This window comes from Vicia villosa, unplaced genomic scaffold (genome assembly GCF_029867415.1).
Source record: "Vicia villosa cultivar HV-30 ecotype Madison, WI unplaced genomic scaffold, Vvil1.0 ctg.001881F_1_1, whole genome shotgun sequence".
Lineage (NCBI taxonomy): Eukaryota > Viridiplantae > Streptophyta > Magnoliopsida > Fabales > Fabaceae > Vicia > Vicia villosa.
Genome location: NW_026705761.1, coordinates 367720 through 439808, shown reverse-complemented (window position 1 = coordinate 439808; position 72089 = coordinate 367720).

Below are 72089 nucleotides of genomic sequence, written 5' to 3'. Positions count from 1 at the left end.
GGAACTTGGATTTTTGAACTGGGCACACACGTGCGCTGCATCATCTTCCTCGTTCCGCTTGGAAGCTATCGCCTGCAACTATCAAGGTCGCACATAATATGCAAGATAAAATTTATTTTAAAGTCGTAGACTGACTGGAAGTGTGTAGCGGGGAAAATCTGAGATCGAAGCCATTAAATTGACTCGACTCAATATTTCGTTTGAAATCGCCACCGCGCTTTATTTTTTCCAAAAGAAAAGGGAAAAGAACGTAAAACCCAAAGTTTGTTTTTAAAACAAAAAGAGAACTCAGGTTCGGGTGTTGATTATACAAGGGGAAGGTTTTAAGCACCCCTCATATCTGTGGTACTCCACATGAACCTTTTCGAAAATCTGTGTCGTGTGTGCTAAAAAAAGGGTTTGTTTTATTTTTAAAATAAGCTCGGCAAAGCATTAAGCTTTGTGCCTACATACCTCCTCGGTGCAATGGAGAAGTCAGAGCTAATGTAGTTCCGCTTAAAGGGAAAACATTTTTAAAAAAAACGAATAAACACTTTATCGTCGTCGGAGAGAAATACTCAGCCATTGATCTTGAGCATGAGAACAAACGAGTTCTTTGCTTCGCAAATGAAAGAAGGGCTCCAACTCGGATAAAATCAACGAGTATGCCACTAGCTCTCTCACGCGGAAAAGATCTCATTATATCAATCAATTTCAAAATCGTGGGATATAACCACTCGTTTCGACAATTAACAATGTCTAAACTTTTTGAAGAAAAAGGCCACTAAGGGCAAAAGGTATTAAGAGAAAAGGTTTTGAAAAGATTGCAAACATAAGAAGGTTTTGGAAAAAGGGAGAAGATTTTGAAAACTTAAGAATGGGAGGAGATGAAGAGGCTATCCTATCGCGTAAAATAAAAGCTAAGGAAAAGAACGGTCTAACCGAAGAAGAAGCCAACACTTGACATTATGAGTCAAGGTAGAGTTCCCATCCTTTGGAGTATTAACATTAAACTGGAGCATTACCACTTGGGGATCCAGATGAACTTATTATCTTAGCACCACTTTACATTAAGCACATTAAAATTCTGACGAAAATCGGGCAGAGTAACAGCTGTTTTCGAGTAAAATCCTTATATCAATGCCTTGGAATTAACCATCAAGGGCTTTCAAGGAAATACCTGCACATACAAATAGACAACAATCCAATGCTAGACAGACAGAATAACAGCAGAATAACAATAGAATAGGGTCCAGAGGTGCTAGGTCCATATAAGTCCAAATCTCCATAATGCTCGGGATAGTAACCAATAGTCCGAAAGAGAGCCTTAAATGTTTTTTAGATTTTTGTTATTTATTAGTGTTTTAGCATAAAAGTAAAGTATGGTCCAAGTGGACAAAAAGAAAATAGCGGAAACATAAACATAGTGTCCAAATGGACAAAGAGAAAATAGCGAAATGTAAATATGATGAAATGATAAAGCATAAAGCAAAATATAAAGAGCAATTTAATAAATTGCGGAAATTAAAGTCAATTGTTAGGTGTTAAAGATAACCATCTTGAAACTTGTCAAGTATGTTATCAAAGTTAGTAATGAAGATCGATGGTGAGTGAAGGATGTTCTCGGATTTAAATTCAATGGAAATTTATCAGAAGCTTGATAAAATCATAGCGACTACACGATAAACCTCCATAAGTCTTAAATCAACCGCATACAATTCTCTTCCATATTTGATCCTTTTTTATTCGAGACACGAAATATTGCGCTATGTTAAGCAGATCTCCAAGTGATTTATATAGAAATCACCCTACAACGAGGCCGGTCAAAACTTTATGTGCTAATGCATGCGAGAGAAATGATATATAGATCATTCTCCGAAAGCAATACCGCACGAAAAGAAAAATGGTGAGTGATCTAGTTTTTACCAAGAATCCATAAGAATTCTCAAGGTATTAAGACTTTCATCGATCAAAATAAAGAGAAACAAAAGATGGAACCACATTAAAAGCTCCTTTCATCCATAATTTCAATCACTTAATTTTGCGGATTTGGATTCTCATCCTATTGACGCCCTAAGTCCATTGAAATTAGAGAGAAATTAGGCCTCTAACTTGTGATTCAAAGAAAAAATCAAAAGAATGGAGTAGAAGATGAGTTATAACCAAAAACAAGTCAAAAAAAGGCAAAAAACACATTCTGCTCAGATGTAAATCGATTTGCATAACTCTGTTTTCAAATCTGCGCAGTTTTTAGTTATGTAAATCGATTTGCACCAGATGTAAATCGATTTGCACAACACAGTTTTTTTTCAAAAAAACAGCAAATAAAGAGAAGAAAACTTGTTTAAACATAAAACCAAACACCTTGTGATCTTGGATCAATTTGTGCATGAAAATGTATCAAGTAAGCAAGCAAAACTCATCAATGTAGCACCAAAGGTGCATCAAACATAAACAACAATGGATCACATCTTGGATTATGGAAAAGATCTAGAATTTTACCAAATCTTTCACAAACTTTGAATCTTCTTCAAGAACACACAACCACAAGCCTTGATCTCTCACAATTGATGAAGAAAGTGATGCTTAGATGGAGGTTTAGCTCTAAATTAGTGAGGTTCAAGATGTGACTCACTAATTTTATGGAAGAAGAAAAGAGCTTTGAGTGAGGGGTTTGGAAGAGGTGAGGAGAGAAAGAGCAAGAGTTTTCTTGGCTATCAAAGCTTGAAAAATGATGAGGGGAATGCCTCAATTTATAGCACTTAGGCTTGGGAAATTTTGTGGTTTAGAGTTAGGATTGGAAAATAGAATTAGGCTTGGGAAAAGGATTTGGAGCCAAAAATGAGATCCAATGGTCTTGATGCAATCACATGAGGGTTTATGATTAAATGATGTAGGTAATCAAATACAAGAGCTAAGTCATGCTTCCCATGCTTGAAAATGATGTCAACACTTTCAAAAGCTGAAATTTGCCTTCATTTTTTCAAATTCGCACTGGTGCAATCGATTTACACTTTATGCAAATCTATTTACATTGCTGAAAAAGGCAAAATCTGGGGCAAAACAGTTATGTAAATCGTTTTGCACATTATGCAAATCGATTTGCACTGATGGCAGAAGCAAAATCTAGTGCAGAATCAGTTGTGTAAATCGATTTACACCTTATGCAAATCGATTTGCACAGTGAAATTGTTGAAAAATGCTCCTTTTGATGGGTATTTTGACTTGGTACCTACAAAACACAAACACACAAAAGCACAAGGCAATATTTTTGGTATTTTGGTTAGTAAAACAATAAATACAAGACTAAAACATGGGTGCTCGATGATTCCCTTGCAGATGAATTGAGCATAATATCACAAGTAGAGCTCTGAGTTAAAACTTCTTGACTGATGATTGGTATGCAAATGATGTGTGATCTTAGGGTCAAAAATTGGGGTATGACAGATGCCCCTATTTAATTTTCTTCGATTCAGAGATACGATGATTGGAAATCTTCGTTTTGAAGAAATCGTAGAGACTTAAATATATAAATCACAATTTTTGAACCTAAGATGCTATGCAATGCTTAATGAATGTATATGATGAGGATAAAACACAGCAACACCGGGGAGGAAAAGGAACTTCACTGGGGAAACAAATGTCTTATGGGCAGAACTTCACTGGGGAAGGCAAGACTTTGTTGGAGAGACGAAACTTTGGTGGGAAAAGAAACTTCACTGGGGAAAATATTTCGCACCAGAGAGATTAAAGCATCAACTTTCGCTGGGGATAAGAGAAAACACCAACTTTTACTGAAGGTGGACTACCAACTTTTACTGAAGGTAGGAGGAGAATTACCGACTCGATGGTTGACGGTAAGCTATCAACTCAATAGTTGAAGGTAGAGAAAATTGAATTACCGCCTCAATAGTTGACGATAAGCTACAAACTCAATAGTTGAAGGTAGAAGAAAATTGAATTACCGCCTCAATAGTTGACGATAAGCTACCAACTCAATAGTTGAAGGTAGAAGAAAATTGAATTACCGCCTCAATGGTTGACGATAAGCTACCAACTCAATAGTTGAAGGTAGAGGAAAATTGAATTACCGCCTCAATGGTTGACGATAAGCTACCAACTCAATAGTTGAAGGTAGAAGGAAATTGAATTACCGCCTCAATGGTTGACGATAAGCTACCAACTCAATAGTTGAAGGTAGAAGAAAATTGAATTACCACCTCAATGGTTGACGATAAACTACCAACTCAATAGTTGAAGGTAGAGGAAAATTGAATTACCGCCTCAATGGTTGACGATAAGCTACTAACTCAATAGTTGAAGGTAGAGGAAAATTGAATTACCGCCTCAATGGTTGACGATAAGCTACCAACTCAATAGTTGAAGGTAGAAGGAAATTGAATTACCGCCTCAATGGTTGACGATAAGCTACCAACTCAATAGTTGAAGGTAGAAGAAAATTGAATTACCGCCTCAATGGTTGGCGATAAACTACCATCTCAATAGTTGAAGGTAGAAGAAAATTGAATCACCGCCTCAATGGTTGACGATAAACTACCAACTCAATAGTTGAAGGTAGAAGAAAATTGAATTATCGCCTCAATGGTTGACGATAAGCTGCTGAGAAAAATAAGTTGCCACTAAGAATAGGGATCAACTTCTTCTTTAATCAAGGACATGGCTTGAGAAAAGGAACTGGATGCAAACTGTCACTTACACTGAAGCGACTTACCATTTGTTGAGCTTCTTCCATTTGGAATCAAGAAGTTCATAAAGCCTGAGAGATTATCACTTGTTGTGAAGATAAGATTGATATGTAGAGACACACAAACTTTCTCAAATAAAGAGGCTTCCATTTTTTGTCAACCAAAACATAATTAGGATAACACAAGTTGCTCAAAGTCAAAACCTGCCCCTTGCTTCCAAGCACATCACTGCTGGAAAATAAGCCTTTCAATATCTGATAAGAACATCAATCACAAATGAATTTTCCATTGTTGAGGAAAGAAGAATCCTCAATAGGTGCAAAATAAATGCCTTCTCAATCTAGATTCCCCAGCCTAGAGAGGTTCAAAATAGTATTGCGAGAGACCAAAGTTCAACTCCAGGAATAAACAGGATAGAAACGGTCAAAAAAGACTCTATCCAATGAGGAATGAACTCAAATGGGGATTAACTCCATCCTGACAAGTGAGCTGAGGAGGAACACCAAAGCAAAATTCTTCCACGAGGAACAAACTCAGTGGGGATTATTAATCTCTGCAAGGAATTTACAGATCATCTTCTTCTTACAAAAAGATTGGACAACACATCAAGCTCTATTATGGGGAATCATGGAAAATTTCTTTGGAGAAAATCACCATTCCGAACTTACAGAGGAGATAAGAAGTTATCATCAAAGCAAACAAGTTAACATGCGGGGGATTTTAGTTCAAAACTCAACACAAGGTGAGAAAGAAAACCCAACAATCAACCGTTGTCTCAAATCTTCTGGTAGAGAGTGACATACTCTAGACTAATCATGGCAACAACCTTTGTACTTCAAGCTAATGAGGTGATCAAGGTAACTTCTGATTCACAAATTGCCCCAGACTACATGGTCTATGAAAGGAAACTACCTCAAAAAGGTTCTTATAGATCCTTGGCATCATGAAGACTTGGAATAATCTGCCCCAGATCAACATATTTTTGGAGAGATTTGTCAAATCTCGACGTAGCTGCCCCAGATTGACTAAACTTGGCACATTCTTTTACTCGACAAAGTCTTCGAGCTTTGCCCCATGATGGTAATCAACCTTGCAAAAGCATTATACTGGGAAAACAACATGCCCCTGGCAATGTTTTAGTTTTCTACTAATGATCAGATGTAAACTTCCTGGATGTCAAACAAATGTTTACAGGCAGAAAAATGTTTATTCTAAGAATGATAATGAAAATGCAGCAATTATGTAAGTCTTGAAGTTTTATTGAAAAGATGTTACAAAACCTTGTGAATGAATCACTGGTTAGGGAATGACATTGATTTTTGTATGCATATGATACCAACACAAGTTTTCAGCATAACCGATAGGAGTCAGGAACGCTTTCTTGTTTTAAGCATGCTTTCGAAATAAACCCTGCTTCAATTTGGACTTTTGAGGGTTGTAACGTGGCCAGGTTCACGGTTTTCAGAGAAAAAAAAAGATTTTTAGGCTCAAAGTTTATTTAGCCCACCCCATCTTCGCGATGTTCTCCAGTCCTATGTTCAGCTAATTTGACATGAGTATTCATCTCTCAAAAGGATTTTGTGCCGTTAAGGAACCAATGAAGCTTTCTTGGAGTAACAGTCACCCTTTTTGTCTTCGTGATTGCATTCACACAAATTTGTTCACTGTTGAGGACTTTTGCTTTGTAGTCCTTTCTTTTCACTTTTCACTTTTTTTTTTTTATTTTCCCTAACTTTTGCCTGGACTAATTCTTTTGAATTGGTCGTCCAGCGGGATGCTCTAACTTTTGCCTAAGTCATTTATTTTCAAGTTTCTGACTTAGCGAGCCTTTTTTTTCTTTCCTTCTTTTTTTTCCTTCTTCTTTTTTTTTATTATTTTTTTGATTTGAACAAATCATGTGATATTGACTTTGTCTTGACTTGTTGAGAGGGTTGTGACTGCCTCATTCCTTGGCGTATGGAGGATAACCATTGTGGTTTCACATTTTCCAGCCTTTTGATGCGCAGGGAATAACCATTGTGGTTTCCCATGATCCATCCTTTGATGTGGATATGACGTATTCGACCCTTGGATGCACAATCCTTTTTGAAATCTGAACACTTGGTCAAATCAATTGAACACTACCCTGCCCCAGGTTAAAAATTAGGGTTTTTCATTTAGAAAAGAAACTCCCACTTCAAGGCTCAAAGGGGTTAACGAGGGATTATCTTCCTTATATCTCCGGTGTTTGGGAATTTGAAACAATGCCTGTACATCATCAGCATGGTTTTATTCAAAAGCATACAACCAGAAATTTTGCATTTTTCAGATCATCATCCTCCCTCCAATCTTTGCATAAGCAAGAGTTTGGCAAAAGCAATTGGTATCATAATGCATAAAAACAAATAAACATGAGTGAAACGAATGAATTACTTCAAGACAAACATTATCATTGTGTTAGCATTATCATTAAAAAATAAACAAGTTTCTACATGCAAACAATGCATTGAAAAACAAGAAATATTACAAATGAAAATAAGTAAGAATACTAAAACTGAGAAGACTCTCTTCATCAGGATTTGTGCTGAAGGAAACATCTTTCAAACTTCAGGGCTGCCATTAATAGATCTTCATTCATGCTTTGGCAAAGGATTGTTTTGAACATTAGGGCCAATGTCTCAGAAAGACAAAATACCAGCACGAGTCAATCTTTGAACTTCAACTTTTAGAGCCCAACAATCTTCTAAACTGTGTCCGGGGGCATCCTGATGAAAAGTGCAAGTATCATTGGCATTGTACCACCATGGAATCTTCTCTGGAATCGGAGGTGGTGACCTTGTTTGGACCAATTTCTTGTGAATTAGAGTAGGGAACAGTTCTGTGTAAGTCATGGGGATAGGATATAAATTAGGCTTTCGTCTTGCTGGCTGTTGACTAGCCGGAGTCACATGAGCTGACGCCACTTGCTGAGGTTGGTGACTAGCTTTTCCCTTGGATCGACTATTCCTTCCGTGAGAAATAGCATTAGCATCAGATTCATTCTTCTTCTGAAAAGATGAACCATACTTCTTCACAATGCTAGATGCACTGTCATTCTGAACTAGGCGTCCTTCTCTTATGGCTTCTTCAAGTCTGACACCCATACCCACCATTTCAGTGAAGTCTACAGGAGCACTTGCAATCATCTTTTCATAGTAAAATGGACTAAGAGTCTTCAGGAAAATCTTAGTCATCTCTTTCTCTTCCATTGGAGGAATCACTTGGGCGGCTACTTCACGCCATCTTTGAGCATACTCCTTAAAGGATTCCTTTTCTTTCTGCATCATGGCTCTTAGCTGATCTCGATCAGGAGCCATGTCCACATTGTACTTGTATTGCTTAACAAACGCCTCAGCTAGGTCATTAAAGGTGCGAATATGAGTGCTATCAAGGCCCATATACCACTTAGAAGCAGCTCCAGTCAAACTGTCTTGGAAATAATGGATCAACAGACGTTGATCATCAGTGTGAGTGTACATCTTCCTTACATACATCACCAGATGTGCCTGAGGACAGGAATTTCCTTTGTACTTCTCGAATTCAGGCAACTTGAACTTAGCAGGTATTTTCACGTTGGGAACAAGGAAGAGATCATGCACATTCTTTCCAAACAGTTCTTTCCCACATAGAGCTTTCATCTCTTTCTGCAATTCTTCAAACTGATCTTGGAAACCATCCATTCTGTCGTGAATGCCTAAACCTTCACTTGGCGCATCATCATAAATGGGCTCTGGGGCAAAAGGAACAGTATGCACAATAGGAGACGTGTTGACCATAACAAGAGTCAACGGACGAGTCATCTCAGGCACAGACAAATAACCTTCAGGCATACCCCAGGGATATTCATTTGACATACGTTGTTGATTAGCAGCAGCAGGAATGGTTGTAGCAGCAATTTCAGAAATCACAGTGGCCTGACCCTGAGCTTGGGCATTGGGAGGAGGAATTTGATTCTGATTCTGATTTTGATTCTGATTCTGAGTAGCCATCAATGTCTCAACTAGAGCAGTGAGACGTTTAACACCAGATCTCAAAGTAACAACCTCTTCACGTAACTCACGATTCTCTTGTTCAAGACCTTCCATCTTCTTTTTGCAGTTAGCTCGAGTGCTATACCGGTGAGACAACTTGATTCTGTATGAAGAATACTGAATAAGGCCTCTGGAAATACCCTCGGAAGCAAGACCATAATGCGGAATGATGCATGAAATGCAATGCAAATGATTTTTTTATTATTTGAGTTTCAAGGAACTTAAGATATTAACTTGTAAACACTCAAACATTGGACTAAAGCTTTGATTAAGTTATCATCAACACCAATCATCCATTTTGGTGGATTAGAGTTTTCACCCCATCAACACCCAAGATCCATTGAGTTTGATGAAACTTATGATGTTTACAAGGAAAGACCTCTAAATTCCTTGAAAATCAAAAGAAAAAGAGTTTTCATGGATGCATGAATGCATGGTTTATGCATTAACCACAACCAAGAGCATGCAAGGTAACATAAGATCATAGTTTATAGGTTCGACGTCACGAGCATGGAGCCATGGGTCTAGCCATCCCAAAAGGTATGATCTAAGGAATTTTGTACCTGTCAAACGGGTTCTACAAGGGTTCCCAGAGTTTTCAATCTTCTATCGGATACTACCAGCACACACAATTGCTCATGGGCGCCAATAATATTCCTAAAAAGACCTCGTCTGAGCGTAGCATCGCATGACATCAAGCTCAAATTGGTACTTGACCTTGTTTCTGCGCTACATCCTAAAAAGGATTAGATGGGTTTAAAGGGTTCTAGGTCATTCAGCTTCTACGGACACTCATTATCTATAAAATAAGAAAATACAAGTACCTGGTAAATACCAACTTGCCCTTTGGTAAAAAAATGCCACCTATTATTTTGAGGGTTATTTTGTGTCCAAATATTACTTTTTATGACACTTTTTCATTTGGTCCAATTAAATGTCTTCATTTTGCTTTTTATCAACTTTTCATTTGCCAAAGCAAATCATGTGCACTGCAAAACCAAAAAGAAAGCGTCACTTCTTACTCTCTTTCTCTCTCTCTCACGTTCTTTTCTATCTTATTTTTTTCTCTCTGCAAGTGATTCCTTCTTTCCTTCTTCTTCCTTCTCTCTCTTCTGCTTTCTTCATCCTCTGCCGCAGCTTCTACAGACATTCACGCCTTCTACTTTCCATTCCTCCTTCCTAATTTTACTCATGTTTACTGTTCATTTTTATTATTGAGTTTCAGACAGATTCGATTTTGTTTTTGATTTAGTGTTTGTTGTTTCAGGTTTAGTGATGTTAGCTTACGTGGAAGGGCTAAGATTCGCCGGCGGTGGGGTTTCTGATGGCTCCTGTGCTTCGCCTTCGTGACCCAAAAAGGAAGTCGGACACGGATCCTAACCTTTTGACAATGCAACTTGAAACTCGGAAAACTGAACCGGGTAGGAATTTCTTTGGTGAAAAACTATTGTGTAGCTGTGGTGAGACCGAATCGATACCGAGTGAGTAGATCTTGATTCTTCATGTCAGTTTTGTAGTTAGGGTTTTAATTTAGTATTTAGGGTTTTTGTGGTTGAAAGATCTAATGAGTATCTCTGTCGTCATCATCATTTTTCTCTACAAAAAGTGCTTATACTACAATAAGTGGTTATGCTATATAAGTTGAGAAATAGATTGTTTATCCAATAAGTACTTTATTCAAGAATTCTAGATGATAATAAACAGGGTAGATGAAATCATGTCCTATATATGCTTAATGGAAGTTCCTCTACATGTATTATATAGCTGACTGACCAATTGATTTCAAGCTTACCCGAATTTGAGCTTTTTTACTATCCAAGACCTTCCATATTTGTTTCATACTTCTTATTATACATCATTTCTTCTTTAATATATAAAGAGACAGTGAGCAAGATCTCTATGCAATTCATGTGGGCTCATGTGGAAACATTATAATATTTTTCTTGAACAAAACATTTTTCTTGACCGAAACTATGTGACTGAAATTGTGTAGCTTATCTCTGAAAAAACAACATACCTTGGATTAGTTGATAATTGGGATGAGAGATGTGTTAGAACAAGAATTGTTCTGATCAATTATCTTAGTTTTGATGATAACAATAATATGAATTTTGCTTAAGATAATATGGTACTCTAATCCAATGCAATTTCCTTTTCAGGAAATATATAAAGAGTACGCATAATTCAGCGCTCAGAAGCTTTGTCTCAAATGGTTCGGCATGCAACATCAGAACATGGTCTGGCAAGACATCAGAAGATGGTCGAAGCAGAATCAGAACATGGGTCTATGGAAGCATCAGAAGAACAAGAGAACAGAAGCACTGAAGTTCTGATGGTATCACGCTCAGAAGCACTTCAAGGTCAGAAGATCAGAAGATGCTATGCACCAAGCTGTTTGACTCTGATGATATTCAAACGTTGTATTCACAAACATCAGATCAGAAGAAAGTACAAGTGGCAAGCTACGCTGACTGACAAAAGGAACGTTAAAAGCTACTAAAGGCTACGTCAGTAGACACAGCGTGAACAAGGCTCGAGGTAGTTGACAAAAGCGTATAACATTAAATGCGATGCTGTACGGAACACGCAAAGCATTAAATGCTCTCAACGGTCATCTTCTCCAACGCCTATAAATATGAAGTTCTGATGAGAAGCAAGGTTAACGATTCTGCACCAAAACAACTCATATCAAACTTGCTGAAACGCTGTTCAAATCAAAACTCAGAATCTTCATCTTCATCAAAGCTCACTACATTGCTGTTGTAATATATTAGTGAGATTAAGCTTAAACGTTAAGAGAAATATCACAGTTTGTGATTATCGCTTTTAAGAAGCAATTGTAATACTCTTAGAATTGATTACATTAAGTTGTAAGGAACTAGAGTGATCGTGTGGATCAGAATACTCTAGGAAGTCTTAGAGGTTATCTAAGCAGGTTGTAACTAGAGTGATCGTGTGGATCAGTAGACTCTAGAAAAGTCTTAGAGGGTATCTAAGCAGTTGTTCCTGGAGTGATCAGTGTGTGATCAGAAGACTCTGGAAGACTTAGTTGCTGACTAAGTGGAAAACCATTGTAATCCGTGCGATTAGTGGATTAAATCCTCAGTTGAGGTAAATCATCTCTGCGGGGGTGGACTGGAGTAGTTTAGTTAACAACGAACCAGGATAAAAATAACTGTGCAATTTATTTTTATCTGTCAAGTTTTTAAAGCTACACTTATTCAAACCCCCCCTTTCTAAGTGTTTTTCTATCCTTCAATTGGCATCAGAGCGCCGGTTCTAAGGTGCAAGCACTTAACCGTGTTTAGAAAAGATTCAGGAAGAGAAAAACGCTTCAGTAAAAGATGGTTGATGAAAGTGAAAAGTCTACACCTGCATCTACATCTGGCTCTGCTGAGCAATACAACGGTAACAATGGTTATACTAGACCGCCGGTATTTGATGGTGAAAACTTTGAATACTGGAAAGATAAACTGGAAAGTTACTTTCTTGGTCTAGATGGTGATCTATGGGATCTTCTGATGGATGGTTACAAACATCCAGTAAATGCCAGAGGCGTAAAGCTGACAAGGCAAGAAATGAATGATGATCAAAAAAAGCTTTTCAGGAATCATCATAAATGCAGAACTGTTTTGCTGAATGCTATCTCTCATGCTGAGTATGAGAAGATATCTAACAGGGAAACGGCCTATGACATATATGAGTCCTTGAAAATGACTCATGAAGGAAATGCTCAAGTCAAGGAGACTAAAGCTCTAGCTTTAATCCAGAAGTATGAAGCCTTCAAGATGGAGGATGATGAAGACATTGAAAAGATGTTTTCAAGATTTCAAACTCTTACTGCTGGATTGAGAGTTCTTGACAAGGGATACACCAAGGCTGATCACGTAAAGAAGATCATCAGAAGCTTACCCAGAAGATGGGGTCCTATGGTGACTGCATTCAAGATTGCAAAGAATCTGAATGAAGTTTCTCTGGAAGAGCTTATCAGTGCCTTGAGGAGTCATGAAATAGAGCTGGACGCAAATGAGCCTCAAAAGAAAGGTAAGTCTATTGCATTAAAATCAAATATCAAGAAATGCACTAACGCTTTTCAGGCTAGAGAAGAAGATCCTGAAGAATCAGAATCTGAAGAAGAAGATGAACTGTCTTTGATCTCCAGAAGGCTAAATCAACTCTGGAAGACCAAGCAAAGGAAGTTCAGAGGCTTCAGAAGTTCAAAGAAATTTGAACGTGGAGAATCTTCTGATGACAGAAGATTTGACAAGAAGAAGGTCATGTGCTATGAATGCAATGAGCCTGGACACTTCAAGAATGAATGTCCAAATCTTCAGAAGGAAAATCCCAAGAAGAAGTTTCATAAGAAGAAAAGTCTTATGGCAACCTGGGATGAGTCAGAAGTTGATTCAGACTCTGAAGATGAGCAGGCTAACTGTGCGCTGATGGCGACAGAAGATGACGGATCAGAATCTACATCAGAATCAGATTCTGAAGAGGTATTTTCTGAACTTACTAGAGATGAGTTAGTTTCCGGTCTAACTGAACTTCTGGAACTCAAGTCTCAGATTAGTCTCAAATACAAAAAGCTGAAAAAGCTATTTGAATTTGAAACAAAGAAGCTTGAGTTGGAGAATTCTGAATTAAAAGAAAAACTTTTAAAATTATCCAATAATGTTGGATCTCCTTCTGATTCAGAAAAATCCACTCCTAGTCTAAACCATATTCTGAAAAAATATGATTTAAGTTTCAGGAAGTTCTTATCTAGAAGTATTGGCAGAAGTTAGCTAGCTTCTATGATATATGCTGTGTCTGGAAACAAAAGAGTTGGCATTGGTTTTGAGGGTGAAACCCCATACAAACTTGAACCTGTTGATGAAATGAAACTCACATACAAGCCATTGTATGATCAGTTCAAGTATGGCCACTCCCATGATATTAGGCACACTTCACATGCTCAAAGTTTTCACATAACACACACCAAAAAGCATGTGACACAACCTAGGAAATATCATGAAACTCACATTAAAAATTATCATGCTGTTCCTCCTTCTGCTTACAATGTTAAACCCAAGTTCAATCAGAACTTGAGGAGAACTAACAAGAAAGGACCCAAGAAAATGTGGGTACCAAAGAAAAAGACTATTTCTTTTGCAGATTCTCTTGGCGACAAAGAAGATAAAAATCAACATGCCATGTCACCTGGACTCAAGTTGGTCTCAACACTTGAAGGGAAGAAAGATTGTCTTCCAAGTTCTGCTTCTTAAACCTGTTGAAGAAACTATGTTCGTAGGAAATCAGAAAAGAAAGTTTATTAGTCTTGGAACCATCTGTTTTGTTTGTCTCTAAAGCATTGTTGTTTCGTTCTTGAGTATTCTGAATGCTCTAAATGCTACAGAATATACAATATTGAAACATTGATTGTGGACGAATCAATAAATATCTGGTTTGATGATAAACTTGTTTCTAATGAAACAAAGCGCTTAAGAATTTCTGCAGATACAGTTTTGTCTTATCAGAAGCTGCAGAGCAAAGAAGTGAACCTCCAGAAGCTGTGTATATCAGAAGTAATGGATCAGAAGATCATTCAGATTTATATCAGCACACTTCAGAAGGAGTGTTTCCAGAAGAGAATCTTGATCAGATCAGAAGCAGTGATCAGAATCTGAAGGCGTAAAGTCTATTCTGAAATTTACAGCTGTCATCTATTATCTTATGGTGAACACGTGTCTGTACGGTTAGTACAAAGCGTGCAGTTGAAAAGACGCCGACCTAGGTAACTGTATTAAATCATTTCATTTACTGTGTTCTCTCTCCTAATGTCATTTCTCATTAAATGCATAATGATTTCTTTTTAAATCTTTTAAATAACCCGCTTCATCTTCATTCCCTCTTTTTCTCTCTTTCTCTCTATTTTGTGCATTCACTTCGTTGCATTTCTCTTCAAACCCTAGTTTTCTGACTTGATCTCAAAGCATTATCATCATGAACTCTTCCTCTTGTTCATCTTCCTCAAAAGAAAGACTTACTTCTTCACAAATCCTTCTACGAAATTATGAATATGCTCCTTTGAAAACTTGCTTGATACCCACGAAGGACTTGGAGGTTTTATGTGAAACTGCTGTGGATTTCAACAATCTTAAAGCGAATGGCTTTAAGTGTGATGCAAGAATCCTTGAGCAAGGATGGTCCAAGTATCTCAATAGATTGGTTGGTCCAATTTATCCTGATCTTGTGAAGGATTTCTGGGTACATGCAACGGTTACCCCAACGGCCATCATTTCATTCGTGCTAGGGCATGAAGTGGTTATCTCTGAAAAACTGATCAGGAAGCTATACAATCTGAATGATGAAGAAGGTTGGTCTGGTTTTCGACATACATCTGTTGATTGGTCAATAGTTGAAAAACAAATCTCTAAGTCTTCTGGGATTGACTCTAATAACACAGGCACCTTGAGGCCATTTTATAGAGTATGGGCTGAGATTATTCTGGGCTCTCTTCACCACAGAAAAAGGATGCTCTCCTCTTCTTACATCAGTCCAGATCACAAGCACACTCTTTTCTGCATTGGCAAAAAGACTGAGATCAACATCTCTCACATTCTGTTTGAGAATCTAAAGACTTCAATCCTTGAGTCAAGAGAAGAGGAAAGGGCGAAGTACCCTCCACTTTCAAGAACGACTATTCCGTTTGGAAGAATGATTTCAGACATTCTTACTGAAAGCAAAGTGCTGGACTCCATCAGAAAACTCAACGCATCCCATTTGCTTGGAGTAGTTCAAGGTCCCATTTTTAATGGTGTGGATTTGTTCAGATTAGAACTCATTAAAAATGTACCTTCTGTGTGCCCAAGTTTTCCTGACATTCTCTCAAGAAGAGTTGTTGCTGAAGGTTTTGCCTCCCTGTTTCAAGAAGAACTGCATCAGGTTGTCAAGTCTTACCTGGAAGATTGTGTTAGGAAGCAATCAGATATTGATCCTGCTTGGATCCGTGGCAGAATACTTCCGTCCAAGGCTGATCTTCTGAAGAAGGATCAGAAGGAACTAAAGGCCAGGCTAAAAAGAAAAGCCCAAGAAGATGAGGCTGAAAAAGCCAAGAAGTTGAGGGTCACCTATGATCCTGACAAGGTGGACTCTGAAGAACGAAGAGATAAAAGGATCAGAGATTCCTTTCGCAGAACCAGATCTTCTTCTTCTTCTGTACAAATCTCCAGAAAGGTTTTTACTCCACCTCCTTCTGTCCCTAAACCATCTTTCCAATCACCTCCATCTGAACCAAAAATAAACTTCACCTTACCAAATCCTTCTCCATCAACCTCCTCCTCTCCCATTCTAAACCCCACACCTCTAAGTATTCTTCCCCCAACTCCTTCTGATAAATCTTTCTCACCAATTCCCTTTACAAATACTCCATCCTCGTCTCAATCTATCATTTCTGATATTCCATCCTCATCAATCATTCTCTCAGATATCCCTTCTTCCTCATCCACCGTACCTCCACCTTCTATATCCCATCCCTTACCTACCAGAAAATCCAAACCTTACTGTCTTCTCTACCCTGACTACAAATTCACCTTCAATCCGCCTGAACCTGAACCATATACCTACCTGGAACTTTTCAGACATGAGGTGATTAGCAGTCTAGACCTTCTGAAGGATGCATTTCTAAATGGTCTGGATGATGTTTCTACAAGAAATCTCTGGAGAAGATTTCGCAAGGATTTTCAAGTAGAAGCAATGGGAGTACAGAAAAGACTAGTGGCTGCTGCCCCTAGTTACCTTCTGGAGGAAGATAATGGTATATACTACCATCCTCTCAGAAATTGTGTTGCTGCTGAGGAGAAGCCCTTTGTGGATGAATTGGAAGTAGCAAGACTCGCTGCTGCATTGGAAGCCAATCCTTGCAGGGAGATCGTGGTCTGGATACCTCAATATCCTGTTCTACTTGGGGATTTCAAGACTCTCTTTGACTTTCTGAGGGAAAACCCATCTAAGGAAGATCCAAGCTTGGTCATTCCAGAAGTTGTTGACCCACCAGAAGTTGAAGGTCCTTCTGCTCCCAGGAATCTAGCTGCCATTCTTCAGGCACTTGAGAATGGAGACTCGGAAATTCCTGCTGCAGAATATGAAGATGCTTCTATGCAAGAAGCAGATGCTGAAGATCATGTTGCTGAATCAGATCCTGTTGAGGAAATCCCTGCAAATGATCTATCTATGGAAGCTGCAGATCAACATGTCATCCCTGTGGATAGAAGCTGTGAAGCTTCTTCTGATGAATCTTCTCGTCTTGCAAGGACTCTGGAAGAAATTCAGAAGAGACAGGATGAGCAAAGCTCACTCAATGCTGAGTATAGCGCTTTCATGGTGAGGCAAGAAGGACACAACAATAAGGTTCAAGAGATGCTGACCAAGATCTTGTCAAGACTAGGGCCATCTTAGATTGAGTCTGTGTTGTTTCTTTCTTTTCGTTGCATCTGTCTTTGTGCATCTGATCTTTCTTATCTTCATGTACTTCTGTACCTGCTGTTTTGAACTTCAATGAAATCATCTTCTTCCTCCGTGTGTTTCGTTTTGTTCGTCTCTGAATCTTTTTTGCTTTTTGATGTTATGACAAAAAGGGGGAGAAGATAAATGATAAATGATTTGATTAATCTATCAGTTGCTGGGTAAAGCTCCCACACATTCACTAACAAGAACTGCAAGTTCTATATGGTTTAAGTGTTTTGCAGGTATAAAGAAGTGAAGAGAATCTTCAAAGCAAACACAAGAAGCAAAACCATGGAAACTGAAGCAAGCTGAGTGCTATCAAGCTTCAGAAATCAGAAGCAAGAAAGAAGAATAATAGAATTTGATCCATATTTGTCTATTTGTTCTGACAAAATTCTATTTGCTCTGATACATTATTTTAGCCTATATGGCTCTGAAACATATCATGTGTTCAAATATACATTTTATGTTCTGACTCGTTCATGCTGACTTTTGTCGTTTAGTTTTTGTTCTGTAACATTTCAGGATGTAGAGATGCTCTGATGATGCTCTGGTACATTCAACAATGTTCTGATACAAATCTAGCATGAAGTGATGTTGGTAGAAATTCAAAGCTCTGAAGCTATCCGAGGGAAGCAGAAATTCAAAGCTGCGAATGTTCTAAAGATCCAGAAAACTCAAGTTCTGAAGTTGTCCTAGATGGAAGCAGAAATCAGAAGCTGTGAATGTTCTGAAGATCAAAGAAATTCAAGTTCTGAAGCTGTCCTGAATGGAAGCAGAAATCAGAAGCTGTGAATGTTCAGAAGGTCAAAGAAACTCAAGTTCTGAAGCTGTCCTAGATGGAAGCAGGAATCAGAAGCTGTGAGTGTTCTAGGGATCTAAAGAAATTCTAGTTCTGAAGCTGTCCAATGGAAGCAGGAGTCAGAAGCTATGAATTCTCTAAAGACAGAAGCTTATATGATCGTCTCTACCGAAATAATCAGGGAAGTCTTTTATTAAAGTTCTTCGAGTATTTATTTCAGGGGGAGATTATTTATCTCAGGGGGAGATTGTTAATCTCAGGGGGAGACATATTCATATGCTTATGCTATAGCTGTGTAATTTGTCTTTTGCCGTCTGTTCTTTCTGATCGCAAATTCATATCATTTATATATGTTTTTGTCATCATCAAAAAGGGGGAGATTGTTAGAACAAGAATTGTTCTGATCAATTATCTTAGTTTTGATGATAACAATAATATGAATTTTGCTTAAGATAATATGGTACTCTAATCCAATGCAATTTCCTTTTCAGGAAATATATAAAGAGTACGCATAATTCAGCGCTCAGAAGCTTTGTCTCAAATGGTTCAGCATGCAACATCAGAACATGGTCTGGCAAGACATCAGAAGATGGTCGAAGCAGAATCAGAACATGGGTCTATGGAAGCATCAGAAGAACAAGAGAACAGAAGCACTGAAGTTCTGATGGTATCACGCTCAGAAGCACTTCAAGGTCAGAAGATCAGAAGATGCTATGCACCAAGCTGTTTGACTCTGATGATATTCAAACGTTGTATTCACAAACATCAGATCAGAAGAAAGTACAAGTGGCAAGCTACGCTGACTGACAAAAGGAACGTTAAAAGCTACTAAAGGCTACGTCAGTAGACACAGCGTGAACAAGGCTCGAGGTAGTTGACAAAAGCGTATAACATTAAATGCGATGCTGTACGGAACACGCAAAGCATTAAATGCTCTCAACGGTCATCTTCTCCAACGCCTATAAATATGAAGTTCTGATGAGAAGCAAGGTTAACGATTCTGCACCAAAACAACTCATATCAAACTTGCTGAAACGCTGTTCAAATCAAAACTCAGAATCTTCATCTTCATCAAAGCTCACTACATTGCTGTTGTAATATATTAGTGAGATTAAGCTTAAACGTTAAGAGAAATATCACAGTTTGTGATTATCGCTTTTAAGAAGCAATTGTAATACTCTTAGAATTGATTACATTAAGTTGTAAGGAACTAGAGTGATCGTGTGGATCAGAATACTCTAGGAAGTCTTAGAGGTTATCTAAGCAGGTTGTAACTAGAGTGATCGTGTGGATCAGTAGACTCTAGAAAAGTCTTAGAGGGTATCTAAGCAGTTGTTCCTGGAGTGATCAGTGTGTGATCAGAAGACTCTGGAAGACTTAGTTGCTGACTAAGTGGAAAACCATTGTAATCCGTGCGATTAGTGGATTAAATCCTCGGTTGAGGTAAATCATCTCTGCGGGGGTGGACTGGAGTAGTTTAGTTAACAACGAACCAGGATAAAAATAACTGTGCAATTTATTTTTATCTGTCAAGTTTTTAAAGCTACACTTATTCAAACCCCCCCTTTCTAAGTGTTTTTCTATCCTTCAAGATGGATTTTGTTGGAACCATGAGTAACAAATAGTGTAGTGAATCATCCTCTTAAAGATTAGTTCCAAGTGTTTGCAGATAGTCTCAATGTGTGTTATTGTGTTAATTATTTAGTTGATGGTTCTCATGGATACAAACTAATAGTTTATTTGCATGATATTGTATTGAGAATATTTACACGCGGTCGCAGTTGGAGGCTTCTGTAGCGAATAAGGAGGGTTTTTTCGTGAAGAGGATGGCAGAGAATGATTCGCGGCCGGAAGGGCTTCCCCCGTCGCAGGGTGGGAAGTATGTTGGATTTGGATCCAGTCCTGCACCTTCTTTTCAGAGGAGCAATTCGCAAAATTACTATTTATCTGTTGTTTCTCAGGTGATTGAATTGTTTGAGTTAGTTTGTTTTTGGTTGGGTTGTTGATTGATTGGTTGGCTGTGTTGAATTGTTTCAGGGGATTGGTAAGTTGTGATTGGTTGCTGCTTTTGCTGATAATGTTGTTCAGGCTGGCACGAAAGAGATCACTTCTAAGGTATTTTGATCAATTTCGTTCTCCGGTTGAGATTGTCGCTATCAATGTAGTGCTTCTTCCATGATTTACCATAGTGTTGAGTCGGTGGAATTTGAACAAACAATGATTATTCTTGATATGGGATATATTTGGATTTATAATGTGCATCAGTGCTACAAGGGGTCTTGCTTTCTTTTGATGCGTAATTAACTCGACTTTCTAATTACATTGTATTTTAATATTGATTGTTTCTGATTTCGTTGTAATGAATTAGTTTCTTTGATCTCTTCGTTTCATGATCGATTGCAGCATATTGATGCTAAATACATGCTACTTCATGCATATTTTACTATGCAAAATTCTGAATTGAAGAAACGAAAGATGAATTCCATGGTATCAGGAACTCTGTCGTCATTCAATGATATTAAACCTGTGAGTTCAGATTCTAATACTTCCCTTAAAGAAGATGTTGTTATGTGTTTCATCAAAACTCCTCGCCAGGTTCAATTTCAATATATGTCATGATAGTTTAGTGCTAAATCATTTTCTAAGCTTTATCGGTAAATTACACAATGTATTTTTGTTTTCTTATGCTGGCTGGTCATTTTCTTGAGATATTTTTACCACCCTGCAAATGTTACGAAACGACGAAACAAACAACTTATGGTATGTGCTCTTTTGAATTGTGTATAGCATCTTATCATGTATGATTTCCTCTTATCAGGTCGTTGAAGACAATAACAATCAGATTGAGCGATACGACAGGAGATTCAGTTGCCGAGTAAGCGGAGTAAACTCTGCTCGATTTTGACAGGTAGCTCTTTGATCTTACGCTTCGTTTAGAAAGCGGAGTAAGCAGAGATTCAGCCAACAAGTAGCTCTTTTATCTCATGTTCCATTTCGAAAGTCTTAAATTTCCATACAAGCTGATTATTGATATTAACAATTATATTGGCTCTAACATAAACCTTTGTTTATCTGATTTTTTTTTCATTTCTCTTTCAGGTAAATTAGATTTGTTTTTTGCATCGATTCGGTGTCTTTCAGGTAAAGTCCAATTCATGTAATCAGGTCTGTTTTATATTCGAGCCGATAGTTTGATTCAATTCGATACTAATATGTTGTATGGTTTATCAGATGGTCTCAAATTTCCTCTTCAATATCACCGAAAATTATGCACTAGAAACGAAAGGCTGTTGCAACAAAGAGTTCTTCATTGACAGGTTCTTGACTTTAAACTCAAGTAATTTAGATTTGATGGGAAATTTTCTGATTCAGATGAGTTACGCGAACAATGAGAATGATAGTACCATTGGTTTAACCAAACTGGATAAAACTTTTGATATGAAATATTCGGATCAGTTTCATTTTAATTCCACTACAGCAGCAGCAGCAACAACTATGTTTCTTCCTAATTCTTTTTGTTGCAACAATTCGCTTCATATTCCTCCGTCTGATGTAAATTAGTTATTTAATTGAACCACAAGTTTTATACAACTTGCATTGTAGATACAATTAAAATATGATCTATTTAAGTCTTTGCATCTCTGATTTTTTTTCTTCAATTATGTTTGTCAATTGCAAGATATCAATGCACATAATTGTCTGCAATTTAGACAAAATTGAAGGATAGAAAAACACTTAGAAAGGGGGGGTTTGAATAAGTGTAGCTTTAAAAACTTGACAGATAAAAATAAATTGCACAGTTATTTTTATCCTGGTTCATTGTTAACTAAACTACTCCAGTCCACCCCCGCAGAGATGATTTACCTCAACTGAGGATTTAATCCACTAATCGCACGGATTACAATGGTTCTCCACTTAGTCAGCAACTAAGTCTTCCAGAGTCTTCTGATCACACACTGATCACTCCAGGAACAACTGCTTAGATACCCTCTAAGACTTTTCTAGAGTATACTGATCCACACGATCACTCTAGTTACAACCTGCTTAGATAACCTCTAAGACTTCCTAGAGTATTCTGATCCACACGATCACTCTAGTTCCTTACAACTTAATGTAATCAATTCTAAGAGTATTACAATTGCTTCTTAAAAGCTATAATCACAAACTGTGATATTTCTCTTAACGTTTAAGCTTAATCTCACTAATATATTACAACAGCAATGTAGTGAGCTTTGATGAAGATGAAGATTCTGAGTTTTGATTTGAACAGCGTTTCAGCAAGTTGATATTCACAAAATAGATGTAGAATTCGTTTTATTTGCTTCTCATCAGAACTTCATATTTATAGGCGTTGGAGAAGATGACCGTTGAGTGCATTTAATGCTTTGCATGTTCCGTACAGCATCGCATTTAATGTTATACGCTTTTGTCAACTACCTCGAGCCTTGTTCACGCTGTGTCTACTGACGTAGCCTTTAGTAGCTTTTAACGTTCCTTTTGTCAGTCAGCGTAGCTTGCCACTTGTACTTTCTTCTGATCTGATGTTTGTGGATACAACGTTTGAATATCATCAGAGTCAAACAGCTTGGTGCAAAGCATCTTCTGATCTTCTGACCTTGAAGTGCTTCTGAGCGTGATACCATCAGAACTTCAGTGCTTCTGTTCTCTTGTTCTTCTGATGCTTCCATAGACCCATGTTCTGATTCTGCTTCGACCATCTTCTGATGTCTTGCCAGACCATGTTCTGATGTTGCATGCTGAACCCTTTGAGACAAAGCTTCTGAGCGCTGAATTATGCATACTCTTTATATATTTCCTGAAAAGGAAATTGCATTGGATTAGAGTACCATATTATCTTAAGCAAAATTCATATTATTGTTATCATCAAAACTAAGATAATTGATCAGAACAAATCTTGTTCTAACAAAAATATGGTCTGTTTTAGTGGCCGTAAATTCCTTTAAGGAAGTTCCTCTATACGGTATTGATTATATTGAAGCCTACAAGTGTAAAGCAAAAGAAATCCCTCATGTTTATGTAATTTCAAACTCAAGCATCAGAGAGATGAGATCGGGTAATTTTTCTTATGGTAGAAATTTGGTGGTTGAAGAGCCACTTCCCTTTGTTTTTGTTACTTTATAAGGATGGTAGAAATACGGTATTGATTATAAGGATGTTGCTTTGTTACTTTATCTTCTGTGGTTGAAGAGCCACTTCCTTTTGTTTTTGTTCATGTATACTCAGTTATTTTTGTTCATGCATTATTTCTTTCCAAAGATATAACATTAATTGTGACTGGCAATGGCTAATGTTATGTTGTTTTTTTTTCCTTTTCGGAAGAATGAAGCTGTTCTCAAGGCATGTTCTGAACCAGCTCCTTCAGTAAGTTCTTCTCCCGCCGCCAACAATGTTGCAAAGAGTAGTTAAAGTTAAAGGGAATCTCCACTTAAAGGTTCTTCCAACCGTATTATGGATTCCCAATTCTGTATTAGTTTTTGCTCAGGAAGTTGAAAAACTGTAGCAGGATGCTTCAATTAGCCAATGGTTTTAACTTTCTTACAAAAACCATTTTGTACGTTGTAACCTTTTTAGAGCGCATAAGATGGAAATCTATTACACCTTTTTAGAGGTATTTTAATGTGAATTTAGTTCATATATTATAATATCTGTATTAAATGTAACCCGTCTATGATGCATCACACACCCCTCTTTTTAAATCTCATCTCCCGAATATCTCCATTTCACACTACTGTGCTGAAATCCTTTGAAACTCACTCAATTTATACTTAATACAGAAGAAGAGTGGAGAAACACCTTGAGGCCTGATGCATTCCCAGTCTCTACGCCAGTTACATTATTTTTCGCGAGTTCCATGAGCACTGAAATTAGTGTGCGATGCAGTTGCAGATACTACTAGAATTGTAGGTAAGAGTTGACGTGTATGTTCGTAGTTCATTGCTGATTTTGGTTTTTAGGTCATCAAACTAATTGCAGCGAGTAACTCGGGTTTGAGGCTTCCGTTTGGTTTTAAACATTATTTTTGTCTTGCTTGCTCTGCATTTCGTAATACAATTTAAACCTGTACATATCCTACATTCTGAATATAGGAAGGGGTAAACTTCATTTCAGAATAGTAAAAGAAAACATAAGTCCTCAAAACTTGGTATCAGAAGATATATGGATTCTGTTTTCAGAACTTTTTTCTCACCCCTTAATATCAATATCAGTTTGAATGTAAGTATTCGGAAAAATCGCCAAATTTGTTCTGTTTGAATGTGTGATTTTGGATATTTTAGTCACCAAATTTCTACCACAAGTTCAAGACTTTCATTTTCTATTGTGGCCCCCACTAGAAAATCCCTCATGTTTATGTAATTTCAAACTCAGGCATCCCACAAGGTAACTTATTCTTTTTTTATTTATTTAGATATGTGGATCAACGTTTAGAAGTTACATATGATCATTTTTTTAAGCTATAACCTCTAACTCTCACTGATGCACTTATTTACTGATGAAGTTAATCAATCAATAATTATAAGGTCATTGAAGAATATAAGCTATAACTTCCAAATTTCTCATGAGAACCTTAATAACATTATGTTGTTTGGGGACTAGGGCCATATTTAAGTTGAAAATATTAGCAGCTGTGTTAAATGTTTATATTCTCTTTGAACTTTTTTTTAAACATTCAGTATTTCAAAGATCATCATGTATTTAACTTTGAACTATACTAATATGTCATATATCTTTTAGTTAGTTTTTATATAATTAATTTTATAACAAGATATAAAATATGCTCTAACAATGATCTCTATATTGACATCAATAGAATAAAATTGAATATATCAAAGTAAATGCGCGAACCATACCAGTACCCGTGCGAACGCACGGGTATCCCACTAGTTGAAAGTAATAGCGTTATCACGATGATTCGTAACAATCTCTACTACCTTCCATGAGGCCTCCACTGATTGGGGTTCCACCATATGATGCTCATGTTAAGGATTGCTCCTGACATGCAACTATTGGTCTTACCACCTCCTATCTCAAGTTACTCACCAAAGTCCGGGTTAGGACTTTATCTCATCACAGAGGAACCATCGAGCACCGAAAAGAAAAAAGAAAATAAACAAACAAAGCACACAATAATATATACAGATAAAAACACACAGATAAACAAAAATAGGCTTAACACACTTAAAAAACTGGATCCCCAGTGAAGTCGCCATTTTTTTGTAGCGGGGAAAATCTGAGATCGAAGCCATTAAATTGACTCGACTCAATATTTCGTTTGAAATTGCCACCGCGCTTTATTTTTTCCAAAAGAAAAGGGAAAAGAACGTAAAACCCAAAGTTTGTTTTTAAAACAAAAAGAGAACTCAGGTTCGGGTGTTGATTATACAAGGGGAAGGTTTTAAGCACCCCTCATATCTGTGGTACTCCACAAGAACATTTTTGAAAATCTGTGTCGTGTGTGCTAAAAAAAGAGTTTGTTTTATTTTTAAAATAAGCTCGGCAAAGCATTAAGCTTTGTGCCTACATACCTCCTCGGTGCAATGGAGAAGTCAGAGCTAATGTAGTTCCGCGTAAAGGGAAAACATTTTTAAAAAAACGAATAAACACTTTATCATCGTCGGAGAGAAATACTCAGCCATTGATCTTGAGCATGAGAACAAACGAGTTCTTTGCTTCTCAAATGAAAGAAGGGCTCCAACTCGGATAAAATCAACGAGTATGCCACTAGCTCTCTCACGCGGAAAAGATCTCATTATATCAATCAATTTTAAAATCGTGGGGTATAACCACTCGTTTCGACAATTAACAATGTCTAAACTTTTTGAAGAAAAAGGCCACTAAGGGCAAAAGGTATTAAGAGAAAAGGTTTTGAAAAGATTGCAAACATAAGAAGGTTTTGGAAAAAGGGAGAAGATTTTGAAAATTTAAGAATGGGAGGAGATGAAGAGGCTATCCTATCGCGTAAAATAAAAGCTAAGGAAAAGAACGGTATAACCGAAGAAGAAGCCAACACTTGACATTATGAGTCAAGGTAGAGTTCCCATCCTTTGGACTATTAACATTAAACTGGAGCATTAACACTTGGGGATCCAGATGAACTTATTATCTTAGCACCACTTTACATTAAGCACATTAAAATTCTGACGAAAATCGGGCAGAGTAAGGGCTGTTTCCGGGTAAAATCCTTATATCAATGCCTTGGAATTAACCATCAAGGGCTTTCAAGGAAATACCTGCACATACAAACAGACAACAATCCAATGCCAGACAGGCAGAATAACAGCAGAATAACAACAGAATAGGGTCCAGAGGTGCTAGGTCCATAAGTCCAAATCTCCATAATGCTCGAGATAGTAACCAATAGTCCGAAAGAGAGCCTTAAATGTTTTTTAGATTTTTGTTATTTATTAGTGTTTTAGCATAAAAGTAAAGTATGGTCCAAGTGGACAAAAAGAAAATAGCGGAAACATAAACATAGTGTCCAAATGGACAAAGAGAAAATAGCGGAATGTAAATATGATGAAATGATAAAGCATAAAGCAGAATATAAAGAGCAATATAATAAATTGCGGAAATTAAAGTCAATTGTTCGGTGTTAAAGATAACCATCTTGAAACTTGTCAAGTATGTTATCAAAGTTAGTAATGAAGATCGATGGTGAGTGAAGGATGTTCTCGGATTTAAATTCAATGGAAATTTATCAGAAGCTTGATAAAATCATAGCGACTACACGATAAACCTCCATAAGTCTTAAATCAACCGCATACAATTCTCTTCCATATTTGATCCTTTTTTATTCGGGACACGAAATATTGCGCTATGTTAAGCAGATCTCCAAGTGATTTATATAGAAATCACCCTACAACGAGGCCGGTCAAAACTTTATGTGCTAATGCATGCGAGAGAAATGATATGTAGATCGTTCTCCGAAAGCAATACCGCACGAAAAGAAAAATGGTGAGTGATCTAGTCTTTACCAATAATCCATAAGAATTCTCAAGGTATTAAGACTTTCATCGATCAAAATAAAGAGAAACAAAATATGGAACCACATTAAAAGCTCCTTTCATCCATAATTTCAATCACTTAATTTTGCGGATTTGGATTCTCATCCTATCGACGCTCTAAGTCCATTGAAATTAGAGAGAAATTAGGCCTCTAACTTGTGATTCAAAGAAAAAATCAAAAGAATGGAGTAGAAGATGAGTTAGAACCAAAAACAAGTCAAAAAAAGGCAAAAAACACATTCTGCTCAGATGTAAATCGATTTGCATAACTCTGTTTTCAAATCTGCGCAGTTTTTAGTTATGTAAATCGATTTGCACCAGATGTAAATCGATTTGCACAACACAGTTTTTTTTCAAAAAAACAGCAAATAAAGAGAAGAAAACTTGTTTAAACATAAAACCGTACACCTTGTGATCTTGGATCAATTTGTGCACGAAAATGTATCAAGTAAGCAAGCAAAACTCATCAATGTAGCACCAAAGGTGCATCAAACATAAACAACAATGGATCACATCTTGGATTATGGAAAAGATCTAGAATTTTACCAAATCTTTCACAAACTTTGAATCTTCTTCAAGAACACACAACCACAAGCCTTGATCTCTCACAATTGATGAAGAAAGTGATGTTTAGATGGAGGTTTAGCTCTAAATTAGTGAGGTTCAAGATGTGACTCACTAATTTTATGGAAGAAGAAAAGAGCTTTGAGTGAGGGGTTTGGAGGAGGTGAGGAGAGAAAGAGCAAGAGTTTTCTTGGCTATCAAAGCTTGAAAAATGATGAGGGGAATGCCTCAATTTATAGCACTTAGGCTTGGGAAATTTTGTGGTTTAGAGTTAGGATTGGAAAATAGAATTAGGCTTGGGAAAAGGATTTGGAGCCAAAAATGAGATCCAATGGTCTTGATGCAATCACATGAGGGTTTATGATTAAATGGTGTAGTTAATCAAATACAAGAGCTAAGTCATGCTTCCCATGCTTGCAAATGATGTCAACACTTTCAAAAGCTGAAATTTGCCTTCATTTTTTCAAATTCGCACTAGTGCAATCGATTTACACTTTATGCAAATCTATTTACATTGCTGAAAAAGGCAAAATCTGGGGCAAAAACAGTTATGTAAATCGTTTTGCACATTATGCAAATCGATTTGCACTGATGGCAGAAGCAAAATCTGGTGCAGAATCAGTTGTGTAAATCGATTTACACCTTATGCAAATCGATTTGCACAGTGAAATTGTTGAAAAATTCTCCTTTTGATGGGTATTTTGACTTGGTACCTACAAAACACAAACACACAAAAGCACAAGGCAATATTTTTGGTATTTTGGTTAGTAAAACAATATATACAAGACTAAAACATGGGTGCTTGATGATTCCCTTGCAGATGAATTGAGCACAATATCACAAGTAGAGCTCTGAGTTAAAACTTCTTGATTGATGATTGGTATGCAAATGATGTGTGATCTTAGGGTAAAAAATTGGGGTATGACAAAGTGACCCCCTGAACACAGCCATGCCCTCGGTTTTGTATAATTTTGGCTAAATTAGAAAAACCCAATTTGAAGCTCAAAACCCTAGCCATGGTGGAATCTTAAACACATAACTAAACAACAATTAAATGGTACAGAAAGTTCACAAACATCATCACAGTCAAGAATACGTATTCAAATGTGATTTATAATAGACGTATGAGCATAATCGAATTCAAAAATTTTGTGCAAGCTGTGAGTAATATATGCTTGCTTCTGTACGTTTAAGTCGATGGTATTGATCCCAATAGCTTCAGGAGTGACCTAGGGATGTGTTGCAATCCTCAAAACACCTTGAATCCACACCAATTTTAGAAACCGAGTTGGAATTTTCCTTTGAATTTCTTGAGTTTTCACACAGCTTTCTTGGGCGAAAGTCCTTGTCCTTGGGGTCTGTACTTGTTATCTTTATATAGTAGAATGCCTTAGGTTAACTAATTTGAAGAAAATCCCCTTAAATCTTTGATTTGGAAAATTGAAGAAATTGATTGAAACTATGATTTTTAATCTTTCTTTATTTGCCAAATTCCAAAACTTTTCAATCAATCTTGGGGAGCACAGAATTATATGAAATATGGGAGTAAATGATGATTGGATTTGATTCAAATTGATCCCTTAAACCATATCTTTGATTTTCTATTGATTTATTTAATTTTAATCATTTTTAACTGAATAAAAAATTCATAATAAATCAAATATATCAAATAATTTCGTGGCAATTGGATTTTGAGGCCTTGGGTGACTTGGGGATGAAGATTGGGCCAAGAAAGATTGGGTCCCTTTGCAAAAAAAATCCATTTGAAGCCTTTTGTTTCACATTTTTTCTCTTAAAATTGCTCAACTTTGACAACGCATATCTCCCTCAATTTTTAAGATATAGAGGAGTTCTAGGACTTTTTGGAAACCTCAAGATGTCCTCTACAAGCCACTTTGGAAGCTTTTTTCTATTTGAGGATTTTATCTTGATGATATGGGCTTTGACAAAAAACTGCTTTTGGTTGACTTTTGAAAAGGACCTGTAATCTTTTGCTCCATATCTCTCAACTGAACCATTTTTAGACTTGGCATGTGAGAGACAAAGTTGTAGAGAATTCAATTTCCTTCATAATGAGCTTTGGATGGAAAATTTCTGATGTTCTAGGTAGGAGTTATGGCTGGTCAAAGTTCAGTTGACTTTTTCCTATGAAAACCCTAATTTAGAAACTTTTGGAATTGTTGATTTATGATCTTTCCTTGATGAACCATGATCAATTCTTGATCAAATGGTTAATGATACTTCAATATGAGGATGTTGACAAAAAATCAGGAGTTTTGACTGTACTTTGACCACAGTTGACTTGTAGGTCAACTTAGTCGACTGTTGACTTTCTGAGCATTTGAGTGATCAATCTTTTGAATTAAGACCTGAAACTTGTCATAGAAGTAGTGTGGGATATCATAAACCGTATGAAAATGTATTGGAGCTTTTGATCCATTGATTTTTGCTCAGAATCAACAAACCCTAGTTCTTTGAACCTTGTTTAGGAGAGGGTGTCTTTGAGCTTTGTACCTTAATTTGAATTTGAATAGGAGAAATAGTATGGGCAAATTTTGGGGTATGACAAACACGAAGAACCCTAATTCTATGATTCAATCTAAAATCGTGTAGGTGCAAGATAAATAACAATTGATTGAGGGTTAATGATCTATATGTGTGCAGAAACAAGATGGCAAACCAGTTTTTCATTTATGATGCATGTATGATGGAGTTTGAAGTTCAAAGCACTTACCTCAAAAGTTTGCAAAACTGGAAATTGAATTCGTGCCTGGAGGTGTTACAGATGTTGTTTCTTGATCTGGACAGCTTCAATGGACCTTATGGAACATGTTTGGATGCTTGGAATGAATTGAATTCATCTGGATCACTCCATGGAACCCGATCTGCAGTAGGGCAAAGTATGAATCGAGCTTGATGATGCTGAGGTTTTAGGTTAATGGTGAGTGTTTGGATAGTTCATATGAAGTATATGGATGATGTTTGGAAGGTTAGTTTGGACAGAAATGGCCTGGTGTGAGAATTGGCATGATAAGGCTCTCTTTATGCATATATGGAAGTGAGGTAGCGATTTTGAGATTTAGAGTGTTTTGGGGTGTATGAGTGGATCAAACAACTTCCGTATGATGTTTAGGAAGTGTTAGAAGCAACACTTTGCTCAGAAATTGCAAGAGGTGGAAATTGCAATTCTTCCTCTTTGAAACTCATGAAACATACAACTTAAGAAAGAAAGAGAAAACCAATGCTTGGAGAGGTTTTGGTGTGCTTTTGAATGTGTTTTGAACCTCTATTTATAGGCCAAGAATTCTGAAGTTTAAGCATTGCAAGTTGAGATATCTTTGGTGATTTGGCATTATGAGATAAAATGGAATCTTTCACATTTAATGCATAAGGTTAAAAACCTAAACCATGGTTAAAAATCTCAAGTGCTTCCTATCTTCTTCCAATCTTATCTCAAGTGGTGAATATCTTGCATTGATTACTTGTTTATGTCATTGCTTGCATCATTTGCCAAAAAGTGTTCAAACTTTGTGAAAAAATGGCTTATAATTCAAGCATAAGGACCTCTAATGACAAAATTCAAAACCATAGCTCCACTCTATATTTTTTCATGCTCTCAGACATTTTGGAAAGCTCTTGTTATGTACTTCAAATCCCTAGTTGAAAGCTTCTTCAAGATCTTTAAGGAAATGGGTGAAAAAGATCCATGAACTTTGGAAAAAATGAAGTTTTTTAGTGAATTTTCCAAAAGATACCAACTTTGAAGCTCCATATCTCTCAAATGGTTAATCTTATGGAAAAAAATTATATGTTACAAATTTGTTCATTGGATCAAAATCTACAACTTTCATGTTGGAAGTTTTTTTCAGTTTGTAGGTGAAATTTTGAGATATTCCCTTCCAAAGTTTGGAAAAAAACCCTTGAAAATACTTTGAAATTTTTCCAAGTATGAAAAGTCAAACTTTTGACTTTTTGATTCTTGATTGATTTTCTTGATTTTTCTTGATCAAATGACTTCAAATATCATATATTGATGATTTAAAACTTCAAAAGTCATGGTTAACCAAAATTCCAAAAAGTCAATGGTGATCTTGTACAATTGACTTTTTTAGGCGGATCGCGTTTCTGGAGATTTCAAGTGAATCAAGCTATCATCACCAAAAGAATTATATGAATGGATAATATTGAGGTATTAGAGGACCTTGAGCCATGGTTTGAGTTGTGGCACCATATCGTGATTAAAAAGTCTTTTGTTCAGGTGAATTAGGTTAAAAACCCTAACTGCGGGCAAGATGAAATTGATGACTGTGGCTCTTGAATTGAAGTACAATTTCCATTGGATATTGACATAGGGATTATTTGAAGATGATTTAATCCTTTGAGTGATGCCCTGGAGCTTTTTAGGGTTTCCCAAATGTGATCCCTGATTTCAGTCCCTGATAGTTCAAAACCCTAGTCTGATGTCTTGAATTTTCACTGTTGATCAATCCTTGTGTAGGAGATGTCTTGAGCCAATAGATTAGGTCAAGATGATGCATTTGGGATCTTGAGGTCATGTCCCAAGCCATTAGGTCAAATCCTGAGCGAAATTCAGGAGTATGCTGTCTTCAGTCAAAACCATAATTTGGTTGATTCAAAGCTTTTGAGCTTGTTGAAATGCATCTTTGAGGACCAAATGTTGATTGTTGATGAAGATGAAGGGAGAGCAAAACCCTAATTGATTGTTACTTGTACTGATGAGTGATTTCTTGATTAAACCCTGCTGAGTCACAAGTAGCAAACACAAGTTATGTAGTTTGTTAGTGATGCAAATGATGCACATTATATGATATGAGGTGGTATCTTAGGTCAAAAATTGGGGTACGACAGCTCGACCCTTACTTGGAGGATAGGCCTGCGTTCTCCCTTGGGGAGGGTGAAGAATAGAAAAACACTTAGAAAGGGGGGTTTGAATAAGTGTAGCTTTAAAACTTGTAACATAAAAACAGTTTGCACAATGATTTTTATCCTGGTTCGTTGTTAACTAAACTACTCCAGTCCACCCCCTTGGAGTGATTTTCCTCACCTGAGGATTTAATCCACTAATCACACGAGATTACAATGGTTTTCCACTTAGACAACTTCTAAGTCTTCTAGAGTATCCTGATCACAACCTGATCACTCTAGGAACAATCTGCTTAGATACCCTCTAAGACTTTCTAGAGTATACTGATCAACAACCTGATCACTCTAGTTCTTACAACTTAATTTAAACAAATTCTAAGAGTTACAATGCTTCTAATAAAGCTATTATCACAACTGTGATTTTCTCTTAAGTTTAAGCTTAATCTCACTAATATATTACAACAACAATGTAGTGAGAGCTTTTGATTTTGACAGCGTTTCTGTATATTTGCGCAAGTTTTATATTCAGCTTCTCATCAGAACTTCTATTTATAGGCGTTTGAGAAGATGGCCGTTGGGAGCATTTAATGCTTTGTGTATTCCGTACAGCATTGCATTTAATGTTTCACTCTTTTGTCAACTACCTCGAGCCTTGCTTTCACTGTGTCTACTGAGGTTACCTTTAATAGATTTCAACGTTCCTTTTGTCAGTCAGCGTAGCCTACCAGCTAGTACTTGCTTCTGATCTAATGTTTGTGTGAACAACGTTTGAATATCATCAGAGTCAAACAGCTTGGTGCAGAGCATCTTCTTGTCTTCTGACCTTGAAGTGCTTCTGAGCGTGATACCATGAGAACTTCAGTGCTTCTGCTTCTGATCTCAAGTCCTTCTGATGCTTCCATAGACCATGTTCTGATTCTGCTTGACCATCTTCTGATGTCTTGCCAGACCATGTTCTGATGTTGCATGTTGAACCTTCTGAGTCAGTGCTTCTTGCGCATATTTTGAGCATACTCTTTATATAATTCCTTAAATGGAAATTGCATAGTATTAGAGTACCACATTATCTCATACAAAATTCATATACATTGTTATCATCAAAACTAAGAATATTGATCAGAACAAAACTTGTTCTAACAATCTCCCCCTTTTTGATGATGACAAAAACATACATAAATGATATGAATTTGCGATCAGAATATCAGACGGCTGAAGACAATTACCCAGCTATAGCATAAGCATATAAACATAGTGTGTGAATATTTCTCCCCCTGAGATTAACAATCTCCACCTAAGATAAATAATCTCCCCCTGAAATAAATACTGGAAGAAATTTATAAATAAAGGACTTCCCTGAGTATTTTCCCTTTCAGTTGAGACGATCACATATGATTGGATCTTCAGAACATTCATAGCTTCTGATTCTTGCTTCCATAGGACAGCTTCAGAACTTGAATTTCTTCTTGAATCATTGCATGCTAGATTGTATCAGAACATTGTTGAATGTACCAGAGCATCATCAGAGCATCTCTACATCCTGAAATGTTACAGAACAAACTAAACGACAACAGTCAGAGCATGAATGAATCAGAACATAAAATATGTATCAGAACATATAATATGTGTCAGAGAAAAAACAATAATGTTTTAGAGCATATTTAGAACTAAAACATGCATCAGAGCATTCTTCCTTCTTGCTTCTGATCTTGAAGCTTTATAGCACTCAGCTTGCTTAAAATTCTATGAGCTTGATTCTATACAGAATTGCTTTTCCCCATGTCTTTGCTTCTCATGTTGAGCTTTTAAGAAAATCTTCACTTCCTGCAAAACACTCAAAGACATAGAACTTGCAAATTCTTGTTAGAAATGTGGAGACTTTCTCCCAACAACTGATAATATAAATCAGATCATTTATCACATTTTCTCCCCCTTTTTGTCATAACATCAAAAAACATAAAAGATTCAGATGAAAAACAAACAATATGAGAGAAAAGAAGATAACTTTCATTGATTGCAAAAGGAGAATTGTCAGAAGTACAAGAAAAATGCATAGAAGTCAGATGCAAGAAACAAAGAGAAACTACTAAGACACAAAGACTAAGACGACCCTAGCTTAGACATAATCTTGGCCAGCATGTCATGAATCCCAGCATTTCTCTCAGTCTGCCTCTCCATGAAAGTGCGGAACTCAGCATTGGTAGTATCTTGCGCGTCCATGCGAGAAGATAGCTCAGCTTGGTTCTTCTGAATAACCTCTAGAGTCTTCACCAGAAGAGAGGGTTCACCAGAAGAAGCTTCACAACTTCTGTTCAGAGGGACAGCATTCTGAACCGCAACTTCCATAGTCAGATCATCACCTTGATTTTCCTCAACAGGAATAGTCCCAACAGGATGATCTTCAGCATCAGCTTCTTCCATAGAAGCATCTCCTTCATATTCTGCAGCAGGAAGATCAGAATCTCCATTCTCAAGAGCTTGAAGAATGGCAGCAAGATTCCTTGAGGCAGAAGGACCTTTAACTTCTGGCGGGTCAACAACTTCTGGAATGACCAAGTTGGGGTCTTTCTCAGAAGGATTTTCCCTCAGAAAGTCGAACAAGGACTTGAAGTCTCCAGTCAGAACTGGATACTTAGGTCTCCATACCACAATCTCTCTGCAAGGATTGTCCAGCAGCTCATCAACAAACATCTTCTCCTCAAGAATTCTCCTGTTTCTGATGGGATGGTATTAGACACCATTATCAACTTCAAGAAGATAACCAGCATAACCAGGAGCAGCATCCACTAGTCTCTTCTGAACAGCCATAGCTCCCACTTGAAAATCTTGGCGAAAGCTTCTCTAGAGGTTTCTAGTGGAAACATCATCAAGGTCATTGAAGAAGGCATCCTTCAAGAGATCCAGCCTACTGATAACTTCATTTCTGAACAACTCCAGGTAAATATGAGGTTCAGGTTCAGGAGGGTTGAAGGTGAATTTGTAGTCAGGGTAGAGAAGGCAGTATGGGTTGGATTTTCTGGTAGGAAAGGGATGGGATATAGAAGGTGGAGGTGTTGTGGTTGAAGAAGATGGAATATCTGTGGAGATGGTTGATGAGGATGGTAAATCAGTGGGGAGGGTAGATGATGATGGGATATCAGAAGGTGTGGGAGGACAAACATTTAGTGGAGTGGGGTTCAAAACAGGTGTCAAAAGAGATAGTTGAGAAGGATTTGGAATGGTGAAGGTGTTTTGAGGTTCAGAGGGAGGAGGTTGGATAGAAGATTGAGATTCAGAAGGAGGTGGTTGATATACTTGCCTGGAGAAGTTACCCGTTCTTATTGCTTGAAAAGAATCTACTTTAAGAGGGTCATAAGTAACCTTCAGCCTCTTAGCTTCTTTAGCAGCTTCTTCTGCAGCCTTTCTCTTCAGCCTTGCTTCTTGCTTCTTCTTAGCCTTCTTTTGAAGATCAGCTTGAGAAGGAAGCACTCTTTCACGAATCCACGCAGGATCAACAGAAGATTGAGTTCTAACAGAAGCTTCCAAGTAATGCTTAACGGCCTTGTGAAGTTCTGCTTGGAACAATGTAGCAAAGCCTTCCACAGGAGTTCTTCTAGACAGAATATCTGTGGGGATCATAGGAGCAGAAGTTGTCTCCCTGATAAGTTGCAATCTCAACAAATCAACACCATTGATGACGGGGACATGAATCATTCCAAAGAACCTGGACGTTCCAATAGTCCTTAGAGAGTCCATCAACTCACTTTCTATCAGAATATCTGAGATCATTCTGGCGAAAGGAATAGTATATCTGGGAAGGTGAGGATACTTCTCACGTTCCTCATCTCTTGACTCTTCAATGGCCAACTTCAGATTCTGAAACAGAATGTTGGAGATGTTCAGTTCAATTCTTCTTCCAATGCAGAAGAGAGTGTATTTGTGATCAGGACTGATGTAAGAGGAGGAGAACGATTGCCTTCTGTGATGAAGAGAACCCAGAATAATTTCAGCCCAAACTTGATAGAACGCCCTCAATGTACTAGTTTTATGAGATTCAATACCAGTAGCAAACGAGATTTGTTTTTCAACCTGTAGCCAATTAACTCTACCGTGAAGAGGACCAGTGCATCCTTCTTCACCATCCAAGTTGTACAGTTTCCTGATCAGTTTCTCAATTATCACAACTTCATGCCCTAGCACGAAGGAGATGATAGCAGTAGGAGTAACGGTTGCATGAGCCCAGAAGTCTTTCACAAGAGTCGATTAAATTGGTCCAACCAATCTACCAAGATAGTTTGACCAGCCTTGTGCCAAGATCCTTGCATCAGGATGGAAACCATTTGCTTTCAGATTTTCAAAGTCAACATACGACTCACAAAGAACTTCCATCTCTTCAGTAGGAATGGAACAGTCTTCAACGGAGCAAAGCCACGCTTGCTCAGAACTAGTTGAGTGGAAGAAACTTCTGTTGGGTTTGAGTAACTTGATGTAGGATTCATGGTGAAATGCTTAGTTACAGACACAAGCTAGGGTTTAAGCGATGAATGCAGAAAGAGAGGGACGAATGAAGAGAGAGAGCGAAAAAGATGAAATAAAGATGAAGCAGGGTATTTAAAAGATGAATAAAAGAAAACAATAGATGCAATATGGTTTAAGTGAAATGATTACAGAAAAACATGACATCAATTTGCATTTAATGAGAAATGACGTTAGGAGAGATAAAGTGACAAAATGAAATGATTTGCACAGTTACCTAGGGCGGCGTCTCCTCAACTGCACGCATGCTTGTCCCGAAATAGTAAACACGTGTTCGTTTTCTAGAAAACTGGTGACGGCTGTTTTACTTTAAAAGAGATTCTGAATCAACTTAGATAATGAAACGTTAGTAATAACAGAATCAGAACTTCTAACTGATCATTATCAGAACTTCTTATATGCACATAATCCCAACTCATTTCAGAAGTTAACCATACGTAAGATCTTCTTATCTTCTCATTCTGGGCATAAATCCATACTAATATTCTTCAGAATGAACTTAAACCTATCTTCAGCAAGGGGTTTTATAAAGATATCAGCCCATTGGTGGTCTGTATCCACAAAGTTTAAAGAGAGAACACCCTTCTGAACATAGTCTCTAATGAAATGATGTTTAATCTCAATATGTTTAGCTTTGGAATGTAAGATAGGATTCTTAGATAAACATATGGCAGAAGTATTATCACAGAAGATAGGAATGTTACTCTCATATATTTGATAATCTTCTAGCTGACTCTTCATCCAGAGCATTTGTGTGCTACAACCAGCAGCAGCAACAAATTCTGCTTCTGTTGTTGAGAGGGCAATGGTAGCTTGCTTCTTGCTGTACCAGGAGATCAGATGACTTCCTAGGAATTGACAACTTCCAGAAGTACTCTTCCTTTCAATTCTATCTCCAGCATAGTCAGCATCACAAAATCCTACTAAGTTGTAATCTTTAGATCTTCTGTAGACTAAACCAACATTAGTATTACCTTTCAGATACCTCAGAATTCTCTTAACAGCAGTTAAGTGAGATTCTCTAGGATCTGATTGGAATCTAGCATACAGACAAACACTGAATATAATATCAGGTCTAGAAGCCGTAAGATATAAAAGAGATCCAATCATACCTCTGTACAACTTCTGATCTACCTTCTTACTTACCTCATCCTTACCTAGAACACACGTTGGATGCATAGGAGTTTTGGCTTCTTTGCTTTCAGAAATATTAAACTTCTTCTGAAGTTCTTTCACATACTTCGTTTGATGAACATAAGTTCTATCAGAAGTTTGATTGATTTGAATCCCAAAAAAGTACTTGAGTTCACCCATCATACTCATTTCAAATTCAGCCTGCATAGACTTAGCAAACTCCCTTCCAAGTGAAGCATTAGATGTTCCAAAAATAATATCATCAACATAAATTTGACAAATTAAAATGTCCTTCTTAGATGTTTTACAGAAGAGAGTCGTATCCACTTGTCCTCTAGTGAAACCATTGTCTAGAAGGAAAGAACTTAATCTTTCGTACCAAGCTCTTGGAGCTTGCTTCAAACCATACAATGATTTCTTAAGTTTGAAAACATGTTCTGGAGACTTAGAGTCTTCAAAACCAGGAGGTTGGTGGACATAGACTTCCTCATCTATATAACCATTTAAGAAGGCACTCTTAACATCCATCTGATACAGAGTGATGTTATGCTGAGTGGCAAAAGAAATTAATAAGCGAATAGATTCTAACCTGGCCACTGGTGCAAAGGTTTCTGTATAGTCAATCCCTTCTTGCTGACTATATCCCTGAGCCACCAGTCTGGCTTTGTTTCTTACCACTTCTCCCTTCTCACTAAGCTTGTTTCTAAACACCCACTTTGTACCAATGATGTTGAATCCTTTTGGTCTTGGAACCAAATCCCATACATCATTCCTTGTAAACTGATTTAGTTCTTCTTGCATGGCAATTATCCAGTCTGGATCTTCTAGAGCTTGATCAACAGAAGTTGGCTCGATTAAAAAAACAAGACCTAATTGACATTCCGCATTGTTCTTAAGGAATGCTCTGGTTCTGATAGGATTATCTTTCTTTCCAAGGATCACATCTTCTGAGTGAGCTGAGGTGAGTCTAGAAGATCTTCTGACTGTTGGCTCTTCAGAAATTTTGAGATTCTCTAAAGATGTAGCAACTTGATCTTCTGACGCTTTGCTTCTGAGATTTTCAGCTTCTGAAACTTTGCTCCTTGGTTCTACAGCTTCTGATATATCAATATCTATATCTGCAAAATTCTCAAACTGCTTTGGCTTTTCAAGACCAAGCTTATCATCAAATCTGATATTGATTGATTCTTCTACAACCAATGTTTCAGTATTGTATACTCTGTAGCCTTTAGAGCATTCAGAATATTCAAGAAGGAAACATTTTTGTGCCTTAGAATCAAACTTACCAAGATGATCTTTAGTATTCAGAATGAAACAAACACATCCAAAAGGATGAAAATATGAAATGTTGGGCTTTCTGTTCTTCCACAATTCATAAGGAGTCTTGTTTAGAATAGGTCTTATAGAGATTCTATTCTGAATATAACATGCAGTGTTTATTTCTTTTGCCCAGAAGTGCTTAGCCATATTGGTTTCATTGATCATGGTTCTGGACATTTCTTGTAGAGTCCTATTCTTTCGCTCTACAACTCCATTTTGCTGTGGAGTTCTAGGGCAAGAAAAATCATGGGCAATACCATTTTCTTTGAAGAACTCCTCAAAGAATCTGTTCTCAAATTCACCACCATGATCACTTCTGACCTTTATGATTTTGCACTCCTTCTCAGATTGAATCTGAGTGCAGAATTCAAAGAACACTGAGTGAGACTCATCCTTGTGTTTTAAGAACTTTACCCATGTCCAGCGGCTATAATCATCTACGATGACTAATCCATATTTCTTCTCTCTGACAGATGCTGTTTTGACTGGTCCAAACAGATCAATGTGCAAGTTAGCCTAATATCATGTGAGTGGCCATATTTGAACTGATCATACAATGGCTTGTATGTGATTTTCAAATCATCAACAGGTTCAAATTTGTGTGAGGTATCACCCTCATAGCCAAAACCAAACCTTTTGTTTCCAGAAACACCATATATCATAGAAGCAAGATGACTTCTGCCAATACTTCTAGATAGGAACTTTCTAAAGCTCGAGTCATATTCTTTCAGAATATGATTGAGACTAGGAATGGATTTTTCTGATTCAGAAGCGGATCCAATATCTTTGGATAATTTTAAAACTTTTTCCTTCAGTTCAGAATTTTCCACTTCCAGCTTCTTAGTTTCAAATTCAAATTGCTTTTTCAGCTTTTTGTATTTGATACTAAGATGAGCCTTGAGTTCCAGAAGTTCAGTTAAACTGGAAACTAACTCTTCTCTAGATAGTTCAGAAAAACCTCTTCAGAATCTGATTCTGATGTAGATTCTGACCCATCATCCACTTTGGCCATTAGTGCAAGATTTGCTTGCTCTCCTTCAGAGTGTGATTCTGATTCTGATTCAGAATCATCCCATGTTGCCATAAGACCTTTCTTCCTATGAAACTTCTTCTTGGGATTCTCCTTCTGAAGTTTTGGACATTCATTCTTGAAGTGTCCAGGCTCATTGCACTCATAGAAAATGACCTTCTTCTTGTCAGATCTTCTGCCTCCAGAAGATTCTCCTCTTTCAGGCTTCTTTGAACTTCTGAAGCTCTTGAACTTCCTTTGTTTGCTCTTCTAGAGATGGTTCACCCTTCTGGAGATCATGGACAGTTCATCTTCTTCTTCTGATTCTGATTCTTCAGAATCTACTTCTTCAGCCTGAAAAGCGTTAGTGCATTTTTTATAATTAGATTTTAATGCAATAGACTTACCTTTCTTCTGAGGCTCATTTTCATCCAGCTCTATCTCATGGCTTCTCAAGGAACTGATTAGCTCTTCCAAATAGACTTCATTCAGATTCTTTGCTATCTTGAATGCAGTCACCATTAAACCCCATCTTCTGGGCAAGCTTCTGATGATCTTCTTTACATGATCAGCCTTGGTGTAGCCTTTGTCCAGAACTCTTAATCCAGCAGTTAGCGTTTGAAATCTTGAAAACATCTTCTCAATATTTTCATCGTCCTCCATCTTGAAGGCTTCATATTTCTGGATTAGAGCAAGAGCTTTGGTCTCCTTGACTTGAGCATTTCCTTCATGGGTCATTTTCAATGACTCATATATATCATAGGCAGTTTCCCTGTTAGATATCTTCTCATACTCAGCATGAGAGATAGCATTAAGCAAAACAGTCCTACATTTATGATGATTTTTGAAAAGCTTCTTTTGATCATCATTCATTTCTTGTCTTGTAAGCCTTACGCCAGTAGCTTTCACTGGATGTTTGTAACCATCCATCAGAAGATCCCATAAGTCACCATCTAGACCAAGGAAGTAACTTTCAAGTTTATCTTTCCAGTATTCAAAGTTTTCACCATCAAATACTGGTGGTCTAGTATAACCATTGTTACCATTTCCATTGTATTGCTCAGCAGAGCCAGATGTAGATGTATTTGTTGGAATTTCACCAGACATCTTGACTTAAGCGTTTTTCTCTTCCTGAATCTTTTCTAAACACGGTTAAGTGCTTGCACCTTAGAACCGGCGCTCTGATGCCAATTGAAGAATAGAAAAACACTTAGAAAGGGGGGGGGTTTGAATAAGTGTAGCTTTAAAACTTGTAAGATAAAAACAGTTTGCACAATGATTTTTATCCTGGCTCGTTGTTAACTAAACTACTCCAGTCCACCCCCTTGGAGTGATTTACCTCACCTGAGGATTTAATCCACTAATCACACGAGATTACAATGGTTTTCCACTTGGACAACTTCTAAGTCTTCTAGAGTATCCTGATCACAACCTGATCACTCTAGGAACAATCTGCTTAGATACCGTCTAAGACTTTCTAGAGTATACTGATCAACAACCTGATCACTCTAGTTCTTACAACTTAATGTAAACAAATTCTAAGAGTTACAATGCTTCTAATAAAGCTATTATCACAACTGTGATTTTCTCTTAAGTTTCAGCTTAATCTCACTAATATATTACAACAGCAATGTAGTGAGTTTGATGAAGTTTGAGAGCTTTTGATTTTGACAGTGTTTCTGTATATTTGCGCAAGTGTTATATTCAGCTTCTCTTCAAAACTTCTATTTATAGGCGTTTGAGAAGATGACTGTTGGGAGCATTTAATGCTTTGCGTATTCCGTACAGCATTGCATTTAATGTTTCACTCTTTTGTCAACTACCTTGAGCCTTGCTTTCACTGTGTCTACTAACGTTGCCTTTAATAGCTTTCAACGTTCCTTTTGTCATTCAGCGTAGCCTGCCAGCTAGTACTTGCTTCTGATCTGATGTTTGTGTGAACAACGTTTGAATATCATCAGAGTCAAATAGCTTGGTGCAGAGCATCTTCTTGTCTTCTGACCTTGAAGTGCTTCTGAGCGTGATACCATGAGAACTTCAGTGCTTCTGCTTCTGATCTCAAGTCCTTCTGATGCTTCTATAGACCATGTTCTGATTCTGCTTGACCATCTTCTGATGTCTTGCCAGACCATGTTCTGATGTTGCATGCTGAACCTTCTGAGTCAGTGCTTCTTGCGCTGATTTTGTGCATACTCTTTATATAATTCCTGAAATGGAAATTTCATAGTATTAGAGTACCACATTATCTCATACAAAATTCATATACATTGTTATCATCAAAACTAAGAATATTGATCAGAACAAATCTTCTTCTAACAGAGGGGGAACGAGGGCGTTTCTTGGTCACTACGTCGCATCGAGAATAAGCTTTGCGATCGGGGGGAGTTTTTGAGCGGCGCTTCTGTTCGAGGGCCCCGATCCGGTCACTTTGCTGTTGTAAGAGCACATTGGTCTGGGCAAGAGCAGCTAGAACAGCGTTTATGGTCTGGTCTTGAGGAGTCTGTTCTTTGGAGAGGAAAAGGTTGCCCAGAATTTCTTCGTGGTTGTCTTTCCCGCTTGTATCTTCGAAACAATGAAATGGATCACCTTGGAGATCTTTTGGGGAAGGGGACGCTGTGATACCGTCTCGTGGGACGGTGGTTCTGGAAGGCGGAACAACGGAGATGTCGTTTTTCTTGAGTATCGCAGCGTCTAATGAAGAGGGATCTTCGTTATTGCCGACCATGAGTAATGATTTAATTAAAGCTTTGGTTCCTGGTTTCTTGCAGGAGGCAAGAATGAATCAAGAAGGTGCAAGAAGAGGAACGGGGGAGCTAGTTTTCCCACAGACAGCGCCACTGATCTTACCGAACAAATCAGATGGCCAGCAACAATGAAGGCTTGAAGTTCGGGATGATGGATGTGAGAAAAAAAGGGTTGTCCCTGCAAGGCACTCCGATGCCAAAGTAAGTATGTATTCCACAAGGTACAGCAAAGTGAGAGGGTTTTGGGGTAAGAAAAGATTACCTCGCCCTCTGTATGTAGAGGGATATTTATATGATGTTTTTGGAGCGGATTAGACTCCTCCTTCTAGGGCGGATATCTAGGAGACGCGTGGGCTGTTTGTTTGCCAGTCACGGGGGAGCCCTCGTGGTCGATTACTTGGCAAGTTTGCCCAGTCTGGTTGGATGGAAACTGCCACGTGTGATCTGACGCATATTGGGCCGAAGGCGGGAATGGCCCAATTGACTAGATTGGGCCGGTCCAGAACAGTATTCATTATAATCACTACAACAAATAATACATACTCTAACGAAGCTTTCACCACCGTTATAAAAAGCCCTATTGGTGAAAAATTAAAGTGTCAGCGCCACGGTTATAATTCCCAACTTTGGTGAAAAATTAAACTTCCCCACAGTTGTAATTTCCCAACTTTGGTGAAAAATTAAACCGGACAGTTGAAGTGTCGGCGCCAGCAAGTTTATGATTTATTTATCATTAAAGAAGAACCTTTCTTTTTTATTTTATTTTTAAGTTAAAACCAAACCATTATTGCTCACGGTTGAATTTTGCAAACCGTGGTGAAATGTTAGACTATTTTGTTTTTTAAAATTGTTAAAAATCTGGCGCATTGGGAAAATGTTTTGCTGTTATTCAAAAAACAAAGGAATTACTTGTTTCTTCAGTTTTCTCTTACGAATACCACATTCAGCTCTTACGAATAAAATATTAGAGTCCTAACGAAATTTATCATCTCCAATAACGACTATGGCACTAAACACTGAACATGAAAACATCACATCATCTCCATATCTTCACCATCGTATCTTCTTCAACTGGTTCTTTAACAAACGAGACCAGGCTCTCGCATCTTCTCCACCTTGTTTGAAGCAAGGAAATTCGAATAAGGAACTTGAACGGTATTTGCAAGAAGAAAAGAAGAAACACAAACATTTTCGATACGTAAAATATCTCCACCATGTATGTAACAGTCATGTTGTTGGGGTCGTTGAGATATGTTAGGTTTGATGTTGTTGATGTTGTTGTTAAGATCCTCAACCCTAAAGATTTATTTGTTGTTGTTGTTTTTGTTGGAATTAGACTCTCAAACCTTTGAGTAATTCCTTATCGTTAAAGATGACAATGAAGAAAATAAGAACAAAAGTAGGATTAGGGTTTGCGGAAATTAAAAGAGAAGAAGAAAGTATTTTCTGCAGAGTTTCTCTCTGCCCACAATCTGTGGAAATTTTGTTATTCACTTGCAAGTGCAACTTCTGTGGATACAGGTTAATGACTTGATTACAAATAATGAGGGTTACTCCCTATTTATAGATTTAGGTTAGCTTTCTCCCTAAGCCAAAGCCCAAAACTATAAAAGCCCAAAATACCTATTTTGGAACTAAATCAAATCTAATCTATTTTAAATCTAAATCAAATCTATCTAGATCTAAAACAAATTTATGTGTAACAAACTGTTACACACTATTTGTGTAATAAACTGTTACACACTTCGACACAAAATCAAATCTTTTCCACACAAGGAATTATAATTTAACACCCAACCTAATTCATTGTGTCTAAGATATCTATGTTCATCATAGCTCTTAGTCTTTTGAACATAGCTCTTCTTTTGTCAATTTCGACAAATCTTTTGATTCCTCTATGGCTACCACGATGTGGTCGAACTTAGGGGACAACGATCTCAAGATCTTTGAAACAACAGCTCTTGTTGTTAATACTTCTCCACATGTCTTAATTTGATTCACTAGTTTCGTAACCCTAGTGAAGAAATCAGTTACGCTTTCGCTATCTTCCATATGAAGCAATTCATATGTTCTCTTGTGAGTTTGTAACCTCACCTCTTTCACCTTTTCTGCACCTCCAAAAGATTTTTCAAGAATCTCCCAAGCTTCTTTTGAAGATTCTATATCACTAACCTTTTCAAAATTATCTGGACTCAGACATTGATGGATTATAAAGAGAGCTTTATAATCTTTCTTCAATTCTTTATGTGAAGCCTTTTCTTCTTCCTTCGCACCTTCTGCAAGCAGTTCTATCCCTTCTTTTACAAGATCCCAAAGATCTTGACAACAGAATATAACCTTCATCTGCTTGCACCAATTCCCATAGTTATCTCCTTTCAGAATTGGTAGTGTTGGTGGAAAATTCCCATTCGGATGATTCATTGCCATCGCCATTCTTCTTGCCTTGAATCGATTAACCGGTGCTCTAGATACCAGATATTGGCGCAACAATCAGGGGAGGGTCGATTCGGGAGTGTCATACCCCAATTTTTGACCCTAAAATCCTATATCATTCATATCCCAATCACTAATCAAGAGCTTCACTTGGAAGTTTGTTTATGGTGTTGCACTCACCTCATCAATGAGAGGGACCATCAAGCACCAATGATTGTTTATCTTGTATGCATATTATACTAACCCAAATACCAAAAATATTGCTTTGTTTCTTTGTAGGCTTTTGTTTTGTAGGTACCAAGCCAAGACATGCAATAAACAAGGCATTTTTCACATTTTTGACTGGTGAAATCGATTTCCCTACTGGGTAAATCGATTTCCCTGCAGCAATCTTCAACAAAATCACATTCTGGACAGCATGAAATCGATTTCCCTCCTGGGTAAATCGATTTCCCTAGTGTATTTTGCGCCAAATTCTCTTCTGGAACAGAGTGAAATCGATTTCACTCCTGGGGAAATCGATTTCCTTCAGGCGAAATTCAAAAAAATAGAGAGGGAAGCTTGATTTGATTTTGGCACCTATTTTCTTTGACCATCTTTGTCATTTCACCAATTTTCCACCTCATCAAAATAATTCTCTTCATTAAACCCACTTAAACCCCATTTTACCACTTTTTACCATTTAATTGCCACTTTAATCACCAATTAAACACAAGGTAATTACCAAATGCAAAAAGACCAAATTACCACTACTCTTGCTCTCATCCTATAAATAGAGCCCACTACTCTCTCATTTCTCAAGCTTTTGATAGCCAAAAAAGTTCTTGCAAATTCATTTCTCAAGCTTTTGATAGCCAAAAAAGTTCTTGCAAATTCATTTCTCAAGCTTTTGATAGCCAAAAAAGTTCTTGCAAATTCATTTCTCAAGCTTTTGAGAGCCAAAAAACCTCTTGCAATTTCTCTCCTCATTCCTACCAAATTCACCAAAGCTCTTCATTCTTTCATAAAGTTTGTGAGTTACATCTTGAACCTCACAAACTTTGAGCTAAACCACCATCCATTTCATTTTTTTTCTTCAATTGTTGAGAGATCAAGATTTGTGTTGGTGATTCTTGAAGTAGATCCAAGTTTTGTTCAAGATTTGGTAAATTTTCTTCATCCTTTTTGTAGATCATGATGTAGATCTTTGTTGCTTGTGTGTGATGCATCTTTGATGCTATATTGGTGCTATTTGATGGTGATTTGATGGAAAATTCGTGCTCCAATGGATGTTTGATCATAAGGTGTTTGTACATTTGTTCAAGTCAAGTTTTATGCCTCTAAATGCTGTTTTTGCTGATTTTTACACTGAGGAAATCGATTTCCTTAAGGCTGAAATCGATTTCCTGCTGAGCGTGACTTGTTTTTTTTGAAAACTGCACTATGGAAATCGATTTCCTTCTGCATGAAATCGATTTCCTGCTGGCAGAATGTGGTTTTTTGCCTTTTTTATGCTTGTTTTGGTTTCCTACTTCCTCCACTTCATTAATATCATTGGATCTAGGATGTTGATAGGTTTGAAATGACCTAATCCATAATATTAGATGAATGATATTAATGATAGTGTGAGTTGATTATCTTTTGTGATTTTATTCTTCTTCCTCCATTTCATTAATATCATTGGATCTAGGATGTTGATAGGTTTGAAAGAACCAAATCCATAATATTAGATGAATGATATTAATGATAGTGTGAGTTGATTATCTTTATGCATTTTATCTTCTTCTTCTCCTTTTTTTCTTTTGATCGATGAAAGTCTTAATGCTTTGAGAATTCTTATGGATTCTTAGTGAAGACTAGATCGTTACCTATTTTCTTTTCGTGCGGTATTGCTTTCGGAAGGCGATCTACATATCGTTCTTCTCGCATACATTAGCACATAAAGTTTTGACCGGCCTCGTTGTAGGGTGATTTCTACATAAATCACTTGGCGATCTGCTTAACATAGCGCAATATTTCGTGTCCCGAATCAAAAAGATCAAATATGGAAGAGAATTGTATGCGGTTGATTTAAGACTTGTGGAGGTTTTTATCGTGTAGTCGCTATGATTTTATCAAGCTTCTGATAAGCCCCATTGACTTTAAATCCGAGTACATCATTCACTCACCATAGATCTTCCTACTAACTTTGATAACATACTTGACAAGTTTCAAGATGGTTATCTTTAACATTTAACAACTAACTTTAATTTCCGCACCTTTACTATACCGCTCTTTATATTACCGCTCTTTACATTTCTCGCTTTATCGCTTTACTTTATCATTTCATCATATTTACTTTCCGTCATTTTCTCTTTGTCCACTTGGACATATGTTTATGCTTCTGTTATTTTTCTTTTGTCCACTTGGACCATACTTTATTTTTTCGCTAAAACACTAATAAATAACCAAAATCTAAAAAATACATAAGGCTCTCTTTGGACTATCAGTTACTATCCCTAGCGCTTTGGAGATTCGGACTTATGGACCTAGTACCTCTGGACTCATTCTATTGCTATCCTGTGATTGTTCTGTCTGTCTGGCATTGTTCTGTTGTATGTTTATGTGTGCAGGTATTTCCTGAAAGCCCTTGATGGTTAATTCCAAGGCATTGATATAAGGATTTTACCCGAAAACAGCCGTTACTCTGCCCGATTTTCGTCAGAATCTTAATATGCTTAATAAAAAATGGTGCTAAGACAATAAGTTCATCTGGATCCCCAAGTGTTAATGTGTTGGTATTGATAAATCCAAAGGATGGGAAAACTACCTTGGCTCATAATGTCAAGTGTTGGCTTCTTATTCGGTTAGACCGTTTCTTTCCTTAGCTTTTATTTTATGCATTAGGTTAGCCTCTTCATCTCCTCCCATTCTTAAATTTTCAAAATCTTCTCCCTTTTTCCAAAATATTCTTATGTTTGCAATCTTTTCAAAACCTTTTTTTGCTTAAAAATATCTTTCGCCCTTAGTGGCTTTTCTTCAAAAGTTTAGACACCGTTAATTGTCGAAACGAGTGGTTATACCCCACGATTTTGAAATTGATTGATAATAACGAGATCTTTTCCGCGTGAGAGAGCTAGTGACATACTCGTTGATTTTATCCGAGGTGGAGCCCTTCTTTCATTTGCGATGCAAAGAACTTGTTTGTTCTCATGCTCAAGATCAATGGCTGAGTATTTCTCTCTAACGACAACAAAGTGTTTATTCGTTTTAAAACGTTTTTCCCAAAAGCGGAACTACATTAGCTCTGACTTCTCCATTGCACCAAGGAGGTATGTAGGCCCAAAGCTTAACGCTTTGCCGAGCTTATTTTAAAAATAAAACAAACCCCTTTTTTAGCACACACACACAGATTTTCAAAAAGGTTCCTGTGGAGTACCACAGATATGAGGGGTGCTTAAAACCTTCCCCTCATATAATCAACACCCGAACCTGAGTTCTCTTTCTTGTTTTAAAAAAAAACAAAACTTTGGGTTTTACGTTCTTTTCCCTTTTCCTTTGAAAAAATAAAGCGCGGTGGCGATTTCAAAACGGAATATTGATTCGAGTCAATCCCATGGCTTCGATATCAGATTTTCCCCGCTACAGAAAAATGGCGACTTCACTGGGGATCCAGTTTTAAGTGTGTTAAGCCTATTTTTGTTTATCTGTGTGTTTTTACCTGTATATATTGTTGTGTGCTTTGTTTGTTTATTTTCTTTTTTTTTTCTTTTTGGTGCTCGATGGTTCCTCTGTGATGAGATAAAGTTCTAACCCGAACTTTGGTGAGTAACTTGAGATAGGAGGTGGTAAGACCAATAGTCGCATGTCAGGAGCAATCCTTACCATGAGCGTCATATGGTGGAACCCCAATCAGTGGAGGCCTCATGGAAGGTAGTAGAGGTTGTTACGAACCATCGTGATAACGCTATTACTTTCAATAGTGAGTGTCCGTAGAAGCTGAATGACCTAGAACCCTTTTAACCAATCTAAGCCTTTTTAGGATGTAGTGCAGAAACAAGATCAAGTACCAATTTGAGCTTGTTGTCATGCGATACTACGCTTAGACGAGGTCTTTTTAGGCATATTATTGGCGCCCATGAGCAATTGTGCGTGCCGGTAATATCCGATAGAAGATTGAAAACTCTGGGAACCTTTGTAGAACCCGATTGGCAGGTACAAAACTCCCTAGATCACTCCTTGTGGGATGGGTAGACCCATGGCTCCATGCTCGTGACGTCGAACCTTTGAACCTGGACTGTTTGATCTTTGTGTGATTTGATGTGATCTTGTGTGCTCTTGATTGTGATTGATGCATAAACCATGCATTCATGCATTCATAAAAATGACATTCACAATTGGTTTTCAAGGAACTTAGAGACATTTTTTGTAAACATAACAGGTACCATGGATCAAAAGAGAAGCATCAAGAAGTACACTTTCAGAAATTCAAGTGCAAAGGAATTGAAAGAGCTAGCAACTTTGGTTCCTAATCTTGACAACTTCAAAAGCCGTTATGGGAAATTGATCTCTATCTTGAAGACTAAAGTGGAAAAGGGGATTCTTGAGACTCTTGTGCAGTTTTATGACCCGGTTTATCATTGTTTCACCTTTCCTGATTATCAGCATATGCCTACTTTGGAGGAGTATTCTTATTGGATTGGTTTGCCCGTTACGGATGACATACCGTTTAGTGGTTTGGAGAAAGAGCCTCAGGTTGATGAGATAGCAGAACTCCTTCATTTAAAAATATCAGATGTAAAAGCAAACATGACCAAAAAAGGAGGAATTTGGGGGTTGACTTCTAAGTTCTTGATTGGAAAGGCTTCTATGTTGGCTAGTAAAGGAAGTATGATTGCTTTTGAGACATTTTTGGCCTTGCTCATCTATGGTTTGATACTCTTTCCCAACATTGACCACTTTGTCGATGTTAATGCTATTCGGATTTTCATGATTGGGAATCCTGTGCCTACTTTGCTTGGGGATACTTATCATTCCATTCACCATAGGAATGATAAGAAAGGTGGACTTATCAATTGTTGTACTCTTTTGCTCTATAAGTGGTTTATTTCGCACTTACCTCAAGCTAAGAGTTTCCTGAACAATCCTGATGGTCTCTCATGGTCTCAGAAGATCATGCCTCTTACTAATGGGAATATCCATTGGGACAATCCTGCTTATGACATTGGTGAGATTATTGATAGTTGTGGAGAATTCCCTAATGTACCTCTTCTTGGTATACAAGGAGGGATTACCTACAACCCCATTCTTGCAAGGCGTCAATTTTGCTACCCCATGAAGGAGCGACCCGCTAGTATTCTTGTGCCAGGAATCTTCTATCTTAATCAAGATGGAAATTCGGATATGAGAAATCGGTTTGTGCGTGCTTGGCACCATGTTGATAGGAAGAGACATTTGGGATCAAAACAATGTGTTGCTCTCAAAGACTACACTGATTGGGTTCAAGCTAGAGCTCATACTTTTCAGATGCCTTATTTACTCGAGGAGCCTTCTCTACTTGTTACTCCACCATTGTCTTCCACTACTCCTGTTGAAAGTAGTGAAGAACATCTAGAGCTCGTGGCTAAGTTGAGAGCGGAAAGAGATGCTTTGGAGTCTGAGAACAAAGAGTTGAAGATACACTTGAAAGAAAAAGATGAAATGCTTGATATCCAAGATGGTTGGTTGATGGAAAAGGAAGATCAGATTCGTCATCAAGAAGAGTTGCTTCAACAACATGGTGAAAAGCGAAAGAGACCACAAGAAGATTCAGTCGCATGGAAAGAAGTTGCTGATAAGCTGATGGTCGAGAATGCTCATTTGAAGGCCTTTTATGAAGATGAATTGGAGAAGCTCCGTAGGAAGCTGCAAAGAGGAGTTGGATCTTCATCAGAAGTGTTCCCTTCTAGTTTTTAGCTTTTCCTTTGTTTTGTAATTTTGGATCTTTGAATCCTTTTGTATGCTTTTCCATGACTAATGAAAGAATATTGTTATGTTTTATGATGTTTTTGCTAATGTTTACAATTAATGTCTTAAAAGTTCCTTGAAAACCAAAAATAAAAATCATTTGCATTGCATTTCATGCATCATTCTGCATTTTGGTCCTGCTTCCGAGAGTATTCCCGAGGTCTTATTCAGTGTTCTTCATACAGAATCAAGCTGTCTCACCGGTATAATACTCGAGCTAACTGCAAGAAGAAGATGGAAGGTCTTGAACAAGAGAATCGTGAGCTACGTGAAGAGGTTGTTACTTTGAGATCTGGTGTGGATCGTCTCACTGCTCTGGTTGAGACATTGATGGCTGCTCAGAATCAGAATCAGAATCAAGTTCCTCCTCCCAACGCCCAAGCTCAGGGTCAGACCACTGTGATTTCTGAAATTGCTGCCACAACCATTCCTGCTATTCCTGTTGGTGCTACTCAGCAACGTATGCCTAATGGATACCCCTGGGGCATGCCTGAAGGTTATTTGTCTGTTCCTGAGATGACTCGCCCGTTGACTCTTGTTATGGTCAACACCTCTCCTATTGTTCATACTGGTCCTTTTGTCCCAGAGCCCATTTATGATGCTGCTCCAAGTGAAATTCATGACAGAATGGATGGTTTCCAAGATCAGTTCGAAGAACTGCAGAAAGAGATGAAAGCCTTGCGTGGGAAAGAATTATTTGGAAAGAATGTGCATGATCTTTGCCTTGTTCCCAATGTGAAAGTACCTGCTAAGTTCAAACTGCCTGAATTTGAGAAGTACAAAGGAAATTCCTGTCCTCAGGCACACCTGGTGATGTATATAAGGAAGATGTCCACTCACACTGATGATCAACGTCTGTTGATTCACTATTTCCAAGACAGTCTGACTGGAGCTGCTTCTAAGTGGTATATGGGCCTTGATAGCACCCATATTCGCACTTTCAATGACTTAGCTGAAGCGTTTGTGAAGAAATACAAGTATAATGTGGACATGGCTCTTGATAGGGATCAATTGCGAGCTATGATGCTGAAAGAGAAGGAATCCTTCAAGGAATATGCTCAGAGATGGCGTGAGGTTGCCGCCCAAGTGATTCCTCCGATGGAAGAAAAAGAGATGACTAAGATTTTTCTGAAGACTCTTGGTCCATTTTATTATGAGAAGATGATTGCTAGTGCCCCTGTAGACTTCACCGAAATGGTGGGTATGGGTGTCAGATTGGAAGAAGCTGTGCGAGAAGGTCGTTTGGTTCGAAATGACAATTCATCTGGTGGTGCAAAGAAGTATGGTTCTTCATTCCAGAAGAAGAAAGAATCAGATGCCAATGCTGTTTCTCATGGGAGGAATAGTCGAGTCAGGAATCAATCTCAACAAGTGGCGTCAGTAACTCCTGTTGTGAATTCAGTGCCTGCAACTCCTGTTAATCAACAACCAGCAAGGCGGAATCCGTATCCTCGAGTTAACGTTGATCCTATCCCTATGACATACACTGAACTGTATCCTGCTCTAATTCATAAGAAGCTGGTTCAACCAAGGTCACCACCCCCTGTTCCAGAGAAACTCCCTTGGTGGTACAAGGCTGATGCCACTTGTGCTTTTCATCAGAATGCTCCTGGGCATGATTTGGAAAACTGTTGGCCCCTGAAGAATGAAGTTCAGAGATTGGTCCGTTCTGGAATGCTCTCTTTCCGTGATATTGGCCCAAATGTGAAGAACAATCCGTTGCCAACTCATGAAGCATCTGCTGTGAATATGGTATATGGATGCCCTGGGAAGTATAAGATTTATCGTGTAGAACACATCAGAGGATCATTGGTGGAGATGCATGCCACTTTGTGTGAATACAGTCATTATGAACATAATCATGCTGCTTGTAGGATTTGTTCAGTCAACCCTCGAGGATGTTACATTGTGAGAAGAGACTTGCAAGAGATGATAGATCAAAGGCTCATTGAGATTCTGAGGGATAGAGATGAAGATGATGTCAATGTGATTGAACCATGCTTTGAAATCCCGGAATGTGTAGAGATTGGTTATTATGGCAAAGCTGCTGTGGAACCTCTTGTGATATGTTTGCCTGGATCTGTACCTTATAGTTCTGATAAAGCTGTACCTTACAGATACAATGCCACCATGTTGGAAGCTGGAAAAGAAGTTGAGATTAAGCCTCTGTCTTCTGTTGAGAATATAGCAGATGTTAGTAGAGTGACTAGAAGTGGACGAGTTTTTACTCAACCCCAAACAGTTGTGGATGCCCAGAGGAATTCTACTCCAGTACCTATGAACAATAATGATGTAACAAAAGTGAATGCTGGGTCATCTTCAGAAAAGGAGATGGATGAGATTTTGAAGCTTATCAAGATGAGTGATTATAAGATCGTGGATCAGCTGCATCGCACTCCGTACAAGATTTCTATAATGGAGCTGCTGGCGAATTCTCCTGCTCATAGGGATTCTCTGATGAAAATACTTGATCAAGCCTTTGTGGATCATGATGTGACGCTGGATCAGTTTAATGGGGTTGTGAGTAATATCACTGCGTGTAATAATTTGAGCTTCAGTGATGAAGATTTGCCTGAGGAAGGAAGAAATCATAATTTGGCTTTGCATATCTCTGTCAGTTGCAAAGAGGACTCAATGTCTAATGTGTTGATTGACACTGGATCATCTCTGAATGTCATGCCAAAATCCACTCTTGCTAAGCTGTCTTATGGTGGCACACCAATGAGATTTAGCAATGTGATCGTCAAGGCTTTTGATGGGTCGAAGAAATCAGTGGTTGGAGAGGTTGATTTGCCTATTGGTATTGGACCATTTGTTTTCAAGATTACTTTTCAAGTGATGGATATTTTTCCGGCATACAGTTGCTTATTAGGACGCCCGTGGATCCATGAAGCTGGGGCAGTTACTTCAACTCTTCACCAAAAGTTGAAATTTGTGAAAGATGGAAAGATGGTTGTTGTGAATGGAGAACAAGCTTTGCTGATTAGTCATCTCTCTTCATTCCGTACCATAGAAGCTGATGAAGTGGTCATTGGAACTGCATTCCAAGCCATGTCTGTTAATGATGAAATCAAAAAGGATGAAGCCTCCATTGCCTCCTTCAAAGATGCTCAACTGGTGGTTCAGAATGGACATTCAGGAGTCTGGGGACAAGTGGTGAGTCTTCAAGAGAATAGGAATAGAGCTGGTCTGGGATTTTCTGCCTCAGACAAGTCTGTGATGAAGTCTGAATCTGCTTTTCGTCCTTATCAAGAGATGTTTCATAGTGCTGGGTTTCTACATCCGACTCTTCCAGAGGTGAACGCTATTGTTGAAGATGAACCAGAGCCAGAAGTGCCAAGCTTTGTGACCCATGGAAAGATGATTAAGAACTGGATCACCATTGACATTCCTGAGTGTACTCATGCTTCAAAGTAATTTGCTTTTATGTTTTTCAAAATCCTTTCATTCTGCCCAAGATGAAAGTGAAGTTGTTGGGGCTGTTTTCTGTTTGTTTTAAACATTAAAATCATCAATAAAAGTCATTTTGGTTTCTGCATATAAATGCTTTTTATCTTTTTGCTTTTTCTGGAAAGTGGTAACACAAAAAACCTTAAAGAATGTTTTCATTTTCCATAATCTGCACGATTACATGTTTGCATATATCTTTCCTTTCCTGAAATAATAATCATTTGTGCAGATTAATCAATAAAACCGTTGAAAGTAATGACCCTGCGCCCTCTCCTAACTTCGAGTGTCCTGTGTATGAGGCGGAAGAAGAGAGTGATGAATGTATTCCTGATGAGATTTCCCGACTGCTTGAGCACGAGGAAGACACTATTCAGCCATATAAAGAGCCATTGGAAGTCATCAACTTGGGTTCTGAAGAGGATAAAAAGGAAGTCAAGATTGGGGCACTGCTTGGTCAAGATGTTAAGAAGAGGATGGTAGAGCTTCTTAAAGAGTATGTTGACATTTTTGCGTGGTCCTACCAAGATATGCCTGGGTTGGACACCGATATTGTGGAGCATCGTTTGCCGTTGAAACCAGAATGTCCTCCTGTCAAGCAAAAGTTAAGAAGGAGTCATCCTGATATGGCAGAAAAGATTAAAAAAGAGGTCTTGAAACAGATAGATGCAGGTTTCCTTGTCACTTCTGTATATCCTTAATGGATTGCCAATATTGTGCTTGTTCCGAAAAAAGACGGAAAAGTTCGCATGTGTGTGGATTACAGAGATTTGAACAAAGCCAGTCCGAAAGATGATTTTCCTCTACCTCACATTGATATGTTGGTAGATAGCACTGCAAAGTTTGAAGTTTTCTCCTTTATGGATGGTTTTTCAGGATATAACCAGATTAAGATGGCACCTGAAGACATGGAAAAGACAACCTTTATTACGCCATGGGGGACATTCTGTTACAAAGTGATGCCTTTTGGGTTGAAGAATGCTGGCGCGACATATCAAAGGGCCATGACTACTCTTTTCCATGATATGATGCACAAAGAAATTGAGGTTTATGTGGATGATATGATTGCCAAGTCCCAATCAGAAGAGGGGCACATGGAAGATCTGTTAAAGTTGTTTCAGCGTTTGAGAAAGTATCGTCTCCGCTTAAATCCAAACAAATGCACTTTTGGTGTCCGTTCTGGGAAGTTATTGGGTTTTGTTGTCAGTCAGAGAGGAATTGAAGTAGATCCTGATAAAGTCAAAGCAATTCAGGAAATGCCAGCACCAAAGACTGAAAAACAAGTGAGAGGTTTCCTCGGACGTCTGAATTATATCTCTAGGTTCATTTCCAATATGACTGCTACCTGTGAGCCAATCTTCAAGTTGTTAAAGAAAAATCAGGGATGTGTGTGGAATGAAGATTGTCAGAAAGCTTTTGACAACATCAAAGAATATCTGCTTGAACCTCCCATTTTGCTCCCTCCAGTTGAGGGAAGACCTCTGATTATGTACCTCACAGTGCTTGAAAACTCAATGGGATGTGTGTTGGGTCAGCATGACGAGTCTGGTCGAAAAGAGTATGCAATATACTACCTTAGCAAAAAGTTTACCGAGTGCGAAACAAGATACTCGCTGCTTGAGAAAACTTGCTGTGCTTTGGTGTGGGCTGCTCGCCGACTGAGACAGTATATGTTGAACCACACCACCCTATTGATCTCCAAAATGGATCCAATTAAGTATGTATTTCAGAAACCTGCATTAACTGGAAGGATTGCTCGCTGGCAAATGTTGCTATCAGAATATGATATTGAATATCGAGCTCAGAAAGCTGTGAAAGGAAGTGTGTTGGCAGAGTACCTCGCTCACCAACCAGTTGATGATCATCAGTCTATCAGAATAGACTTCCCAGATGAAGATATAATGTATTTAAGATCTCAAGATTGGGATGAACCGTTGCCAGAAGAAGGGCCGGATCCTGAATCCAAATGGGGTTTGATTTTTGATGGAGCTTCTAATGTTTATGGCCATGGAATTGGCGCCATTATCATCACTCCACATGGATCACATGTTCCTTTCACTGCAAGGATATGTTTTGATTGTACAAATAATATTGCTGAGTATGAAGCTTGCATCATGGGACTTGAAGAGGCCATTAATTTGAGAATTAAGACTCTTGATGTTTATGGAGATTCTGCACTTGTGATTAATCAGATTAAAGGAGAATGGGAAACTCGTCATCCTGGTTTAATCCCTTACAAAGATTACGCCAGAAGGTTGTTGACATTCTTCAACAAAGTTGAATTCCACCACATCCCTCGAGATGAGAATCAGATGGCTGATGCTTTAGCCACGTTGTCTTCCATGTACAAAGTGAATTTCCATAATGAGGAACCTCAAATTACAATCAGGCGTCTCGATAGACCTGCTCATGTATTTGCAGTTGAGGAAGCAACAGATGAAAAGCCTTGGTATTTCGATATTAAGCACTTCCTCCAGACTCAAGAGTACCCACTTGGGGCATCAAATAAAGATAAGAAAACTTTGAGGAGATTGGCTGGCAGTTTCTTCATCAATGCTGATGTTTTATATAAAAGGAATTATGACATGGTGTTGCTCAGATGCGTGGATAGACACGAAGCAGGCATGTTGATGCATGAAATTCATGAAGGTTCTTTTGGTACCCATGCCAATGGACATTCGATGGCTAAAAAGATGCTTAGAGCAGGTTACTATTGGTTGACAATGGAATCTGACTGCTACAAGTTTGTAAAGAAGTGTCACAAGTGTCAAGTGTATGCTGACAAGATTCATGTGCCTCCGACGCTTCTCAATGTTATTTCCTCTCCATGGCCTTTCTCTATGTGGGGTATTGATATGATTGGCATGATTGAACCCAAGGCTTCGAATGGACATCTATTCATCCTGGTAGCAATCGATTACTTCACCAAGTGGGTAGAAGCTGCTTCATATGCTAATGTAACAAAGCAAGTTGTGGTCAGATTTATCAAGAACAACATCATTTGTAGATATGGTGTACCGAGCAAGATCATCACTGACAATGGCTCGAATCTGAACAATAGCATGATGAGAGAATTGTGTGAAAGCTTCAAGATTGAACATCACAACTCTTCGCCTTATAGGCCGAAGATGAATGGAGCTGTTGAAGCAGCAAATAAGAACATTAAGAAAATAGTGCAAAAGATGGTTGTCACGTACAAGGACTGGCATGAGATGCTCCCATTTGCTTTGCAGGGGTACCGTACATCTGTTCGTACTTCAACAGGGGCAACTCCCTTTTCTTTGGTTTATGGCATGGAAGCAGTGCTCCCTATTGAGGTTGAGATTCCATCATTGAGAGTTTTAATGGAAACCAAGTTATCTGAGGCTGAATGGTGTCAGAGCAGGTTTGATCAATTGAATTTGATAGAAGAAAAGAGAATGACGGCTTTATGCCATGGTCAGTTATACCAGAAAAGAATGAAGAAAGCATTTGATAAGAAGGTTCGACCTCGTGTATTCAGAGAAGGCGACCTCGTGCTCAAAAGGATCTTGTCTTTTACCTCCGATTCAAGGGGCAAGTGGACTCCTAATTTTGAAGGACCATATGTTGTTAAGAAAGCCTTCTCTGGCGGTGCATTAATTCTTACAACTATGGATGGAGAAGAGCTCCCACGTCCCGTGAATGCTGATGTAGTCAAGAAATACTTCGCCTAAATAACAAAAGAACAGCTCGCTAAGTTGAAAACCCGAAAAGGCGGCTTAGGCAAAAAAGAGCGTTTCGGTGGATTGAAAACCCGAAAGGGCGGTCCAGGCAAAAATTAGAGACATAAACAGAATAAAATACCCGGTGGACTGAAAACCCGAAAGGGCGGTCCAAGCAAAAGTTAGGGATTCATGGCAAGTAACTACATCAGACAAGATTTGATCATCAGCAGTCATTTGTTTATCATGAAGAAGTTCGACACTTCTCAACGGAAGCCTTTGCTCAGGAATTCCCAGTTGAGAGAAAGGATGGGGTCATTACATTTCAATGTACCTTTTCCACAAAATTACCACTTTCCAAACTTTGTAATAATCTATGGGGTCTTGCCTTTTGCAGGCTACCATTCCATTAAAAAAGTTGGAGCCTTTATCTTTTATTGGCAATCTTATTTCTTTCATATCTCTCAAAATGTCATTTATTGTTGATAGTAATTTTTGAAACAAAGAGAAAAATTGATTTCAACAAAATCCTTTTGAAAATTATAAAAGAAGTTTTACTTTGATTCATGAGTGCATCACAAGGAATGAATATGTTGATGCAGAAGAACGTATCCCACTTAATACACCTTTGGCCTGGTTCGAGTTTGGTTTAGAACTCAACTACGGTGTTCTCTCAACTTCAATGTTCCCTAGTGTTGGGCAGCATATATTTTTGAAGCCATCAAAAGATTGATAGCAGTTTCTGCTCTGGTGTTCATCTTGGGACATGCTTGATTATGTCATCTTCGTACACCATCTCTTTTATATCATCAGTGGTACGGTGGTATACCTTCTTCAATACCCTCAGTGGAACGTGGGTATGTGTTATCGTTAGTGGTACGGCGATACATCTCTTTCTACCTCCAGTGGGACGTTGGTAGTTCACCTTCAGTGGAACGTTGGTGTATTTTGTTATCTTCATCGTCAGTGGTACGTCGATGTGTTTCTCTTTAATACCTTCAGTGGAACGTTGGTATGTGTTATCGTTAGTGGTACGGCGATACATCTCTTTCTACCTCCAGTGGGACGTTGGTAGTTCACCTTCAGTGGAACGTTGGTGTATTTTGTTATCTTCATCGTCAGTGGTACGTCGATTTATTTCTCTTTAATACCTTCAGTGGAACGTGGGTATGTGATATCGTTAGTGGTACGGCGATACATCTCTTTCTACCTCCAGTGGGACGTTGGTAGTTCACCTTCAGTGGAACGTTGGTGTATTTTGTTATCTTCATCGTCAGTGGTACGTCGATGTATTTCTCTTCAATACCTTCAGTGGAACGTGGGTATGTGTTATCGTTAGTGGTACGGCGATACATCTCTTTCTACCTCCAGTGGGACGTTGGTAGTTCACCTTCAGTGGAACTGTAGATGTTATTGATTGGCTGTATTTTTTGGTAAAACAAATAGTGTCTTTATCATGTCAAACCTGGTGTCATGACATGCATTGTTTTGAAGTTTTTCTTGTGCAGGCTTTTACCTGATGTCAAGACCGATGTCATGACATCCGAAGCTGCTGTGTTTTATTATGTTCTCGGCATGGTTGTTTGATCTGTTTAGCCTTTGCGCGCCTCTTTTGGAAACTTTGGATATTGGTTTGTTTCAGAACAGCTTTATGCGATGGTTATTCATAGGATCTTTGCTTTATGGAAATGGTATTAATTAGGTTTAAAACTAATATTGGATCCAAGGCCCAGCTGTTGCAAGGTTATTTATAACAAGTGAAGAAGCTGCTGGAGGTTGTTCTTTTTGGTTTTTTTAGGGTTTGCCGTCCAGAAGTTTGCTGTTTTTCTGTGTTAGTTTTCTTGTAAGCCAAACAATCATCATGATGATTGTCTTGGTCTAGGCGTTTTTGTTTTGGGTTGTAAGAAGTACTCAAAGCTTTTAAGCAAGAGTACTATTGTACTTGATCAAAGCTTTTAAGCAAGATCAAGTTGTGTTTTGAAGAGTGTCTTCTTTAGTCATTCGTCTGTTAGATCTTCATCACTGCTGTGATTGAGGGGGAGTGAGTAGGATCTCTGGTCTAAGTTGCTTAGATTGAAGTTGCATTGGGTAGATATTAAGTGAAAGGCGTAATATTGAGTTGTATTACCTTAAATTGATATTACTTATAGTGGACTTCCTCCATGGCTTGGTAGCCCCCAGATGTAGGTGTGTTTGCACCGAACTGGGTTAACAATTTTCCTGTGTTGTTTTCTGTTTACACTTTGTTCATTCGTTTAAAAACATTCAGATAGTGATGTCGTGACATCCTGTAAGACATCGCGTGTCTGAGTCCAGAATTTCAATTGGCATCAGAGCAGGCACCCTGCCTGTTTTTACTGGGTGAGATCTAGGGAAAGTATTTTCTGGTTCGATGGACAAAGAAGGTGGTGGATTTATTATGAGACCACCCGTTCTGGATGGCTCTAATTATGATTATTGGAAACCTCTCATGGTGGCCTTTCTGAAATCTGTGAACAGCAAAGCATGGAGAGCTGTGAACAAAGGATGGGAACATCCTGTTATTACTGATAAAGATGGCAACAAAACTCTTAAACCAGAGGAAGATTGGGACAAAGATGAAGAGGCATTGGCGCTTGGCAACTCTAAAGCCCTAAATGCTTTATTCAATGGAATTGACAAAAATATATTCAGACTGGTTCACCAGTGTGAACTAGCCAAAGATGTCTGGGATATCCTAAAGACTACTCATGAGGGCACCTCCAAAGTGAAGATGTCAAGACTTCAACTGCTAACTACAAAATTTGAAAATCTAAGGATGAGGGATGATGAAAGTATTAAGGATTTCCATATGAATTTACTTGATATTGCTAATACCTCAGGAGCTTTGGGAGAAAAAATGTCTGATGAAAAGTTGGTAAGGAAAATCCTTAGATCCCTACCTAAGAGATTTGATATGAAAGTTACAGCTATAGAAGAGGCACAGGACATCAGCAAAATGAAGGTAGAAGAGTTAATTGGATCCCTTCAAACCTTTGAGATGGGAATCAATGAAAATTCTGAAAAGAAGAACAAGAGCATAGCCTTTGTGTCCAACTCTCAAGAGGAAGTAGAGGAAAGTAGAGAAGAGAATCTATCTGAATCTATAGCTATGCTTGGCAAACAATTCAACAAAATTATAAGAAGAATGGATCAGAAGCCAAGACCTAATGTCAAGAACATCTCATCTGACATCAGTAGATCTTATGACTCTGGAAGAAGAGAGAAACCAGAAGAAAAATACAATCACAGTAAAGGGATTCAATGTCATGGATGTGAAGGGTATGGACATATTAGAGCTGAATGCCCTACCTATCTCAAGAAACAAAAGAAAGGATTGACAGTCTCCTGGTCTGATGAAGATTCTGAGAGTGATTTTGAAGAAGAATCTGCCAAAAATGTCACAGCTCTTACTGGAGTATGCAATTCAGATGAAGACTCTAGTGAAGATGAGCTATCCTTTGAAGAACTGGCAACCTCCTACAGAAAGCTCTGTATCAGAAGTGCTGAAGTATGTCAACAAGGGGAAAGGCAGAAGAAATACATAGCCCAGTTGGAGGCTGATAACAAAGAGCTTAATGAAACTATATCTGAACTGAATGGTGAAATTATACTGTTACAATCCAAACTAGATCAGATGTCAAAATCAGTAAAAATGTTGAACAGTGGCACAGATATGTTGGAGGAGATCTTGCAAGTTGGAAAAAGTTCAAGAGATATGTCTGGTATAGGATTTGTTGGTGCAAAGAATTATGTCCAAGATAGTAGCAGAACTAAACCTGAAGCTGAGATGTCGAAGCCGATGTCAAAACATGCGACTCAACATCACGAGAAAGGTGAAATGAAGAGAAAGTTTCAAAGATGGAGATGTCATTACTGTGGAAGATTTGGACACATTAAGCCTTTTTGCTTCAGACTATATGGATATCTAGATCAAACTCCCCCTTACAAACCTAAGCAGATCATGCCCATCCAGAAGCAACAATGGAAACCTAAAAGTATGGCTCTAATAGCCCATACATCTTTTAGAGTTTCAGCCAAAGAAGACTGGTATTTTGATAGTGGATGTTCCAGACACATGACTGGAATCAAAAATCTGCTTGTTGATATCAAGAGTCATTCTACAAGTTATGTAACCTTTGGTGATGGAGCTAAAGGAGAAATCAAAGGAGTTGGAAAATTAGATTGTTCAGGAGTGCCAAACTTAGAAGGTGTTTTGTTGGTCAAAGGCCTGACTGCAAATCTCATAAGCATCAGTCAACTCTGTGACCAAGGATACCACGTCAACTTCACCAGAGCTGAGTGTGTGGTTATTAATGAAGAAAAGGAAGTCGTAATGAGGGGTGTCAGATCCAAAGATAACTGCTACTTGTGGGTGTCTCATGAATCAAGCTATTCTACTGTTTGTTCTAAAGAAGAAGAAGCAAAGCTGTGGCACCAAAAACTTGGTCACCTTCATCTAAGAGGTATGAAAAGAATTATTTCTCTGGAAGCTGTAAGAGGAATTCCTAAGCTACAAATTGATGAAGGAAAAATATGTGGTGAATGTCAGGTAGGAAAACAAACCAGGATGTCACATCCAAAGGTTAAACATCTGACTACTTCAAGAGTTCTTGAACTTCTACATATGGACTTGATGGGACCAATGCAAATAGAAAGTCTTGGAGGAAAGAAATATGCTTATGTGGTTGTGGATGACTACTCCAGGTACACTTGGGTAAACTTCATCAGAGAAAAGTCAGATGTGTTTGATGTTTTCAAGGATCTATGTCAAAGAATTCAGAAAGATCATCCTAAAGATCTTATTATAGGAGATCTCAACAGTGGAGTTATTACAAGGTCAAGAGAAGTTGTCTCAAACTCTTGTTTTGTGTCAAAAATTGAACCTAAAAATGTCAAGTAAGCATTAACAGATGAGTTCTGGATTAATGCCATGCAGGAAGAACTAGGTCAGTTTGAAAGAAATGAAGTATGGGAGCTGGTACCAAGACCTAAAGGTACTAATGTCATTGGAACTAAATGGGTTTACAAGAACAAGTCAGATGAACTGGGAACTGTTATCAGAAACAAAGCAAGGCTAGTTGCTCAAGGATACACCCAAGTTGAAGGAATTGACTTTGATGAAACCTTCGCTCCTGTTGCCAGACTTGAGTCAATTAGACTATTGTTAGGGATTGCATGTATTCTGAAATTCAAACTATACCAGATGGATGTGAAGAGTGCTTTCTTGAATGAATATTTGAATGAGGAAGTCTATGTAGAACAACCTAAAGGTTTTGCAGATCCAAACCACCCTGATCATGTATACAAATTAAGAAAAGCTCTTTACGGTCTGAAACAAGCTCCTAGAGCTTGGTATGAGAGACTAACTGAGTTTCTTACTAGCAATGGATACAGGAAAGGAGGGATAGATAAAACTCTTTTTGTTAAAGACGAAGGAGGGAAGATTCTGATAGCTCAAATCTATGTGGATGATATTGTATTTGGTGGGATGTCAGACACGATGACTAGACATTTTGTTGATCAGATGCAATCTGAATTTGAAATGAGTCTAGTTGGAGAATTAACCTATTTTCTTGGGCTGCAAGTCAAACAGATGGAAGACTCAATCTTTCTCTCTCAGAGCAAGTATGCTAGAAACATTGTCAAAAAGTTTGGAATGGAAAATGCTTCTCACAAAAGGACACCAGCACCTACCCATTTGAAGCTGTCCAAAGATGAAAAGGGAACCAGTGTTGATCAAAGTCTATACAGAAGCATGATAGGAAGTCTGTTGTATCTTACAGCCAGTAGACCTGATATTGCCTTTGCTGTTGGGGTATGTGCTAGGTATCAAGCAGAACCCAAAACCAGCCATATCAATCAAGTCAAGAGGATCCTGAAATATGTGAATGGTACTTGTGAATATGGAATGCTCTACTCTCATGGGTGTGAACCTATTCTCACTGGATATTGTGATGCAGACTGGGCAGGAAGTGCTGATGACAGAAAAAGTACTTCAGGAGGATGTTTCTTCTTGGGTAATAATCTTATTTCATGGTTCAGCAAGAAACAAAATTGTGTGTCCCTGTCCACTGCAGAGGCAGAATACATTGCAGCAGGAAGTAGTTGCTCTCAGCTTGTTTGGATGAAACAAATGTTAACAGAATACAATGTCACACAAGATGTCATGACATTATATTGTGACAATTTAAGTGCCATCAACATTTCAAAGAATCCCATTCAGCATAGCAGGACCAAGCACATTGATATTAGACATCATTACATTAGAGATCTTGTTGAAGATAAAACAATTGTCTTGGAACATGTTGCTACAAACCTTCAACTAGCTGATATTTTCACAAAAGCCTTGGATGCAAATCAATTTGAAAATCTAAGAAGTAAACTGGGCATTTGTCTCTATGAAGGATTATAGCAATTAATTGGGTGTGAGACCAGCACTATCGCTCACTTGAATGTCAAGTATACTCTGCTGATGGTGGTGATGATCATACTGTTAGTAGTGATGGCTCTGGAGGTTAAGGATGCTGATGCCCGGACTAGTAGTTCCAGTGAAGTGGAAATGAGTAAGGAGGATACTGAAGATACTGCTGGTTCTGAAGTGTAAATCTTTATCTGTTGTTTGGCTCCTTTTGTGGCTAGAAAGGGGGAGAAGTGAAAGTGATAGATGATGACTTGGTTGTTGCTGGTTGTTTGCTGTAATGGTTTCTCTGTGTTACTTTTGGTTCCTTGGATGTACTATGATTAATCAAGCAGGATGTTGTTGGCTGACAGAATTTATTTTTCTGGATTCTTGTTTCTATTGGCTGTTGTGCGTTCTCTAATCTCTGATGGTATCATCTATTATTGTTTTAGCCAAAAATTCGCCAAAGGGGGAGTTTGTAGATGTTATTGATTGGCTGTATTTTTTGGTAAAACAAATAGTGTCTTTATCATGTCAAACCTGGTGTCATGACATGCATTGTTTTGAAGTTTTTCTTGTGCAGGCTTTTACCTGATGTCAAGACCGATGTCATGACATCCGAAGCTGCTGTGTTTTATTATGTTCTCGGCATGGTTGTTTGATCTGTTAAGCCTTTGCGCGCCTCTTTTGGAAACTTTGGATATTGGTTTGTTTCAGAATAGCTTTATGCGATTGTTATTCATAGGATCTTTGCTTTATGGAAATGGTATTAATTAGGTTTAAAACTAATATTGGATCCAAGGCCCAGCTGTTGCAAGGTTACTTATAACAAGTGAAGAAGCTGCTGGAGGTTGTTCTTTTTGGTTTTTTTAGGGTTTGCCGTCCAGAAGTTTGCTGTTTTTCTGTGTTAGTTTTCTTGTAAGCCAAACAATCATCATGATGATTGTCTTGGTCTAGGCATTTTTGTTTTGGGTTGTAAGAAGTACTCAAAGCTTTTAGGCAAGAGTACTATTGTACTTGATCAAAGCTTTTAAGTAAGATCAAGTTGTGTTTTGAAGAGTGTCTTCTTTAGTCATTCGTCTGTTAGATCTTCATCACTGCTGTGATTGAGGGGGAGTGAGTAGGATCTCTGGTCTAAGTTGCTTAGATTGAAGTTGCATTGGGTAGATATTAAGTGAAAGGCGTAATATTGAGTTGTATTACCTTGAATTGATATTACTTATAGTGGACTTCCTCCCTGGCTTGGTAGCCCCCAGATGTAGGTGTGTTTGCACCGAACTGGGTTAACAATTTTCCTGTGTTGTTTTCTGTTTACACTTTGTTCATTCGTTTAAAAACATTCAGATAGTGATGTCGTGACATCCTGTAAGACATCGCGTGTCTGAGTCCCGAATTTCAGGAACGTTGGTGTATTTTGTTATCTTCATCGTCAGTGGTACGGCGGTACATCTCTTTCATCGTCAGTGGTACGTCGATGAATCATCTCTTTCTATATCATCAGTGGTACGGTGGTATATATCTCTTCATGCCTTTAGTGGAACATTGGTATGTGTTATCGTCAGTGGTACGGCGGTACATCTCTTCAATCATCAGTGGTACGATGGTGTGATTTCTGTTAACGGAAGATTGGCGTTCTGATTCAGGATGCATACTTCCTCATCCCCAGTGAAAGAGGATGATCCCCTTTTCTCATCCCCAGTGAAAGAGGATACTTTAATCTCTCTGACGCGAAGTGTTGTTCCAGAGAAGTTTCTTTTCCCACCAAAGTTTTGTCTCTCCAACAAAGTCCTGCTTTCCCCAGTGGAGTCTCTACTTGCAAGACATTTGTTTCCCCAGCGGAGTTATGGCAAGATATTTGTTTTCCCCAGTGGATCACCTATTACTCCCCAGTATTGTCATGCTTTATTATCATCACATGCATTCATTAACATTGCATCGCATCTTAGGATCAAAAATTGTGTCTTATATATTTAAGTCTCTTCGATTTTGTCAAAACGAAGATTTCCAATCATCGTATCTCCAAATCGAAAAAACTTAAATAGGGGCATCTGTCATACCCCAATTTTTGACCCTAAAATCCTATATCATTCATATCCCAATCACTAATCAAGAGCTTCACTTGGAAGTTTGTTTATGGTGTTGCACTCACCTCATCAATGAGAGGGACCATCAAGCACCAATGATTGTTTATCTTTTATGCATATTATACTAACCCAAATACCAAAAATATTGCTTTGTTTCTTTGTAGGCTTTTGTTTTGTAGGTACCAAGCCAAGACATGCAATAAACAAGGCATTTTTCACATTTTTGACTGGTGAAATCGATTTCCCTACTGGGTAAATCGATTTCCCTGCAGCAATCTTCAACAAAATCACATTCTGGACAGCATGAAATCGATTTCCCTCCTGGGTAAATCGATTTCCCTAGTGTATTTTGCGCCAAATTCTCTTCTGGAACAGAGTGAAATCGATTTCACTCCTGGGGAAATCGATTTCCTTCAGGCGAAATTCAAAAAAATAGAGAGGGAAGCTTGATTTGATTTTGGCACCTATTTTCTTTGACCATCTTTGTCATTTCACCAATTTTCCACCTCATCAAAATAATTCTCTTCATTAAACCCACTTAAACCCCATTTTACCACTTTTTACCATTTAATTGCCACTTTAATCACCAATTAAACACAAGGTAATTACCAAATGCAAAAAGACCAAATTACCACTACTCTTGCTCTCATCCTATAAATAGAGCCCACTACTCTCTCATTTCTCAAGCTTTTGATAGCCAAAAAAGTTCTTGCAAATTCATTTCTCAAGCTTTTGATAGCCAAAAAAGTTCTTGCAAATTCATTTCTCAAGCTTTTGATAGCCAAAAAAGTTCTTGCAAATTCATTTCTCAAGCTTTTGAGAGCCAAAAAACCTCTTGCAATTTCTCTCCTCATTCCTACCAAATTCACCAAAGCTCTTCATTCTTTCATAAAGTTTGTGAGTTACATCTTGAACCTTACAAACTTTGAGCTAAACCACCATCCATTTCATTTTTTTTCTTCAATTGTTGAGAGATCAAGATTTGTGTTGGTGATTCTTGAAGTAGATCCAAGTTTTGTTCAAGATTTGGTAAATTTTCTTCATCCTTTTTGTAGATCATGATGTAGATCTTTGTTGCTTGTGTGTGATGCATCTTTGATGCTATATTGGTGCTATTTGATGGTGATTTGATGGAAAATTCGTGCACCAATGGATGTTTGATCATAAGGTGTTTGTACATTTGTTCAAGTCAAGTTTTATGCCTCTAAATGCTGTTTTTGCTGATTTTTACACTGAGGAAATCGATTTCCTTAAGGCTGAAATCGATTTCCTGCTGAGCGTGACTTGTTTTTTTTGAAAACTACACTATGGAAATCGATTTCCTTCTGCATGAAATCGATTTCCTGCTGGCAGAATGTGGTTTTTTGCCTTTTTTATGCTTGTTTTGGTTTCCTACTTCCTCCACTTCATTAATATCATTGGATCTAGGATGTTGATAGGTTTGAAATGACCTAATCCATAATATTAGATGAATGATATTAATGATAGTGTGAGTTGATTATCTTTTGTGATTTTATTCTTCTTCCTCCATTTCATTAATATCATTGGATCTAGGATGTTGATAGGTTTGAAAGAACCAAATCCATAATATTAGATGAATGATATTAATGATAGTGTGAGTTGATTATCTTTATGCATTTTATCTTCTTCTTCTCCTTTTTTTCTTTTGATCGATGAAAGTCTTAATGCTTTGAGAATTCTTATGGATTCTTAGTGAAGACTAGATCGTTACCTATTTTCTTTTCGTGCGGTATTGCTTTCGGAAGGCGATCTACATATCGTTCTTCTCGCATACATTAGCACATAAAGTTTTGACCGGCCTCGTTGTAGGGTGATTTCTACATAAATCACTTGGCGATCTGCTTAACATAGCGCAATATTTCGTGTCCCGAATCAAAAAGATCAAATATGGAAGAGAATTGTATGCGGTTTGTTATACCCCAAAATTTGCCCACATCTTTTTTCAAGAAAACTCCAATCTGAAAATTAAGAGTTTCATATAATCATGGATTTTTATTTCAAATATCCTAGCATATGAAGTACTTAAATTTCAGAAACTTTTCTTATACAGTAGCTTGGCTTACAGAGGAATTTATTCTTACGCAAACGCCAAATACTGTTCATTACATCACAAATACTATTTATTTATTTACAGATAAATAGTACTAACACAATCATGCAGAGTTAACTCTTTTTGCAGGCGCAGAAGCAGGAAACTCACACTATACTGGTAACAATTGTTTTTGGTTTCCCACTAACTTTTGTACTATATTCCATTATTTTCAAAATCTTTTCAAATCTCTTTTTCAAAAATCAAATCTTAACTTGTGTGTTTTCTGCCAGTCAAATATTTCTATTTCTGTGCAGTAAACAATTTTCAGGTTATTATCGGTAATTTTGCCCGCATACCGTAAATATCAGTTATTTATTATGTTTCTGTTTCTAACAAGTCATGTAAATAAATTTTCATGCTTCACACAAAACAAAGACAAAAATAACAACAAAAAAGAAAAGAAAATTAACTTTGACAGTTGACTTTTTCACTTTAACTGCTGCTTCAGTACCTGAACAGTCAATTGACAGCCAAACTGCTGGCAGTACAATTCTCAGTGTTTTGTACCATCAATCAAATCAATCTTTCACAATTCAAAATTCCAAGATTTTTGTTCAAGAAGTCTTCTGAATATCACATGATTAGCAGAGACTCAGCACTGCACAAAAATCAGGTACGCTTAACTGTCTCCTACACAAACAGTCCCTAATCAGGGTTTTTCTTGTTTTTACAGGAGCAACAAGTTTTTGAGAGCTCAAATGGATTTCATACACATCCATATATCTCAAAGTACCATCATACAAATTTTCAAACTTCAATTCACTCAGACGCACCGTCAGCAGCTCAAACAGTCAACAGACGACCCGTTTGACCAAAAAAGTCAACTGACAGTCAAAAATGAAATTTTTTGTCAAAGTCCATATTTTGTCAAAGGATTCAACATTTGATCATTGGATGATCACAATTCATCAAGGAAAGATCAAAAATCAACAAAACCCTAAGATTCAAAATTAGGGTTTTTGCCTGAAAAGTCAACTCAACTTTGACTGATCATAACTCTCTCATCCTTCATCCAAAAAATGTCAACCAAAGCTCATTTTGAAGGAAATTCAATTATCTTTCAAATGCAATTGATCCCATGGTCATAGCATTCACCATTTGAAAAATATGGCCAAAGACATTACAGGTCATTTTCAAAGTCAACAAAAAGACACTTTTTTCAAATGGACACACAAGGAGAACCAAAAATCATTTTGATATGAGACCAAAGACATTGGTTAGAGGACTCTTTGAGGTTTCCAAAAAGTGCAAGATCTCCTTCATATGACAAAAATTGAAGGATTTACACCTTGTTGAAGTTGGCTAAATTTTGGGAAAATGCATGAAATCAACATTGCTCAAAAATGTTTTTTTTCCAAATGAGTCCAAGTTTTTATGGTCCAAACATCTTTGCCATGTTACTATGGGCCTCCCACGACCAAGACAAAGCCCACATCTTTATTGGCCATTTTTTGCATAATTTTATCTTATTTTAAGATTAAAATTAAAGGAAAATTGCATGGATAATTGATGGCTTGATCTCCAAGTATGACACACCTCCAAAGTCTTCATTTTTCTGCAGAAAATTGATGCCCAAGGCAAGAGCATTGAATGGAGTCAAGGATTGGTCAAAAATTCAAGGTTTTTAATATTTTAAAAACCAAACTTTCAACAAAGGCAACAAGGCTTCTTGCTTCACTTCCAAGCAGCCTATGGGCTATAAAAGGAGCAGCATACCTCCACAACAAAGGGAGACACGAAATATAGCAAGAGCATAGCCAAGAAACCTCTAAAATTTCTCAAAATTCTCCAAACTTTGTAACTTTCGAATTATATATTTCAGCCACTATCAATACAAACCAATTGCTCTAATCATCTCCTGGCACTTAATATAGTAAGTTGGAAGCAATAACCATGGCTATATACTCATAGAAATCGTGTTTCAAAAATAACATATTCATGCATATTATCAACTTGTGATATCTAAACTATAAGCTTATTTAAACACAATCTAATGCCTTTGCCATCCATTTGAGATCATATGGGGTAGATCTAACGTTTAACATGTGAGTTTAAAGCCCTGAATCGTGGGGTGCCATGGTTGAAGCTCAAAGCTTCAACCTCTTCGTGTTCATACTTAACGTGGTCAAATGAGAAAACTAACCTCACCATTGGACTCAGGAGGTCATCTTTAGTAGATCTGGGCCCTTGTGGTTTTTATTTTCATGCGTTTTTGTAGGTTTCAAAAATCCAGAAATTCGAAGGTGGAATCCGCAGGTAAAATCGCAGGTAAGTCCGCAGCTAAATCCGCAGGAAATAGGTTGAAGATGATGAATAGTGATGAGGACTCTTTGACCACACGCGTGGCAAGTCCTTCTCTTCCTATTCGCCAGTCAACCGCACGTGGGTCCCACGCTGGACTCTCAAAGTCAGCATAATTCCATGTTATCCCTCTAGCCACGTGCATCATGTTCCATTCAATCTGGGCCATAGATCCTCATTAAAAACGAATCCAACGCACCATAACACACAACCACACCATGCACCTTCATCTGACTTCCACACCAGATTAGTATCCTTTTTAATTTTCTATTTTATTTTATTTTTATTTGCAAAAATAATTAAAAATAGTTAAAAAATCCCAAAAAATTCACAAAAAATATTTTAAACTTCTAAAATAATATATTATTTCCTGAAATAAAAATATTTTATTTTTCTTCAAAATTTCAATATTTTACATAATTAATTAGTATGT